Below are 60,948 nucleotides of genomic sequence, written 5' to 3' on the forward strand. Positions count from 1 at the left end.
ACACTCCTGCCACAATGTATTCTTTGCACATATGGTGTGCTGCAAACTGTTAATACAAAAAAACACAAAATTTTTCCAAAATTAGTACATGATTTTCAGAATTCATTAATTTGAGGGGGAAAAAAAGCACATTTTTGGCATTTTTTAAAGATGATATATTGTCTCCAAAAATATTGTGATAAATGATAATTTTATTTATTTTAATGCCTCTGAAGTCAGGAAAAATAAGGCCTGTCCTCTTTATTTTGTATTCTTTTTTTTAAATTATTTTCTTTGTTTTATTTGTTGTGATTTTCAATTGTTTATTTTCTCTTTTAATCCAGCTTCCTTCCACAGTTCAAAATATCCATGCATCTATTTTCTGAACTGCTCATCCTCACAATGGTCGCCTGAGTGCCGGAGCCTATTCTAGCTGTCTTCAGGCAAGAGGGAGAGTACACCCTGTACTGAATCGCACGGCACACAGAAACAAACAACAATTCACAATCGCAATCCATCCGAGGGGCAATTTAGAGTCTCCAATTAATGTCGCATGTTTTGGGGATGTGGGAGGAAACCAGAGTGCCCAGAGATAACCCACGCAGGCACAAGGAGAACATGCTAACTCCACACAGGTGTGGCCAGGATTTGAACCCCGGTCCTCAGAACTGTGAGGCCAACGCTCGAATTAGTTTCTCTACCGTGCTGCCTCTTTTTGTAAACATTAATTTTGTATATTGAATAATTCATAGGTATTGAATGTATTTTTTTCCTCTCAGTAAAATGCATCACATGCAAAGAATCGATGTATTGCAGTATTTGAAATATTTCTTGATTCCTTGCAGCTTATGGGTACAAAAGCACACGTGGATCTTGTTTTGCTTTGGATTCTTCCCTTCAAGCAGATCAATCAGTTTCACACACCCAGCCGACAGTGCTGTCTGTGTGCCACCCCTCAGTGGCATTCCTACGTTCATGCATGAATCATAAATCTTTAAAACCGTGTGCCTCTTTCTTCCTTTTCCCTTGGGCTCCGCTGAATGTCCCTCTTTCTTCCTCACTCGTCTCTCTGGCTCGGTAACGCTCTAAACCTACACAGATGTCCGTCTGCTGTTTGGGGCCCCGAAATGCTCCTTGGGTCACATTGCATGAAGATCCAGGTTAGCAAAAACACAGGTTGGGGAAGTGGCTGCAGAGGGTCAGGGTCAAAGGTCGGGATAATAAGGAAATCCCAGACCTGGATGCATGTAAGCATTTTTTTCCCTCCCCTTGTGACGTGACTTCTTTAAGAAGCTTTACATCTTGTCCGTGTGAACATCTCTATGTTGTCTCCTGACTACACAATCCCTCGTCCTCTTGATTGTCCTTATCTACTGTTGTTGTTGTTGTTGTTGTTTTTCTTTCGGCTTGTCCCTTTCGGGGTCGCCACAGCGTATCATGTAGTTGCTTAAATTATGGCTTACATGCCTGCCGCTCACTTTTCCTCTTCAGAAAAACAAGAAATTTGTTTCTGTAACATAAAAAACAACAACAATGACTCTATTTGAATTCTGTTGGTAACCAAAAAAGCAGTGCCTACTGAGTCACATTACGAAGTCTTAAAGGTCAAGTGCCAGGCCTATAAACATTGTAAATTAGATATTGTAATGAAAAACACATATAACATTATTCTCTTCAATGTCCATACGGAAAAATGAATATGAGCGCAGAGCGCGTCATCCATGCCCAAAGTAGCGGAAGTCTCATTCGACATCCAACTGGTCGCCATATTGCCTGCAACATCTGTCCATTACGTCACACCAAGACATTCGCCATTGAAAACACGCTGTGCCACCTACTATGGGACACGGAAGCTCTTTTCAAAGAAGAGAACATCTCACAATCGAGTGAAGTGACCGGGGCAATATTACCCCATCGTTTCGAGCTTAGATGATTAACGTTTAGATGATATGCAGATCACTTCCAACTAAAAACAGACACCCAAACAGTATGTATGAGCCAGCCCGGCCAAAGCTGTTCCTCGGCTTCGGCGGCGGCTTGTCCGAATCTGTGCTCGGTGACGGGTACATCGACACATTTAGCACCCCTGATTTTCGTACACGGATCTTTTGTTACATTCTGAGAGGATTAAGTCCCCCCCTCCCACACCAACTATTGTTTTTTTTTTTTAGTAACTGTATACACACCTCCCTGTCATTTGGAACCCACGAAGCTCTCGTCCTTTGCACATGTGCAATCCATTTATCACGACAAACCGGGTCTTTTTGAAAAGTATGGAGAATGAATCCATCCTCTCGAGTGTTCGAACAATATCCAACAATACAACTAATTTTTGGCTAACACGAAGGAACAAAGAGCTCCCTTCCAGCAGGTGTAACAAGTAGAAACATACGAGACCGCTTGAGTGGGCGTCTGCTACTAACGTCACTTTCTGCTTCTTGTCAAAAACAAATCCCTCAAGAGGATTTTCATGGCAGGAGTGACAAAAAGCCATATACGTCAAAATCATGTTGTGTGGTGAAAAAACAGATGGGTCCATTCCAGCTGCCTTTTTTTTCCATTAACATACTAAAAATCATGCATTTCATAACAGTGGCACTTCAAGTGGAGCTATCACTTACTACTTACTTATTTCTTACTTTGTTTGTAAATTGAGACAAGTTAATTATTATTCCAGCAGTCATACTTTTTATGATTTTTTTTTTTTTTTTTTGGTTGTGTGATGTGAGATTTTTCTTCTATAAATTGAGTTTATTGGCTCAATAATGTTTGGTGAAACACAAGAATAGAATGTGATGCAGTTCACTTGTTTTCCACTGCAAACTACGACCATAAGATAAACAGAAAACAAATCCATAGCTGGCATCTACCTACAAGTTGGTTCTGTTATTCAGCACCGCCCAGCATCACATTCCCAGCTCAGATGGTCCTCATGGAATAATTTAAAGACCGAGCTCTCACTTTGAGATGAGACGACAGTAAATACTTTCTTGTCAGGCAAGGAAACTGTTCTCCATACACCACTTTGAAGTACAACATTGGAAAAATGCCTTTTTGTAAGCCAATCCCAAAACAGTGGCATTTTCTTCTTCATGCATAAATCACCATCATGCCTGTAAACGTCTGACTGGTAGCGCTTTGATCACAGAGGATAGAAGAATAAAAGAGATTTCATTGATCAGGGGGCACCTCAGGTTGGCAATCTTTTCCAAATGGACTTTCCATCTATTGGACTACAAGCTTTTTACATGATACCCATCATTCTCCGTTATGACTGGCACTTTTCTCGTTATCCTCAAGTACTGTATAATACGACAGTATGTACCCACATGATGATCCAATACATGAGCCGGACGAAAAAAAAACTGCCTATACAAAGATAATAATGGTTTTTAATGTTCTTTTTTTTTTTTTACACTGTCAGGGATGGATTCAAAACTAATGATCAACCGCGGTCTTGACGATAAAATCCTAACTTGTTTTTTGATTGCAAAATGGATTTTGCAAGTGTACTTAAAGGGGAAATCCAGTGGTTTACGTTAACAATGTATCCAATAGGTCATGTAATATGTACCCTATTTTGACAATATGATGTTAAATCCTCTCTCATTTAATCGTGTTTTGAGAATATTTTTATCGACAATTACAAATTTTCAGGGGTGCTGCCATTTTCGCGAGTCACAAGACCTACAAAGGCTCGATTACATGGGATACCATTTATGCCCAGCGCTGACTTCTCGGATTCATCCTCATTTGATGAAGAAATAGCAGTATCGGTTGATCAGGAAGACGGGGGAATACTTCCATACACAGCCGTGAGCGGCACAGCTGTGAGCAGCTCGGACACTCAGTTGATCGGGAAGACGGAGGAATGCTATGCATGGAAGTATTCCTCCGTCTTCCTGATCAACTGAGCGGCCGAGCCATGAGCTCGCCCCCCCAAGTCCCGGAGCTCGCTTGCACGGCTCCCCCGAGCGCCGGAGCTGTGCTGCTCACGGCTGTGTATGGAAGTATTCCTCCGTCTTCCCGATAAACTGAACGGCCGAGCCATGAGCTCGGTCCCCGAGCCCCGGAGCTCGCTCGCACGGCTCGGGGAGCGAGCTCACGGCTCCCCTGAGCTCCGGAGCTGTGCCGCTCAGGACTGTGTATGGAAGTATTCCTCCGTCTTCCCTTTCAACCGATACTGCTATTTCTTCATCAGATGAGGATAAATCTGAGAAATCAGCGCTGGGCATAAATGGTGTCCAATGTAATCGAGCCTTTGTTGTGGCACATAAGATGTCACACCTGCGCACGTAGGTCGTGTAACTCGCAAAAATGGCAGCGCCCCTGAAAATTCGTAATTGTCGATAAAGATCTTCGCAAAACACGATTAAATGAGAGAGGATTTAACATCGCATTGTCAAAATAGAGTACATATTACATGACCTATTGGATACATTGTTGCGAACCAGTGGATTTCCCCCTTAAGTTGTTGCCAGTGATGATAAATATTTTAATACGGAAGCAGACGGAAATGTTAATTTGTTGTTTTTTAACCTTAGACATGCCTCTCCCAATTGATTTCGCTAAGGGCCCGGCTAAATTCTTCTGCAGAGCCTCTTATGTTATTTGACCCCTCACACACACACACACACACACACACACACATATGCAAGGTAGCGGGGTCACACCCTAGTAAAATAGGTGATAATGCTTCAGCAGGTACATGTCACCTCATCCTGCTCTTTGATTTTCACAGACACTTCCCTTTTGCGCAAGACTGACAAAAGCACACACACACACACAAAGCCACACTGTCTTTGGCGCATTCATAAAATGAGCCCAACTTGTGTTTGTAACTTGTCGTGCACGATTGAAACACCAGATTAGATATGGAAGAGTCAATTTAGTTGCCAACTGGTGACCACACAGGAGGGGAAAAAGCTTTGCTTTTGCAATTGGGAATGGTGTAAACCTGAAGCCGATCAATTAAGATCCTCACAGGAGGAAGTCGGACTTGACACAGAAGCCTTAAATAATACAAATCAACCGCAGTGACTATTTAGCATGCAACTGTCAAAAAAGGAACAGGATGTGCAGTTTGTTTGTGTGAATGAGAAAAGGGAGCTCAAAATGCTGCCTAGAATTCAAATGCTGTACTGTGCTTCCAGAAAATACTCAATATTTTGTATCTACATGCATAAAAAAAGCAAGTCCATCTCAAAGGAAATGTATGGAAAAATAAGAAATACTTGTTTGTTGCCATGGACGCGATGTTGATATTGATTGTTCTGGTTCATTTAAAATCTAGCAGAATAAAAATCTGTGACAAATGTGTCTCAGCCTTTTTAAAAATAACTTTCTTAATGTAGGACTCACAATGGGTCATTTTTTATTTGGTAGCTAATCCTTTCATTAAAAAGCTATTAGCTACAAATCTAACATCATTCGAGTGTGAAGGTTTTAAAAAAAAAAGGTCATCTGCGATCACATCAATTGCTAGTTTATGGCAATATGTTTTGTATCAGGATTGGAAGGATGAACCAAATTTCCTATTTGAATGTTGACCTGAAAATGTTTGGGAGTGTGGGCACGGTGGATCAGCTGGTAAAGCGTTGGGCTCACAGTTCTGAGGACCTGGGTTAGATCCCGGACCCGCCTATGTGGAGTTTTCATGTTCTCCCCGTGCCTGTGTGGGTTTCCTCCGGGCACTCCGGTTTCCTCCCACATCCCAAAAAACATGCAACATTAATTGGACACTCTAAATTGCCCCTAAGTGTGATTGTGAGTGCGGCTGTTTGTCTCCATGTGCCCTGCGATTGGCTGGCGACCAGTTCAGGGTTTACCCCGCCTCCTGCCCGTTGACAGTTGGGATAGGCTCCAGCACTCCCCGCGATACTTGTGAGGATGAGCGGCAAAGAAAATGGATGGATGGATGGATGGATGGATGGATGGATGGATGGATGGATGGATGGATGGATGGATGGATGGATGGATGGATGGGAGTGTATAAACAATCGTCAGTGTTTAATTTTAACCTGGAATCATATTTTGTAATTTAATTGTCCACATGCTTTGCTGGCAGTATATAAATGTGACCTCTCACATTTAATCTGTAAAGAAAGGTAATTACTATAAACTTGACATGTTAATATGATAATGACAGCTTCTTTGTCTAAAGTTAAAAGGGGGCATTTTCTGTATTTAAAAAAGATTAGTGCAATATTGTAGCAATAATGTTGGAAACAGACGATGTTACGGGATATCCTTGGAAGTCAGGTAACACAGTACAGTGCTCAAAACGCAGTACTGCAATTGCGGGACTGCGTTAGAAAAGATCAATTCTCAAAGGTTTTCTGTCAAATCTCTTGGCGTGCCCTCATTTATGTTGAGCACTTCAACGTCGATCATTTACAACGTGTTAATCCAATGATTTCCCTCGAGACGGCGTATTAGGGGGTTAGTTAGGGGATCATCTCCAACTGTCAATGAGGTGTGAAGCCTGGATTTCTCATGTCCCCCCCCTCCAACACCCACCATCGCCCCTTTTACACCAGACCGGGTGTCAAAGCCCCCACTGAGGTGGCATTTTTCACTGGTCTGGGAAAGACACACACACACACATACAAATAACAGGACTTTTCATATCAGATAAAAAACAAGAACTTTTACTGACTGACCATCTCAAATAAAGAAGTCTTCATTCGTAGCACCCACCAATCGTCTGACTTTGGGATGTTCTGCTCCGAGATGGATGCTTTTATCTCTGACCACCTAATGGGTGTCTGTTTTTAGGAAGCTTGTCTCGCCTTGTTCCCCCTCCTCATTTCCCTTTACAGATAAATATGTCACTCACGCTGTAGAGATGTGTGCGTGCGTGGCTCTGGGGGGATGGGGTCCGGTCACCCTCAATAGGGCAAACACCTTTTTACGTCAAGATCCCAAAATGACTTTTAAGGGTTGAGTTGTTGTCACACGTCTGCGTTAATAAGCATTCTTTTGATAAGGTCACCCCTGCGTGAATGTTTTCAAAACGTACTTTTTCCAGTTTGTGGTACACAAGTGTCCATTTTTCACATCACAGCAAAAGTGGCAGAAGTACTGACCCGCTGTACTTAAGTTGAACGACAGATACAAGTGTAAAAAAAAAAAAAAAAGACCAGTAAAAATAGAACTACAGATTAAACTCCCGTACTTTAGTGAAAGTAAAATAAATGAGATTCTGAAATAGCACAACAAACAACATTTCGGAACAAAAAATAGTTTGATGAAACAGAGACACCGACAGGAAGAAGAATTTAACACCCTGAACAAGTCACCAATTTATCGCGGGCCATACAAAGACAACCATTCGCGTTCACGTTCACACCTACGGGCAATTTAGTCTTCGTTTAACCTACCATGCATGTTTTCAGAATGTGGGAGGAAACCAGAGTACCAGAAGAAAATCCATACTCTCTAGTACCGCAGTCCTCGGACCATACTTTGAAAATCTTTGTTCTACATCGTTTATGTCATGTGTCATTATCCAAACTGCTTATCCTCAGAAGGATTGCGGGAAAGCCGGAGCCTATCCCAGCCAGCTTCGGGCGAGAGGTGGACTACACCCTGAACTGGTCGCCAGTCAGTCGCAGGGCAGATATCGACACCATCACTGAGCATATAACATAGCTTATAATAGATGTCCTCGTCTCTCCTTTAAGTGTGTCTTGTCCCGAGCGGGGTGGGGCGTCTATGCGAGTCCCCCCCACCACAGACGACGTTTGATGTTTGGCCCCTCGGCCTTCACACGTTAATGGTATTCAAGCGCTCTTCACACCTGCTTGGGGTCCTTTTGCGACTCCTATTTAAGAAGTACTCCAATCACACTTTGTTTCAATGTTTTGATTGTGCAGGACCCCCAAGTAAAAGTTCCAAACGTTATTGTTTTGAATGGTGTTGACCCAGCCGCACATTGGACATGGAAGCATTTTCCATGTTATGGCGTCATACATACTTCTACTGCATACATACTATATAATGCTACTTTTATTGGAAGTTTGGGGGGTTTTTTCCACATAAAAAAAGAAAAGAAATTCACGGCCAATTGAATATTATCCAGGGGTTCTTGTGCGTTGATAACTTTGGAGTGCGTTCGACATCCTGCAGATGGGGAAGTGTGGCAGCAGAGAGTAAGTTCGCCATCTAGCGTGAGTTTGGAAGAATCGCCATATTATTTTGGGATCGTGATGATTTTCAATTGTGTGATTTGGTCAGACATTTCATATCATCTATCAATCCATCCATCCATTTAATATACTGCCAGCAAAGCATGTGGACAATTAAATTACCAAATTATACCCAATTAATGTTGCATGTTTTGGGGATGCGGGAGGAAACCGGTGTGCCCAGAGAAAACCGGAGAGAAGATGCAAACTCTACACAGGCGGGGTCGGGATCGAACCCGGGTCCTCACATCTGGGAGCCCAATGCTTTACCATCCGCTTCCATATAATCTATTTACCCAAATTTATAATCAGGATATTTTTTTTCATTATGTATTTCTTGATGTATTTTGAGTATAATATGTGTGATTTGGCTGGTTTTGAGAAGGAAAAAAGATAAACCGATCATGTTTGCTACGTTCTAACCCTGTCCGTTGTACATTTTAGTACACGGTGGATCAGCTGGTAAAGCGTTGGCCTCACAGTTCTGAAGACCAGGGTTCGATCCCGGCCCCCCTGTGTGGAGTTTGCATGTTCTCCCCGTGCCTGCGTGCGTTTTCTCCAGCCAGATCCCAAAAACATGCAACATTAATTGGACACTCTAAATTGCCCCAAGGTGTGATTGTGAGTGTGAATGTTTGACTCTATGTGCCCTGCGATTGGCTGGCAACCAGTTCAAGGTGCCCGTTGACAGCTGGGATAGACTCCAGCACTCCCCGAGACCCTCGTGAGGATAAGCGGCAAGGAAAATGGATGGATGAAACTAAGACTACTAAAAGGGGCACCAATAATAAAGAGCATGACTGTAGACTAGAGAGAGAAATTTGAAAATCGGCAAAAAAAAGAGTTTTAGTGCAATAGAGAAGTTATATTTTATGATTTATAATAGCCAATTTTGAATTACACTTAGTATTTGTATTTTGCAGTGATCTTGAACTGTACATGCCACACACCGGTAGCTAATTAGTATCGTCTCTCCGAAGTAAAGCCGGGTGATTAATTGCACATGTTTTATTTTGAAAGTTTTATTTTGCAAGTCATTCATACATACAGGGTGCTTCCTCTCTGTCCACTCATCAGTAAGGGATCGGACTAAACGTTACCAAAAAAAAAAAAAAAAAAAAAAAAAAAAAAACGTTCTTCATGAAAATGCATTTTAAACTCATTCTCATATTTGTGTATTTAAAGCCCGTGTAAACCTATCTGCCCCTGATCTCCCCGAGTGGATGGATCTTTTTGCATCCCCCCCGCCAACCCTCCGTCACGCCACATCCTCTCGCATCCCTCCCCGGTTGTCCCCGCCCCCCTCCTCCCATTGGGTGCGCTGTCGGATGATGGTTGTGGTTTCTGTCCGTGATGTCGCTGCCACGGCGTGCGCCGGCCTGAAGCTTCCACAACAACTGCATTTCAGAGATGGATAGACAGCTCGAGATTAGATAGATAGATAGATAGATATAGATAGATAGATAGATAGATAGATAGATAGATAGATAGATAGATAGATAGATAGATAGATAGATAGATAGATGATAGATAGATAGATAGATAGATAGATATAGATAGATAGATGATAGATAGATAGATAGATAGATAGATAGATCGATAGATAGATAGATATAGATAGATAGATAGATAATAGATAGATAGATAGATAGATAGATAGATAGATCGATAGATAGATAGATAGATAGATGATAGATAGATAGATAGATAGATAGATAATAGATAGATAGATAGATAGATAGATTCCCTGCTGTCATTGCAAGTGAGGAACGCAGATTGAACATTGCTGAGCTTCTGAGGTATGATAAATATGTATTGTTTATGTAATGGCTTGATGCTTAGGGCCTTTATAATGAACATATGTTTAGGATGTGTTAAGGGGCGAATGTGTGCATTACTCCGCAGTACTTTCCAATGTTTGTCTGCGACAATAAGTTGCATTTGTGCACTACTGCAGGGAGGAAGGCAGGCGACACCGCCATGAAACAGCACCCTGCCCCGATTGGAGAAAAGCGCTATTAGTGAGCAAAGTGAGCGTTATTGATTCGGTCACGTGAGCCATGTGTCGGTGAAGGCTGTGTCACGCTCTTACCGGGGAGCTCCAGCACATTCCGGGGGCTTTCGGCATGAACGGATACCGACTTTATCGAGGCAGAGGACGGAGGTAGTGAAGTAACTGACATTGTTTTGGTCGAGTATAGCGGTGACAAAACAAAAATATTGGAACCTTCAAAGTCAAGCACAATCCTCACTGCTTGATTTACAAGTGGTTTGAATTACAAATCAGATTTTCTCACAGTAACTATATTTGTGAGTGCGGCTGTTTGTCTCCATGTGCCCTGCGATTGGCTGGCAACCAGTTCAGGGCGTACCCTGCCTCCTGCCCGTTGACAGCTGCGATAGGCTTCAGCACTACCCGCGACCCCTCGTGAGGATACGTGGCAAAGAAGATGGATGGATGGATGGATGGATGGATGGATGGATGGATGACCTAATGTAATGTGAGTGAACTGGTTGCAAACAACAAATTGTTGTTGTCATCATAACACCTCTAATATCATCCATCCATTTTCTTCCCCGCTTATCCTCACAAGGGTCACAGGTGTGCTGGAGCCAATCCCAGCTGTCTTTGGTCAGGAGGCGGGGTACACCTTGAACTGGTTGCCAGCCAATCGTAGGGCACATTGAGACAAACAGACACACTCACAATCACACCTTGGGGCAATTTAGAGTGTCCAATTAATGTTCCATGTTTTTGGAATGTGGGAGGAAACTGGCGTGCGCGGAGGAAACCCACGCGGGGAGAACATACAAACTCCACACAGGTGGGGCCGGGATTGAACCCGGGACCTCAGAACTGTGAGGCCAACGCTTTACCAACCTGACAGCTCTATCACAATTTACTTAACGTAAAGTTTCTCCGCTCTGTCAGGGAACACGAGCGGACATCTTGTTTTTTTAGGTTGCTTTAGCTGTTGAAGCAATCATATTTTTGCAGACTTTCATTTCATTTTTACATCCTACTTTTCCTTTAATCTATCTATAATCACCGGTCAAGAATAAAAGGCAAAAAGATGGAAAATCATCTCCAGCCAAAACTGCTGCACTCACACTCGACTCTCATACCCAAAACGTACAAGCAGGGTATTTTAGATGGTATGGTGTAGAATTGGCAACCACGCCACGGGGCGTCAACGTCGAGTCATCGGGCATTTATTTCTCTGCAGGGACTTAACACAGTGAGGAAAATATCTGGAAGTAAAGCAGTCACATGATCCGTGGTCAGCCATAAGCTATTAGGGCGAGAGAGGGACAACGGGAGAGCGAGCTTAGTGCACAGTGGAAAATGCAAATGAAGATGAAAAGGGACGCTCTTGTTTACTCAAAACATTTTGTGTTGGAATGGAGACTCCACTGAAAGCTATGATGCATTGTCAATTTTGTTAATATACGGATCTGACATTCTTCTGCTAAAATCCGCACGTTCTCATTTCAAGGACACCACGGTGAGCCATTTCATATCTCTGGAATCGGCGTGACTCGATCACACCGGCGCCGAAGCCCTGGGTCAAGGAGGCCCCCGCCGGCAATGTATTCCCCGCAGAGCCTCCATCGCTGGGGAATCACTCACAGCGAGAGTATGGAGCGCTTAGCCTACAGCCAAGGTAAGAAAGCGCCTACATTAATGCACAGACATTCATAGAGTATATTCATTGCTTGAAGTCCATGTTTTATCCACAACAGAGATTACATAACGCACGACACTAATGCTGTACATAATTTGGATTCTATTCAATCTAATACAGTCCAGCCTCAGTTTTTATCGCCCATTTTGCTGCGTGGGTTTTCTGTGGGTACTCTTGTTTCCTTCCACATTCCCAAAACATACATCTGAATGATTAATGAAGATTAACCATTGCTGTACATTTGAAAATATTGCTGGCGTCGCACAGAAACTTTGACTCTCCAAAATCAACACGACTTTATTCTGATCACCTGAAAAATACAATACGGGATTTCCATACAAATCATCGTTTTGCATCCTCGTACTTTCTCGCGAGGGCCATCTTATCTCATTTATTTATGTATTTATTTGTTTATGGGGGCGGGGGGGAGGTGTGCAGTTGTCGCCGACAGCCAACAGGGGGCAGCAGAGCGTCAGCCATGACGTAGTGTTTCCTATTGTGTGTCCCATGATTGGGTTGTTGACGCCGCCCCTCCAAGGCAAGGCGGGCGGACGGCACAGTCACACGCCGACCGCGGCTCCCTTCCGCTCGCCGCAAACACGTCTCCACGGCGACACCATGTACGGAAAAGAAAGCGTCTCCGAGGAGCGGCACGTCTGTGTGTTGCCGACGCCGACGCTACGAACGTTCAGCATGTAGACTCCGCAACGACGAGCCTCGCCTCGCCTCGTTTCTTTTGGTACTCGCGCCCCTCACCTGTCATTATCCCAATCCGGCCTATGCAATTGCTGTTATTTCTCAAGTTCGGTTGTCCCAGCGGTCCTCGGGTGCGCAAAGCGTCAAGCCCACCGGCCGAGCGCGACGGTAGCCCAGCGGCACGCTCAGCTGCGGGTGGGGTTGGGGGGTGGGGGGGGGGGGGACGTAGCCAAACATGGCATCGGCCGCCGAGCACGACTTGGCCCTTTCCGAGGCGGACGGCGGCAAGGAGAAATCTCAGGTGTTCGGCATTTTGAGGCTGCAGGAGGAGAAATTTAATGTCTCTGAGAAATCTGTCCCCACCGTGAAGGGAGGAGGGGGGGCAGGAGGAGGAGGAGGAGGGGACGGCCGGTGGCAGGCGCCCATCTTCGCGTTAGCCAGGAAAGCCTCGGAAACCATTTCAGGGAGCATTCACGTCCTGCCTAAAGTGTCGGAGAACAGAGCATCCGTGGCTGGAGACTGGAGCGTTCAAGGTAAGACTATCGCCATCCTTTCATTTTCGGTGGTGCGAGTCCTCGTGAGAGTCTTTTAGGTGAAAAGCGGGGTACAGACTGGACTTGGCAACAAACGAGCATTCACACTCACGTTCACGTCTATGGACAATTTTAACCGTCCACGATGAGCCTCGCGTGGATTTTGCGTTTCTGGAATGTGGGAGGAAGTCTTTGGTATCTGGAGAAAACCCACGCAATTTCCTGAAATCTGAAGGGTTTAGGCAAAAGAATTAAATACTCTTCTGATAGATGGCAGAAGGCACGTAAGGTAGTTCGGTGACAGAAATAAAGTGAGAATTAATCTGTGTATCTGCCTAGTGCTGTAAATCCATCCATCCATTTCCCATTTGCTTATCCTCACAAGGGTCACGGGCAGTGCTGGAGGCTATTCCAGGTGTCAACGGGCAGGAGGCAGGGAACACCCTCAACTGGTTGCCAGCCAATCTCAGGGCACATGGAGACAAACAACCAGTCGCACTCACAATCACACCTAGGAGCAATTTAGAATGTCCAATTAATGTTGCATGTTTTTGGGATGTGGGAGGAAACCGGAGTGCCCGGAGAAAACCCACGCAGGCACGGGGAGAACATGCAAACTCCACACGGGCGGGTCTGGGATCGAACCCAGGACCTCAGAACTATGATGCCAACTCTTTCCCAGCTGGTCCACCGTGCTACCTGCTGTAAATCCAACACGATAAATCATGACACGCACACACCGAGTTATGTAAACTTGAGTAAATTGAGACTCGCTCTTCGTTGTATTTTAATATCTACTGAATCCCATCCATCCATTTTCTGAGTCTCTTATCCTCATGAGGGTCGTGGGAGTCCTGGAGCCAATCCCAGCTGTCATCAGGCAGGAGGCAGGGTACACCCTGAACTGGTTGCCAGCCAAATGCAGGGCACACAGAGACAGACAACAGTCGGACTCACAATCACACTATTTTAGACTTCTCTGACATTCTTGTTATTATCATAAAGATGATTGAATTTAAGATTGCTGCTGCCTTTCGTGTTAGCGCGTGTTCGAAAGGGTGGGTTCGGTTCTCGGTGCCCCTCCACTGTCAGTCTTAATCCCCGGATAGATAATGGGCGTGTTGTGTCAGGGAGGGCATCTGTCTAAAAATAAATAATAATAATAATTTTGAATGTGCCAAACAAATCGTGTGACATTCTTTTTTAAATAGCTTTGAGACAGTCAATATGGGGATTAATAAGTATGGAGAACATTTGCACTGTAACGGGAATTTTAAAAAATTGCAGTAAAGTTGAATTCCACATGATTCTATTGCTTGCTTCATACATTAGCTCCATGTAGTCACTTTAGCTTTAAACTTAGTTATGCTGCAAAGCTAAATTTGCTTCGCTGAGGAAACAATTCACACAAAGTCATTAGGAGTGCGTTCTATTTCAGATTTCTGAACAACTTTAAAATATTAAGAATTTCGGGATGAGGCAAAACGCCAATGAGGACGTGTGTGTGTGTCTCAGCTCTGCGGGATCCAATGGCCATGGAGCGGGCCAACCTGCTCAACATGGCCAAGCTGAGTATTAAAGGCTTGATCGAGTCGGCGCTGAGCTTCGGAAGAACGCTGGACTCGGACTACCCGCCTTTGCAGCAGTTCTTCGTTGTCATGGAACACTGCCTCAAACATGGACTGCGAGGTAAGACTAATGCAGCTTCGTGTATCCAGCCAGGTATGTTGTACCTCCCTTCTCAATAGATGGCGTGCATCTGAAATATCTTCTTGGGTTATATTTTTTTTACAGTGAAAAAGTCCTTTCTGGGATTTAACAAGTCTCTTTGGGGCCCTCTGGAGCTGGTGGAAAAACTGTGTCCGGAGGCAGGAGAGATCTCAGCCTCTGTACGAGATCTTCCGGGACTCAAGTAAGGAATCGACATAAAATTGGATTGCCTGTGAAGTGTACTACTGTAATTTCTCGAGTATAATGCGTCCAGAAGTATAATGCGCACCCCCAAAATTGACCTAAAAAAAAAAATCAGAAAAACCCTTCTACCAATGTACAATACGCACCACCAATTTGCCGCTACCCACATGCTCAGAATATTAAGAATTATCTGTATTCATATTTTGTTAGGTTTATACATGTATTGTTTTTCAAAAAACTGTCCGTACAACAATCATTAATAATAATCATCGTGCATGTGGTGATGTAGCGGTAATATAATCTCGGGACAGGCCACAGGACACGCTTGTGTATAGATTTTTTTTTTACCACGCTATGTACCTGTGTACGACTATACAATGTGATTGTATTTTTTATTTTTCATCCATACCTAAATATAATGCGCTCGATTAACTTTTTGAAAATATTTTTTGGAAAAATGTGAGCGTGGTTTTTGAGAAATTACGGTATTTGGAGTTGAAATGGAAATTTCCGTTTTGTGTTTACGCTTTGAATAAATCATTTTACAACATTCCTAAGAAATCATAAAGTCCCGTCACAGTCTCCGAAAGCCCGTAGATAATGCTAATAATCACATTTTTCAAAAATTCGGAGCTTCTGTTGCGCATTCATGGAAGCAGACTGACGGGTGCAAACGCAACATAACATAGAGTAAAGTTAATTTCACTTCCCCTTTGACCTTTTTATTCCCTCTAAGTTGCATTGTACAAAGCTCTTCACGCAGTACATATTTAGTACATATTTTAATTTAGTGACGTGAAGCCCAGTGTGGTTTCCAAGCACTTGATTTACATCAAAAGCGAAAGGAATGAATGACTAAACGATAAAGTGACCTTCTGTCTGCGTCGTTTAGGACCCCTTTAGGTCGGGCCAGGGCGTGGTTGCGACTGGCCCTCATGCAGAAGCGGCTGGCCGACTATCTGCGACTCCTCATCACCAGAAAAGATTTGCTGTGGTAATTGCAAACCCGCTCAACACGCGCACACAAGCAAACAACATACTTTTGATCATCAGAATTTCGAAAGTAGGACAATTATAATCGTTCATCTTCGGCGAAGAGGACGTGAATGTAGAGAGGTTCCTGAGAGTGTCATTCGCCCGCAGCGATTTCTATGAGAATTCAGCGCTGATGCTGGAGGAGGAAGGCGCCGTGATCGTGGGCCTGCTGGTCGGTCTGAACGTCATCGACGCCAACTTGTGTGTCAAAGGCGAAGACCTGGACTCTCAGGTAATCTCCTCCCACGCTGACATGAGTGACAATGTTGAAGGCGGCGGGAAATGAAAGCGGCCCTTGACTGTTGATGTGAAACTATGCTCGTGTGAATTTTAGGAAATAAAAAAATTCCCAGTTTCCCCTCAGGCAGGTGGGGAGAAGTATTAGTCATTCTACTCTTTATCATAAGCTAACGTTTTCTAGCTAATATTTGTTTACATGCTTTTATCAGAAATCATATTTCTCCTGGAAATGAATGGAAATACCACTAATTTGTCCCTGGACCTCTGAAATCACCAATTTTCTTTTGTTTTTATACAAGAAAAATAGCACCCTGCTTTATAAAAATATACAGTAATAATAAAGTTGAAATGTAGATAATGGGTGACACGGTCGCTCAGCTGGAAAGCGTTGGCCTCACACTTCTGAGGTCCCAGGGTCGATCCCGGCCACGTCTGTGTGGAGTTTCCATGTTCTCCCCGTGCCTGCGTGGGTTTTCTCCGGGCACTCCGGTTTCCTCCCACATCCCAAAAACATACAACATTAATTGGACACTCTAAATTGCCCCTAGGTGTGATTGTGAGTGTGGCTGTTTGTCTCGACGTGCCCTGTGATTGGCTGGCAACCAGTTCAGGGTGTACCCCGCCTCCCGCTCGTTGACAGCTGGGATAGGCTCAAGCACTCCCCACGACCCTTGTGAGGATAAGTGGCTAAAAAGATAGATGGATGGATGGATGGATATACAGGATAGTGTGTGCGTGTATTTATCAGGTGTTTGCATTAAACTAGCAAACCTTTGTAAGACAAATTTCTCTTTTATGTAAATACTGACAAGTAATTCTCTGATTCTGTATTTTATGTTTAATGTTACAATGGAATGGAGTCAACAGTGAGTGGCAATAAGCAGCTTCAAGCTAGCAAGCACTTGTTTTCGGAAGAATTATTGTTCCGTGCAGTCGCTGAACTGAAGTTCATCGGCACCATCTGGTGCTCGTAACGTTTATTTTTGCTCGCTACTCAGGTTAAAAAAAAAAAAAAAAAACATTTTGAGGTGATTCCCTCACTAATTTATATGTTATATGAATTTGGGAATAAGCCCATTATTGACTGCTACTACTTTTATTCACTCATTGTGTCTCAGTTTGTTTTACCACCCTTTTTTAATCGCTTTCTGATCCATATTTAGGTCGGGGTGATTGACTTCTCCATGTACTTAAAGAACGACATCGATGATTACAGGAGCGAAGAGAGGTCGGTACGCTTTCCTATTCTTTATTCTCGCGTTGCACGCAGGCAGCCCCCTTTCAATGTGATCGTTTGTTTCCGTGACGATAGGAACAGCCAGATAGCATCCATCTTGGATCAGAAAAACTATGTGGAGGAACTTAATCGGCAACTCAAGTAAGACTTTTTTTCTTACCTTAAAGTGTGGGTTTTCATCGATATGCAAAGGAAATAATCCTCTGTTTTAAAATGTTGTGTCCAGTTCTACAGTTCACGGACTTCAGGGCAGAGTGGACTCTTTGGAAAAGTCCAACTCGAAACTCATAGAGGAGGTGAGGCTTACTTTGGTTATAATTGTGGAGGCGAAAGACACCGCTTAACTTGATCATCAGTCTTTGTCCACTTTGTGTGTGTGCACTTGTGTAGTTAGCTATAGCCAAAAACAACATCATTAAACTGCAGGAAGAGAACCAGCAACTCAGGAGTGAAAATAGCCTGATTCTTCTGAAGGCACAACAACATTTAGAGGTACTTACACACACACACGGTTTCACAAAACTGCACTGAAAAAGCCAGTTTTCAGTTTTCAAGGCCACTGAGTGCTATTTCATTGAATGATGTGTTTTGTTTATTGGGCACAGATTCCCAAGTCATGTTTTTATTGGGATCGCATTTAAATTTAGATTTCAAAAATAGTATCACTGTCTTGTTTTTTATGACATGATGACATTTTTTTTCTCATGGATTTAACCTATTCATAAAGAGATACATTTTAATTTGTGAAAAGGCTGTTTTTATGCAGCTCTTGTACTGTATCTCATTAGTCTGTTCAGGTGTACCTAATGTTGTGGAAAGTAAGTCTATGTACAGGTCTTAAAAATCGAATGCATCAGTCAATCAGAATACAGCAGAGCTTCAGTTTATAAATTTAACGGACCTCTGACGGGATTGGCAAACCAAAGTAATGTTCCGTTTGAAATGAATGGAAATGCAATTACCGTAATTTCCGGCCTACAGAGCGCACGTGATTATAAGCCTCACCCAGTACATTTGTAAAGGAAATACCATTTGGTACGTACATAAGCCGCACCTGTGTAAAAGCCGCAATTGCCCACATTGAAACACGAGATATTTACAAAGGAAGATGGTAGACAGAAAGATTTTTCAAAGTTTTTAACATAGCAACAATATGGTAGCACAAACAGGGCTGTTAAAAAAAACACATCCCGGTTAAAAAAAAAAACAGTGTGGCAGCTACACAGTAACAACACGGTAGGAGCGCGGTTTAAAAAAACGGTCCGAAATCATTGAGACGCGGCAGTAACGCAGCAGCAACATGCTAAAGCTAGCGCGGCGCTAACAGGGCCAGTTAAAAAAAGCATACCGGTAAAAATCACTGAGACATGGCAGTAACACAGCAGCAACACGCAAGCACAGCGCTAACGCTAGCGCAGCGCTAACAGGGCCAGTTAAAAAAAAAACATACGGTAAAAGTCACTTCCTTGGCGCATATGTTACACCAGTCTCACTCTGACCTTTTCCGCTCAAGTGCCCCCTTGTGACTGTTAGAAAAAAATGAACAAATTAGCCACATCACCGCATAAGCCGCAGGGTTGAAAGCGTGTGAAAAAAGTCGCGGTTTATAGGCCGGAAATTACAGTAATTTGTCTCAGTTCCAGAACTAAGTTATGTTTACTCTATGTTTCCAAACTCTCCATAAAGTGAAATGCTCAATGGTGGTGGGATTCAATGCCGTAAATGACCAGAAAAGCACAGCACTAACAAACTCAGGATGCTTGTTAATCGTTCTGTGAAGGTATCTCAAGGCGACGTGTCCGTGGAGAGAGACACGTACAAACAGTCTCGCCAGGGATTGGACGAGATGTACAATGAGGCGCAACGACAGCTGAAAGAGGAGTGCCAGCTCAGACAGGTTCGCTTCACACAAACGTGCGGGTTGTGTCTTTGTGTGACAACATCAGCGCTTTTTTACACTCATCTCAGGATGTGGAGAATGAGCTGGTGGTCCAGGTGTCCATGAAGCAGGAAATGGAGCTGGCCATGAAACTTCTTGAGAAAGATATTCACGAAAAACAGGTGCGGAATGCGTCTCGCAAAAAAAAAAGAAAGAAAAAAAGTGGATGGGCGCACCCAATAATAGGTTGACGCGTTTGTGCAACTTTTGTCGTCTGCAAACAGGACACGCTAATCGGTCTCAGACATCAACTGGATGAAGTCAAAGCCATCAATGTAGAGATGTACCAGAAAATGCAGGTACGTAGGAACGCACACGCTCTATATACTGTAATTCCTGATCTACAGAGCGCACCCGGTGATAAACCTTGGTACACAGAAAGAGTTTAACGCTAGCGTGGTGGTGCTAACGCGGCGGCGCTAACGCTAACTAGCTCGGCGGGTGTGTAAAAGTCGGGGCTTGTATGCCGGGAATTACGGTACACTAGACGGAAATCGTCTATTTGATTAAACTAGCAAAGAGCTTCTGAAGCAAACGCTCTCGTCTTGTATAGTCGTCCGACGACGAGATGAAGAAGAAGAACAACATGATCAGCCGTCTTGAGGAGAAGACCAATCAGATCACGGCCACCATGAAGCAGTTGGAGCAGAGGTGAGCAGCGCGGAACGTCTCGCCCTAACACAAATGAACATATACAGGAAAATAATTTTTCCTTCTCTCATGTTCTCAATCCATCCAATGCCGGGTAGCTGTATTTTTTTTTTTTTTTAATGATCGGACATTCCTGATTTACAGAAGCGTATTGCTGTCACACACACAAAAAAAATCCTGTTTTTCGGGCTATTTTTTTCTGGGTTTTTTTGGGCAATATTTTCTGTTTTTGGACTAATTTTTCCACCCTGTTTTTCGGGCTATTTTTTTTCTGTTTTTCGGATTAATTCTTTCTCCCTGTTTTTCATGCTATTTTTTTCTATTTTTCGGGCTAAATTTTTTCCCTCTCTGTTTTTCGAGCTATTTTTTTTTCCTGAGTTATCGGGACACATTGAACTCACGCGAGAACTTGTGGACAAAAAGTGACCCTTGGCGGACTCCGTAATAAGGAAAATGACCATTTTATTTACTTTGATCAAATTTTATTTCGATATGGGATTAAGACACTAGGAGATACGCATGTCTCTGACTCGCATAGATGGTATCGTTAACTAAGAAAAAAAATAGCTCGAAAAACATAGGGGAAAAAAATTGTCTGAAAAACAGAAAAAAAAAGCCTGAAAAACAGGGTGGAAAAATTAGTCTGGAAAAACAGAAAAAAATGTCTGAAAAATAGTAGTCCAAAAAACAGAAAAAAAATACCCCGAAAAACTGGATTTTTTTTTTTTTTTGTTTGTGTGACAGCAATACGCTTCCGTACTTACTAGAGGGGGTACAAGCACTGAAAGTCAAGAAGAAAGCACAAGCGTTTTAGAGAACCTTAGTAAACACATTAGTATCGACTCAAAGAAATCTGAAGTCATACAAAGCCTAGACTAGAACCGTACTGAGGAGGTCTGGAGGCAAACGGTTTGGGTCTTCATTCCACTCACAAGTGTCAGCATTTCATCCAAATAAATGTATAATAATACTCAAAGGCACATAAGAGTATTTCATCACGGAACGCATTGTCATGGTGACGTGATGCAACAACAAAAAGCTCGACATTCAAGTGTCCCGGAACTTGATCTTGCATCTCAAGTTTGATCTGCAGATAATGTCGATCTCGAGTTAATGATTAAATCTGTGGACTTTGTCAGGGGCAAAAACACTCGGTTAGTTTCGGAGAATTCTATCAGTCCCTTCCCGTGGTAGGTCCAGTTGCTTCTTCATGTTCCGTAATGGCTTAATTTGGCAAAGAAATATGCAAAATTTTTATTTGGTTTTTGAACGCAAGATCAATTTTCACAATTTTGAGCATGATTAGACTCACCTGTGGTTCAATTCATGTGAATGAGAAAAAAAATATCTTTTTGAAACAAATGAGGTGGCACGGTGGCTCAGCTGGAATGCGTTGGCTTCACAGTTCTGAGGTCCCGGGTTCAATCCCAGACCCGCCCGTGTGGAGTTTGCATGTTCTCCCCATGCCTGCGTAGGTTTTCTCCGGGCCCTCTGGGTTACTCCCACATCCCAAAAACATGCAACATTAATTGGACATTCTAAATTGCCCCGAGGTGTGATTGTGAGTGTGGCTGTTTGTGCCCTGCGATTGGCTGGCAATCAGTTCAGGGTGTACCCCGCCTCCTGCCCGTTGACAGCTGGGATAGGCTCCAAGCACACTCTCGATCCTTGTGAGGATAAGCGGCTAAGAAAGAGGATGGATGTATACGATGATCTTGCGCCATGAGCGAACCTGTTATCCTCTCTGGCTGACTGGGGTGCCAGTGGTCACGTGAGATGTGGACAATACAGTACACCTGCAAAGCTGCAGTATCAGACCTAAACACTAGGGGGCGGCATAGCCTCAGAATATACTCCCCCAAAAAATTAAATGTGTACTTAAGTATGAAGTTTAAACTTGGAAATGATAAGAATTGAATTCATTGATATTTATCCTAAAAGACATCTTCTCATGTACATCATTTTACTGTGACAGTGTTTTCAAACTATTAGCATTCTTAGAACAATGCTTTTGAAGATTGATATTGGAAGAATTATTGAGCTTTGAAGATTTTTTTTTTTTAAAGATTTTTGAGGGGGGAGGGCCGGTTATTGTGCAATATAAAAAAATCTGAGAAATCAGCAAATTCTTCCACGCATGGCGAGTTTAATAATTGTTGCACTCTGTTTCATTCGCTTGATGAGGAATCCTCCTCAGTTGCATCAGTGAGCCCCTGCCATACCCCCCCACCCAGTCACCACCCCCCCCCCCATCAGTTTAATTGCGCTCCGTCCTCTCTGTGAAACATTTCCTCTGCGTGTGTACTTTTACGCTAAGCTCAGAATTTTCCGTTTCCGTTTTGCAACCAAGCGATTGGGCCGCTCTGTATTTGGCATGGATCGAGCTGTCCTGTGATTGCATTCATTTTTGCTGCTTCTCTTCACACGAAAATAACCACAATGTCGCACGTTGGCGTGAAAATTGTCAACTTCGATCACTTCCTGCCTCGAGTGTAATGCGGGCCCATTAGAGTACTGATGTATTGACATCCTTTCTTCTTTCCTTTTTTTTCTGATCTTTTTTTCCTTTTTCCTTCCTCCCGCCTGTTTATCTGTTTTGTTTTTCTTTTCTTTCTTTTTTTTTGCCATGAACTCATCCATTGAACCCACATTGCTTTGTGATTGGTCCCCCCCACCCCCATTCTCCCTCTCCTGCACACAGCGATAAAGATCTCTTAAGTCAGACCAGAACTCTGGCCATGTCGTTTGTCAAGTGCGCCAGCACCGACACCGAGCACCAGTACAAGCTCGTCAAGGACATTTCCTTCTGAGCGCCACCGCGTTCTGCATTCATTAACTCGCCTTTTACTTTAATATCCTCGTTTCCTCCTTTTCTCCACATGCTTGTGTGGACTGTACACTTTGGAGAAATATTGTCATCACTTGGTGGGGAGATGTTCATTGGCGATAATTAGCATTGTGCTATGTTTTTTTTTTTTCTCCCCTGTCGTTGTCACACCACCGGATCTCATTTTCCGAGAAGTTGCGGGACAAAAATGTGCAAATGTACCGTAATTCCCGGCCTACAGAGCGCACCTGGTTATAAGGCTCACCCAGTACATTTGTAAAGGAAATACCATTTGGTACATACATAGGACGCAGCCGTGTAAAAGTCGCAAATGCCCACATTGAAACCCACATTGAAACACTACATATTTACAAAGACGGTACACAGAGAGTTTAATGCTGGCGCCGCTGCGCTAACGGCCAGTTAAAAAAAAACCGGACTGGTAAAAATCACTAAAATATGGTAATAACATGCTAGCACAGCACTAACAGGACCGGACCACTGATGTTAAAAAAAAAAAAAAAGAAAAAAAAACACTGGATAGTGCTTACACATCAGTATGTCGATTGGTGGAAGCCAGTTGGCCGCCATCTTGGTACTCCCGAAACGTATGGAGGACATGGTTTGCAGGTTGGAATATGGTGGGGTTTTTCTCAAAGTTTGACATGTAGAATTAAAATTGGTCGTGTGTTTTTTCAGTTTTGGTAACATGAAGGATTTTTTTATTCGACTTGGTAAGCCAAAAAAGGCTAAGTGCAAAGGAAAGACATAGAACACCGTGACGACCAAGCAACTTTGCATATTACCAATTACCTATTATTTGTTAACTTTTCCCAAAACACGTTGTGAAGTACTACCATCACAACATAGCAAAATAACTAAGCATTTTTTTGTCATAACAACATTAAATTTTAAGTCAATCAGTTAGATATAGTTTTGGAAATGAGGACTCGCAATGGGAAAATACACGCTAAACGCATTGTTCATTTGTTGTCTCTGCAACGTCCTATTTCAGACACAAAATTGAAACTTGTTTCCTCGCATTTGAAAATCAAATTCAATTTGCAGAATTCTATTTTATGAAATTCATCAAAAATTTCACAGAAAAAGTGTTTTCTCGCTTATCCATTGATGAAGTTTGGAAAATATTTACATCGCTTTTTCGTGGAAAACTGCCGCCCCATAAAGGTGAAGCAGAAAGTGAACAACAACAACAACCGTAAACGAAACTTTGTTCAAGTGAATTAAGCTCATCAGAAAATTAAAAAAAAACCTTTACAAACAAACTTTAACATCGTCGAAATAAATCTTACCTGTGGAATGTTTTCTCACAGCCACGAAACTGGCGATTAACGCACAGGTTGCTTGTTTGTTTTAGGAGCATCAAGATGGCGGATAGCCACTTCAGTTTTGGTTGTCAATGAGCCATCCAGTCTTTTTTTTTTTTTTTTTTTTTTTTAGCTCAGTTGACCGGACCTGTAAAAGTCACTTCCTCGGCACATATATTCCACCGGTCTCACTCATACCTTTTTCGCTCGAGTGCCCCCTTGCGTCCGTTAGAAAAAAAAAACCCGCACAAATTAGCCACATCACTGCATAAAGTGCAGGATTGTAAGCGTGTGAAAAAAGTCGCGGCTTATAGGCCAGAAATTACGGTAATATTATCTTTCTATAATGAGTGCCACTTGATTTTGATGATCATCTTTGGACTCTGAAGTACACAGTACATCTCCATCTCAGAGCAATAACTTCCACGACACACAAGTGGTGTTTATTAAAAACCGCTTATGTAGGCTACATAAATTAACATAGAATAACTTTTTTTTGATTTTTTTACTGTACAGTCCGACTTGTTGTTCTTACTCTTAGTGGCATATGTAAATTTAACCCATCAATAAAAATACGATGCTGTAATCACGTGAGGATATAAAACTCAACTGAAGACAAATTTCCCGTCCATTATCTATTATCAAAACAAAATGGAGAAGTATAATACGGAATCCTTTTAGCATCTTTCAGAATCCTTTTAGCGCTGTTAATGAAGAGACCTGAGTCCGGAACCCAAATCTTGGGTGGCCACGGGTCATGTGATTCCTCATCTTTGTTGTGTTTGCAAAATATTTTGGCTTTTTGTTCCAGCCGACTTGCTCGCTCGCTCACGCTGCAGCAGGCCCCTTACGTAATTGATTCATCGATGATTTCATTTTACAAATCGATTCAAAATTAGTTTCCATCTTCATTGCAACGCATTGAAATGCAATCCTGCCCCCACCCCCAACCCCCCAACCACTACTAGGACAACAAAAATTGACGTAATCCAGTCTTTATGCGGCAATACCGAGTCGAGCCGACGGAAAGAATGATCAAATTGGGAAAAAAAAAAAAATAATAAGAATCCGCTGCAGCGCCATCTGCTGGATCAGGTGGGTGACTTCCCCTCTGAAAATGAAAACCGGCGTAACCATCTAAAAGGTTGACCTGAGGACCCCCCGAATGTGACGTTGCTGTAAGGGCTCGACGTATTATTTATCGGCTGTCGCGATCGATCGGGATGTACGAAATCCACGTCCATAGACTCTGACCCGTAGAGGAATTTGTAAAAGTCGGTACTCTCGCTTGTCGTTAACCACCTTGATCAATAAAGTTTGGTGTTTTCAAAGTGCTTTGGAGTGTCTGCGTACGAAGCTTCACTTGCTGATCACAGGCCGGCTGCACCATCGCCACCTTGGTTGCGCTTTTTGGAACTTTTTACCTTTCATTCCCAAACGCAAACGCCTTGCACGTCATCCTGTTTTTGTTTTCCTCCTTCCACCTCCTACGCCACTTTTTTGTTTCTCTTCACGGTCCTGAGTTTGTCGCTGGTTGTAATGGCGCAGATTACAGGAGGCCGAGAGCCACCGCACCACGGCCGAGGAGGGCACCAGACGCTTCAAGGTGGACTTTGCCAACAAGGCCGACAGCCTGCAGCGGCAGATCGAGCACCGGGAGAAACAGCTGTAAGCCCGGCGGACGCGCTCTCGAGAACGCTTGAGACCGCATCGGGCGGTCGTCGCCGTTTGCGCTGATTCTCGTGCGGCCCGCAGGCTGCAGCTGGAGACGGACCTGAAGATCGAGCGGGAGTGGAGGCAAACGCTGCAGAACGATCTCCACCGGGAGAGGGAAACGGTGGCTCAGCTCCGGACGCAGGCGCTACAGATCAACGGCCTCAAGATGGTAATGAAAGAACAAAGGAGAAGCACGTCTGTAGAAACGTCTGCCTCGCGGTTCTGAGGTGGTCCCGTGTTGTCAAACGCGGGCTTTTAAGACGGGCGGTGGTTCTTAAAATGACACCGGCAAACTGTTGCAATTTTTTTCACCTGCTGGACAAGGTGAAGACTTTTCTTACGCCTTCATCTCATCTCGGCTAGACGACTGTAATGCATTTCACTTTGGAGTCAGCCAGTCCTCCCTCAAAGGTCTCCAGATGGCTCAAAATGCTGACCCAAATGCTGTTAACTCCTGTCGTGGCTTCCATTCCTTGCCTGCCTGTCAAAATGGTCTAGTCCTGGCCTCCTTCCCTGAAATATTGCATCTCTCTGCTCCTTCCTTAGTCCCTCAGGTCAGCAGATCTGCTGCTCTTGGAGGTAGCAAAGTCCTAAAGTGGTTTGAGATGTTTCTGCTGGTGGTCTCGAACAATGGAATGACCTCCCAATACGCGTTAGACGAGGTCCTTTTCCTTTCTGTTTTTGAAACCTGTTATTTTTAGTCTTTTAAGTACTTTAAATATTTAAGTATTTTCCGCACTATAAGGCGCACGTAAGAGCCTTTAATTTTCTCAAAAGCTGACAGTGCGCCTTATAATCAGGTGCGCGTTATATATGGGTCAATATTGAGCCTTTAGCGCAGCCCATCTCATGGATGCATTACGTAACCCCAACCTCTAGTGTGGCGTCTATTCTATGCGCCTTATAATGCGGTGCGCCATATGTATGAAAAAAGTTTTATAATAGGTCAGTCATTGAAGGTGCGCCTGATAATGCGGTGCGCCTTGAAACTCCCCTGAGACTCTGCCCTTGTTTTTAACTCTAGTTTCAGTTTTCAAACTGTTCTGTATTCAATTTTTATTTATGTACAGCACTTTGTCTGAGCTGTGGTTGTTTGTAAAGTTGTGTATCATTTAAAAGAAGTTGCGTTCTTTCCACGAGTCGCGGTCTACTTTGCCTAAAGTCAGGTGGGACAGGCACCAGCTCACTCGTGATCTTAATAAGGATAAGTACCATATAACGTGGATGGATTGATACTATCACATTGGTTTATCTAATTTAGCAACTGGAATTGAAAATGTCATAAAGCATGACTGTGTCCCATCCCCCCAGGAGTTCCATCGGCTCCAGGACGAGAACTTCCAGCTCAAGAGCATCTGTGAAGACCAAGAACAAGCTCTTGAGGAACTTGGCTCCAAACTTAGCGAGTATGTACGCTAATGCAGCACGTAGGTCAGCTTCCGTGTCACGGTTGACTGTCCAATCGGAATTGAATTTTTTGAACTCTGTAAATCTGCAGTTCTCTGCACGTTTTGACGCCGGCGTGTTGTCATGACTGGTTTCTGTCTCTGACGCTGCATCCTCATCATTTTGTCCCACAGGTCCAAAATGAAGATTGAGGACATCAAAGAAGCCAACAAAGCACTTCAGGTGAAAACAAAAAAAAAAAAAACACGTTGCGTTTATTTCCCATCCTCGTTGGAAGTCGAGTGGGTTGTAATAAGTTAGCGTGGCTGCTGCAGTGCGGCCAGGTGTGGTTGAAAGACAAGGACGCCAGCCGCTGCAAGCTGTGCGAGAAGGAGTTCTCCATCTCCAGACGCAAAGTGAGCCTCAAACAATCGCCGATTGCACTTTACTCGCTTTTCTCGCCTGCATTGTCGTCGCCGTCGTGTGTCCAGCACCACTGTAGGAACTGCGGCGAGATCTTCTGCAACAGCTGCTCGGACAATGAACTCCCCCTGCCCGCGTCTCCCAAACCGGTGCGGGTGTGCGACACCTGCCACGCTCTCCTCCTCCAAAGATGCTCGTCCAATCCTTCATGAAATATCCCCCTCCCCAACTCGCAGGACAACCTCCCGTCATCTCTCTGCAAGGTCCAACCTCTTAACGCTGCTCCATGTGTGTGCAAATTTGACATTTTCTCACTTGCATGTAATGTGTTAATTTGATTTTTTTTTTTCTTTTTAGCAAGCAAGGGTCGAATGTTCATGGATGTTGACATTTCCTCAACCTTTTCTACTGGATGTCACCGCTGTTGTGCTGAAGTATTAAGACACTAGCAAGCGTTTAGAACACATCGAACGACAAGACACCTCACGGCACTAAAAGATGACCCCCCCCCACAATCCTGGCTGTAAAAGGCACACTAAAAGCACTGAAGACCTCTTGACAGACCACACAATGTTTGCACCAAAATGAAATAAGTATCGCGTTGTTTGAGAAAAGACAAGCATGTTTGAATTCGAATGAAGATGCACAATGAAAAGAAAAAAAAAATGGGAACATGAAGTTTACTGTCATTCACCTCAAGGTTGCTGCTCATATTCACTCAAGCTTGTGTAAATACTTTTACAGTGCCAATACGAAACATGTATTATCAATACTTTGAGGATCATCATTAGAATTGTTGAAAGCAGCTCATTCTCGTTTTTTTTTTTTTTTTTTTTTTTGCTCTTCAACAAGTCTGATTTACAAGCACGTCGCCGCCGGTTCTAGACAAAAATGCAGCGGCTGCGACTTCAAGCACCGAGAGGACCGCCTGGCGTTTTTCATTTGCCATCTCGGTCCGTTCGCTTCACTGAGGTTCCTGAGACAGCGCTGTCTCTGCTGGTGACAATATAGCCTTGAATTATTTTTTACATTTTTGCAACGTATTTTTGGTTTATGAAACGTCTGAGGCCTATACAACTCCCAGGACAAATCAAGCTGAACAGTTTTTATAATACATCGTAAAGGCTACGTGCTCATCTGCACTCTGGTTTTGTACTTGATGCTGACAACTTTGAAGTTGTCATTTTGTTTTCTAATTTATTTGCGTTAACACTTAAAAAGGTAGTAAAGTTTATTTCTAACCTAGGCCTCAATTTGTATACTGTCGCTCATACATAAGTCTCAGTACTCGTGCATTTTTTTTGGTTCTTGTTTATATTGTTAATCAAAGTGAACTTTATCACCATATTGTTACTGATTGCCAAACACATGCTGCCTTGATTAGCAGTTTTGATTAAATCAAATGATATATCTGATTATGCCACAGATTCTCTTCATTGACTTTGGCCACGATGCAATAACAAGCAAGTGCAACATCAAAGGTAAAGATCATTTAATAAAAAAATGCATTAGGCAAAATGTACAACTCCCGCAAACAGACTACATCTGAAATATTCAATTGATTTTTCTCATGAACTGGGGAAGAAAAAAAAAAGATTCAAACACAGGTTCACAATTTTTAGGCTTCAACGAAAAACTGATCTGGGACCCCCCCCCCCCAAAAAAAAAAAAAATCCAGGTAGAGGGAAGCAAACAAACTGCTGACACCTGTTTTTTGAAAGTTGTACAAATATAACTTTTGACGTATGTTAATCAAAGCGACCTGTTTGACAAACGTTTCTTGACATGTGAGGGGACAATAGCTTGTCTTGACAATGCAGCACAAATGAATTTTTTTTGTGCAATTAGCCCCCCCCCAGCTAAGACGACAACTATAAGCTTCCTATAAAATCAGACAGCACACATCCACCTTCTTCCTCTCGTCTTGTCAACAGAATAAAATAATTCAACTTACTGTACTTTTTGCATTTTTAAATGAATGAGGGGTAAAAAAACAAACACCAAAACAAGCAATGTGTGATCAGGTAACGTCTCCCTTGAGGAACAGAATAAAGGAAGTGATTTAATAATGTCATCAGTATAAGCCTCTCAGCCCGCCGCTCCGTGGGCCTCCTCCTGAGTTACCATAGTAACCACCACGACCTAAGAAATGTGCAGTAATGTGTTAATTTTTTGGGGTGGGGGGACAACTGAAGAGAAAGAACAGACAGTCACTCACTCGTTTCAGCTCCGCTGGCTGTCGAGTTGAGAAAGAGTTCGATGTAGCGGTGCTCTGTGGAGAAAACCAACAATGACTGATTGATGAGCGGCTCTCAAGTAATCATATCCATCCATCCATTTTCTTTGCCGCTTATCCTCAGCTGTCTTTGGTCAGGAGGTGCGGTACACCCTGAACTGATTGCCAGCCAATCGCAGGGCACATGGAGACAAACAGCCGCACTCACAATCACACCTTGGGGCAATCTAGAGTGTCCAATTCATGTTGTATGTTTTTGGGGTGTGGGAGGAAACCGGAGTACCCGGAGAAAACCCGCGCAGGCACGGGGAGAACATGCAAACTCCACAGAGGCGCGGCCGGGATCGAACCCGGGTCCTCAGAACTGTGAGACCAACGGTTTACCAGCTGATCCACTGTGCCGCCCATAATAATATCAAGAAATTATATTAATTTTTAAAAAGTGTATGGGAGACTTGTGCAGCAACAGATCAAACCATTTTTTCTCCCTATTTTAGCTTTGGGTCAATTAACGGCTGTGACAGGATTTTGATTTGGTATCATCAAACCTCTGCTTTAAGTTAAGTGGGGGTTGGGGGCGGTCCTTGGAGCAATTTCTCCCCAGTAAACAAGTTTGACAATGCGCGCGTCAAATGACAGCGAAGGCGGGCCGTACGCATGTGGTTCTTGTCTTTGGACATGGCCGCCACGGCGTCCTCGTGGGAGCGAAACTCGACGTCGGCCTCTCCTGTCAGCTTGCCGTTGAGCGCCACGTCGATGTGGACTCTCAGTGGGTTCAAAGGTGAGAAGAACTGAAAAGAAACCAATCACGTCACCCGGATGTCAACGCAAGGCCAACGGGAGCGTTTGCGAACCGAGTTCTCACTTTGGCGACGTCCATCTCGCTGGCGCGGAAAGGCAAGCCCCTCATGTGGACAAAATGGCCGCCGTGGTAACTTGAGCCTCCGTCTGCGTGACGACTGTAGCTGTGGCCTAGCAACAAGCAGACACACCTACGCTAAAACTAACATGATAAACGCGAAACAAAATATTCCAAATTTGATTGACAAAGCATAATCTAAAAATGTTTACGATACAAGTACATACATAGCTGCCGCCTATGTATGTACTTATAACCAGGTGCACTCTGTTGGCCGGGAATTACGGTAAAATAGACCGTTAAATCGGAACGCTGTGGCACGACTGAACGCATGTTGGGAGGTCAAATAAATGGAAAATGGGGTTTTACTTCCATTTTTCTATTGCCAAAGACCAAGTCACAGATACATTTCATGACTGACATAGATCAAAGAGAAACGAAAGTATAAACAAACGATTCAAACGTTAACCTATAATTGCGCCCTTACAATGACTGTAATTAGTGCAACAGTGAGCACAGCCTAAAAAAAAAAATTACATTAAAAAACTTCAAGCCCCCAGCAGCATGTTTAAAGGAGAAACTTTATCAGACAGGTGAAAAAAAACTTCTGGCGTCGATACTTTCCAACAATTAATATGTAATGTCAACGTTGTGACGTCATCCTAATGTGATTGGCACAAGGCCTCGGGTCACTGGTGAGCATATGTGAGGATTACGGGCAACGTGTGCCCCACACGCTTGGCACCAGTTAGCCGTTACTGGGCCGCCAGACCAATCAAACGTAAAATGTGACGTTTCACCTTCACAGGCGGCTGGCCTTAAAAAGAAAACTGTGCAAGTCCACAAGTAGAATAGAAGCAGCAGTCACGCAAGGTGAGATTTGACAGGGAACGCCCACATTATAGGATTGCCCCCAAAGACAGCGCGTGCCAGCTATGGGGCGAGATTTGAGTGGAATGAAGAACATGCGCCGTCAGAAAAGAGTGTAGCCGTGCCCCTTTCCTGACTTTTTTCCAACCGCAAAACAAGTCAGAAGAAATCACCTCTTGGTCCTCGCTCTTCTCTCATGCGCTCATCCAACATGCAGTTCCCAAAGCCGTATGCGTTTAATCCATTGTAGCCGTCAAAAGTGTGTCCGTAACCTGGGGGGGGGGGGGGGGCACGCCACGAGATTCATTACAAAAGAAAAGAATGAGTTCAAGCCATCTTTTAGGAGCGACATCCTACCTCCCCCGTACCCGCCTCCGCCTCTCATGGAGTCCATGAGCGAGCCGCCGCGATTGTGACCAGAGCCAAAGTATCCCCCCCTCGGGCCCTCCATCACGGGTCTGTCGTAGGGCCCCGGCCTCTGGCCGATGATCCGCCGGGGTTCGTCCAGGTAAGATCGGATCTCCACGCGGCTGCTCTTAAAGATCTCGATGTACCTGCGAGGAGGGAGCCCCGCCGCGGTGAGTGAGGGGGGGGACGGAAATGGCTCACGTCGGCCAGCACACGTCCACAGAAAGATAAGACAACAGAAAAAGACAAGATACTGTATTCCTAAAAGTGGTCTAACTGAGAACAGCCAGGACAAAAAAAAAAAAAAAATGTCTATATGCACTCTCTACCTCAGAACCCATCAAAGTGCCTCTAACAAGCCCAATTCCCCAATTATACTACAACTACATGTAGGAAATGACTGTTCTTGTACAGTAAATAAAAGATTACTGCTAAACATTTCATTGCATGACCCCTCCCCAATGAAAATATTATTCTAGCAGACCCTCCCCTTCCCCTTATTGGCAAATTTAATTGTAACAGAACACATCCCCCAGTAGATAAGAAGAAGCCCGACCCAGTCCAACCCGTCCCCCCTTGCCGTCCGTCCCACCTGTGCCCTATCCTTTCCTTGTGTTTCCCCCGAGCCTTTTCTGCTATCTCCTTTGAGGCAAACTGCACGAAGGCTTCCCCTGTGCTTCTCCCCTGGTAGTCCACTGGCAGAGTAATCCCATTCGGCACGATTCTCAACCCTTCAACCCAAGCACACAAATATATAAGTCGGTAGGTAGACAACAACCCGCTGGAGCTTTCAGCCGGAGGACATGTCATGGGGGCCACAAAAGCGCTCCAGCAGTACTGCATAGTTGCAACATGGCTACATTCAAACTAAGCATCGGACATGACGGGGGCCAGAAGAGAGAGGAAGGTCGCGAGAACTGGCCTGGAGTCAGCGAGTGCCGATGATTGCGACATCTGACCGCGGAAGCTCGCCGGAGTCCTAAGGTCGACTCGAATAATTTGCGTTATTGATCTTCTGAGCGTTGCAGTTCTTAAGGGCCGCAGAGCTGACCCCAGATCAGTGTCGCGCTTCATTCCTTCCCCCCTGACCCAAACAAGGCCAGCCCGTTCCATCGTTGTTTAACAACAAATTCATTTGTTAACAACATTGTCATGTAATGTGTAACAAGGTCACCATACAACAAAAACAAAACAAGACATTGACACTTGTATGCAGACATGTAATCCTGGATATCACAAAAGTTAAAGTCTACTTGCTTGTATTTATCAGAAACATTCTTTTGAACTTGAACAAACTACTACCGTAATTTCCGGCCTACAAGCTGCGACTCCCCCACCGACGCTTTCAACCCCGCGGCTATTAATTTGTGCATTTTTTCCCAAAACGGCCGCAAGGGGGCACGCGAGCGGAAAAAGGCGAGAATGAGAACAGTGGAATATGTGTGCCGAGGAAGTGACTTTTACCGGCCCTGTTAGCGCTGCGCTAGCGTTAGCACTGTGCGAGCGTGTTCCTGCTGTGTTACTGGCGTGTCTTAGTGATATTTACTGGTAAGTTTTTATTTTGACTGGCCCTGTTAGCGCCGTGCTAATGCTAGCGCTGATGCGGCGCTAACGCTAATGAATGTCGGTTTCAATGTGGGCACTTGCAGCTTTTACACAGATGTATGAACCAAATGGTATTTCCGTTACAAATGTACTCGGTGAGGCTCATAACCAGGTGCGCTCTGTAGGTCGGGAATTACGGTACATACAGAAGAACACAAAAAAATAATAATAAGCGCAATCAAAAATATATTTGGTTTACAGTGGACCCCGACTACTCGCGGGGGATAAGGACCAGGCCAGACTGCAATTTGCAAAAATATACAAATAATTCAGACTCATTATGACTACATTGAAAAAAAAAATTACAAATGAATAAACCCCCAAAAAATCTTGATTGTCCAGGGATAATCAATTAAGTGCTGCGGGGGTTGGTTCAACCCAAAAAGAGAGGAAAAAAAAAATGAAATGGCGAAAAAAATTATTGACAATATTTTGAAAAAAAACTCAACCGCGAGTATACGGGGGTCCCCTGTATGACAAAACGCGGATGTATAACACCATGACATGTAATTATCTGATCCATTCTTCATTTGAATGGTTTGGCTTTTTACAAAAAATGAAAATAATGCGATACAGTCCATAAACATGTTTGAAGACTTGTAAGCTAGCGAAGCGCGTATTACGTCGACGTACCTGAAAAGAACTGAACAATTTCCTCCTTGCTGCAACCAAAGGGCAGGCCTCGGAGTCTCAGCATGCAGCCGCTGGAGCTGTCGTAGTCAGCGGGGCCGCTACGCTTCAGCACCCAGTCCATCTCACTACGGTTGGACTTGAACACTGACGTGCACACAAAACACCGTCGGCAGCTCACTTGAAAGTGAAAGGCTTCCTTTTTATTTGAATAAAAACGTCGACGCATGCTTGGAAATCATCGACAAAAACAAAAGAACATTGAAATTCCAACCCACCTGAAGCAACGCACAACTATTCCTTACCCTCAATGTATCGGTGTCCCATGTATTTACGATCTTTACAAAGCGCATTCTTGAAATCCTCCGACGTTTTTAGCTCAATAAACGCCTCTCCGCTGGGACGGCCTTCTTTCGAGTAGGTGAAACACACGCCGTTGACTTTGCCTACGATGTCACAGTCTGCACACAAGACATTCACTTACGCTTATAAAAAGGACGAGCGCAAACATGCATACAGAAGCCGGACCAAACCCGTACAGGCATGGGGGGAACATTAAAGACTCCACACAGGAGATCCTAAGCAGAGACAGTGAAGAAAAAAAAAAAAAAGTATTTGATCCCCCTGCTATATTGCAAGTTCTCCCACTTCGAAATCAAGGAGGGGTCTGAATCTTTCATCATAGCTGCATGTCCACTAAGAGAGAGATAATCTAATGAGAAAAATACAGAAATCACAATGTATGGTTTTTTTTTAACGATTTATTTGTGTGATTCAGCTGCAAATAAGTATTTGAATAACTGTCTATCAGCTAAAATTACATAAATTATTAGAATTAAATACAGAGGGAAAACTAAGGAGTGGCTCCGTAAGAAGCCTATAAAGGTTCTGGCGTGGCCTCGCCAGTCTCCAGACGTAAACCCAATAGCAAATCTTTGGAGGGAGCTGAAACTCTGTGTTTCTCAGCGACAGCCCAGAAAACTGTCTGATCGAGAGAAAATCTCTGTGGAGGAGTGGGCCAAAATTCCTCCTGCAGTGTGTGCAAACCTCGTGAACAACGACAGGAAGTGTTTGACCTCTGTAATTGCAAACAGAGGCTACTGTACCAAATATTAACATTGGTTTTCTCAGGTATTCAAATACTTATTTGCAGCTATATCACCCAAATAAATTGTTGAAAAAAATCATACATTGTGATTTCTGAATTTTTCTTTAAAAATTTTCTCTCACAGTGGAGGTTAGAGCATTGGTTTGGTAAACCAGTGGTTCTGGGTTCGTATCCCACTGGGACCTCCACTCCCTGAGAAGGGTTGCGTCAGGAAGGGCATCCGACGTAAAAAATTGTGCCAAACAAATATGTGCGTTCATCTGTGATGACACGCTGTGGCGACCCCGAAAGGCACAAGCCGAAAGAATCATACATTGTCTCTCACAGTGGACATGCATCTACGATGAAAATTTCAGACCCCTCTATGATTTCAAAGTGGGAGAACTTGCAGTATAGCAGGGTGTTCAAATACCTATTTTCTTCACTGTATCTTTACTCCACCTTGCTGCCCAAAAATATATTATCCAAAATTTATTTTTGGACAAATAAACCACAGCTGAAGAAATTGTACCCCTGTTTGGCACATAATACCTAATACAAAATTGAGTAAATATGACTATGACTTATAATATGAGTTTATTTGATGAGCCATACACTAAGACATTTATTTTTATCATTCTGATAGCAAAAGTGAAATCCACATTGGTTATCGAAATAACTTAAAACTTACAAAAGAAGGCATTCTTTCATTAGCAGAGGCAACCAAGAACTTTGTCCATGTGTGCCACTAATTAGCAAAAAAATAAAATAGTGATGTCAACCAGAAATATAGCAGACAATTGCAAATATCCACAAAAGAATCATCTTTTATTCTAGTTAAAGTGTGAGTGTGTGGTTCAAGACTTGTGCCATAAAATGCCTTGAAAAAACTTGGGACTGTAAATCAGTGCTATGTGCTAAAATGAAATTGGTCCCAGGCCGTGAAGATGTATATATGCTTATCCTCACCAGAGAAGAAACTGGCCACCTCCATCTGGGTGCAGGCCCAAGGAAGGCCTCTGATCCTGACCACGTACCCTTCTTCGTTGGAAGACATCCTCACTAGCACACAAGTGTGACAAGTTACTGTAACTTAAACCTAAAAAACAAAAGGAAAAAAACATACACAAGATAGCGTTTTAAAACAAGGTATTGGTATTCATGTAATTTGAGCACGAACAAGAGACACCATTTGTTTTGAAACAAAAAAAGTTGATCTTTTTTTAAATCCCACTAAATTTAACAGGTAAATGTCTCGCATGCTTAAACTGCTACACTTAAAGCTCTATTTAAAAAAAAAAAAAGTACACTTCTTGCAAAACTGTGAAGACATGCAGCTTCCTAAAAATCGTGAGTTGCACAATTTGCCTTGCCCTTGAAACTCTACAAATACGCAAGGATAAATTAATTTAAACAAAAAAAAACAATAAGATGCATTTAGAGTTGTTGTCACTGGATATGCAGATGTTAAAAAAAACAGAAGATAATGTTAACAAAAGTTGTCTTGAGGACCACCAGTCACAAGTTAGGTGGAAACAGATTTTGCATACTCCAATATAACTGTAATGCATTTATAATCTTGAGACAATATTCTCTACACGATTAACATTTAGAGTTCCTTTGTCGACACAAGTTGAAACTAACTATTGGTAGTTACTGAAATTGAAGAGAGCTCGAATTCCTCTTGGCCGTTTCCAGCAACACGTACCAACAAGTTCCTATGGAAACCTTAACAACAATTAAAAAAAAAAAAAGACTATATTTTAAACCACTATTATTTGTCGTTGCAGAGAAAGCCTTCCCAGTCGTGCCAAGCGAGACGTCACGTCAACATTTGTTTGATTTTTCTTTGACATTACATACGAGGACATTATGAGTCCGCACGCAAGGCCAGCGCTTATCTGACGCGCTAACGTTAGCTCGATAACGTTAGCGGTTAGCTTCGGCTAACGCAGCGGTCAAATGTAAAACGCGAGCTGGCTGAATTTAACCACACCAAAGCGTCGCCTTTACTATCGCAGTGCACCACTGACTACAAATATAAACAGAGCTCCCGTTTATAAGTCCGAAAATGACGAAATTGTCTCACAATCACCTCTCGTAATGCCGGTGTTTCCCTCCTCGTCGTAACTGCCAGCAGCCTCAGGTGACACTTCCTGTAATCGCCCTCGCGAGAAGGAAACGGCCGCAGATATGACTAGACTCGCCAAAATGGCTAACCGATGTGGCTTCGTAGCGGCCATATTGGGAAGGGTAACGTCCCAATAAACGACAACGGATGGACACGACAAATAAGTCACAAATTGCTCATTTTTCAACCTATTACCATTAGATTTTTGTCAAATACTGCGCTACTTACACATTAAATCTGAAAAGTCAAATGGATAACGATTGTATCGAGCATGATGAAACATTCCATGTGTATTGACACACTTGGCCATTTTCTGAGCTGCTTTATCTATCTATCTATCTATCTATCTATCTATCTATCTATCTATCTATCTATCTAATTCATAAAATTGTAAATTATAACTATTATAACACATAATATAATTAAACTTTTCAAATTAAGTACATTTGTGAGAACAACATGACTCTTGTGTTTTATTCTGTAGACTCTATTTTTTATGACATAACTTAAGTTTGAAAAACACTGCCATGCAGGAACACGAGAACATTACAAAATATCCAGGATGAACTTTGTTCGGGTGAGACCAAACAGCCCGGGTTAAAGTCCAAATGAAACACAGCAGCACACTTGGAAACTTTTTTTATTACTATTATTATTTTTTACATTGACAATGGAGATTCCCATTTTTATAGTGGATGCCTTTGCCGACTCGCCATTTAAGGGGAACCCAGCAGCTGTTTGTCTTTTAAAACATGTGAGTGGCAATATATTAAAAAAAAATATATATAGCATTGGGCATTTACATAGAATGATACAAAATTAAACCAGAACTGATTCAGAAGTCAACAGTTGCTAGAAAACATTTTTTAAGTATTATTATTTTAGGACAGTTACATATTTGTAGGCTATGGAACTAGCTGGAATTTATTACAGTCAAGATGAGTTTGGGTTTTGTGTCACAATCGTGGTATTCCTGAATTTTGTTTCTGTCAGGAGCTGTGTGATGAATTGTATCAGAAGATTGCAGCAGAGATGAATTTATCAGAAACCGTCTTCATCTCTACAATCAAACCTTTGGAGGATTTCACAAAGGGTCAGATGCCAAAATCATTTGATTACATGCACACACACACACACACAATGAAAAAACTAAATAAATGATTCAGCAGGAACAGATCAGCATATCACAAAAATATGGAATTAAAACACAACAAATGTGAATTACGACTCAAGATTTAATGAGGTTGAAACAATGTCAAGGACTTACTGTAAACATTTGGCAAAAAAAAATTGCATCAAATGTTAAAAAAAATCAATAAGGATGTAAAAAGCGGCACTCGTTAAAAGGCCTACCCTTTAAAATTTAATGTCATTCTTCACATTATTGTCACTATGACTCTTTTACTATCTTAAATGAGTGTTTATTTTTCATTTTGGACAGGCTCAAGGTTCCGGCTGCGTTGGTTCACACCGAGCACAGAGGTCAATCTGTGTGGTCATGCCACTCTGGCCTCTGCTGCTGTCCTCTTCAAACACAAGAGTAACATATTTTTATTTATTTTTGGGGAGAGAAATATTCCTTGTCATCTAGCGCACGACATTAGTGAGATGCTAGATCATTGGGCGGCTTTCCAGCACCCACATTAACAACACAGATCTGAATAATATCTCGAGAGCTTTGGCCTTTGGTGGTGCTAAAAATCATCTTCTCATCTTTTACAATTTTGGGGGGGGCGGGGTTATCTTTCAGAGAATTTGAATTCTACTGTGGTGTTCGAGACCAGGAGTGGCGATCTGTCTGTTGTGCAGCAGGGAGAAGATTTGGTGATGGATTTCCCCCTCAACGTACCCACCAAGCAGGTACAATGTTAGAAAACAGGCTGAAACTCTTGTAATGCTGAAAACTGGCCATCCCCCGCTGAAAATCCACACAAGCAGCAACATTCCAACTCCGCGCAAGCAGGCCCGAGTCAAGATTCGAAGCAAAAACCTCTTTGCAGCGAGTCAGAAGTGCTCAACACTAATGCGGCATGCTGCCCGGAAAGAGGACAATATTGTCATATTATGAAATCATCCGTCACTGTCATTCTATCTGATAAAATGCAACGTCATACAGACTCGGGATAGTTAGAGTAATCCATCAATTGATAGCTGAGCATTTTGTAGATACTTATGCATACTAAAAGATCAAATGGGAAAATAAAACATAAGCACTTTTTCTGTACTTTAGGCTGCAGCTCATTTTAAAGACCTGACCGAGGTGAGTGAAACAAACATCTTGTGATTATTAATATTATTTGTAATTTGATCACGTGATGTGCGTCCTCCAGGCTGCAGTAGGAGACCATCCAGTCCAGGATGTTTACCTTTGCTCCAACACTAAAAAACTTCTGGTCCGACTGGCCGACACCTGTGACAGGTTGCGACCCTCACAACACTCCCGCGAACACAAAAAGTCGCTGACATACGTCGATACAAATCTGAAAGCCAGATAGTGAATTTAAATGTTTACGTGGTGAGGCACATACAGACGACAGAGCTTCAGCAACCGTTAAGCGCGTGTCTCCAGGTCGGTGCTGACCAGTCTTCAAGTCAGCCCCGACGTCCTCCTAAGAAGCGAAAAGAGCGGATTAGTCAAAGGCCTCATAGTCACCACGAAAGGTATTTTTTTTACTAAACCTCACCATGTTGGCATCATGATTTCATTTAGTGGCTTATGTATCATCTTAGTGAAGTTATATGTCACAATGCTAGCTGCCACAACCAAGAGATCCAATTTAAGAGCTGTCAAGAATTCTATTCTATGAGAGTGTTGCGACCCTATGAGTGGGTTTAAAATGTGATTTTGAAGTCGCTGTTTGTGCGTTTATTGTTATTTTTAATTAACGGGTTTCTTTTTAGAAATCCTCTGTTCTGTATGGTAAATACTTGTACGCATGTATGCTTGACTTCAGGATCTCCAGACTGCCAGCCAGCATACGACTTCTATTCCAGATATTTTGCCCCTTGGAATGGAATCCCAGAGGATCCCGTCACTGGTTAGGATTCTTACTACAACATGCAGTTGTCATGATTGCCGCTTAACAGTTGTGCAAGTATTGGGAAAAACCGTAATTCCCGGCCTCCAGAGCGCCCCTGGTTATAAGCCTTGCTACAGAGAAAGAGTTTAACGCTAACTAGCTAACTGAGGCTTTTGGAGCTAGTGCATCATGAAATCCCGTGACTTTTGTTTACGTCGCCATATTGCCGGTCAAGCTAAGCATTGCTCAATGCTAAGTCGGTTGGAGACGACACGAAAATACGTCTTGTAGCACAACGCCCAGAGTCTTGTCCGATACCGTCAGACATTTTGAAGGTGAAAATAAACAACGGCATGTGGAAAAATTAGATAAACACGGCACAAAAGACCCGTATTTAATGCCGAAACAGATTTTTTTTTCGCCGATAAGAAATTGGACCATTAATTTGCTTCCACTGGTCTTAGACAACTAGATATACACATGGATCTGGTGAGTAAGTCGTCTAGATTTATATGGAAAAGTTTGAAAGTGTATAGAAGCCTGGACCCATATGAATGCTTTGTCGCTGGATCTGTTCTCAATCAGAAATAAATCCCACATAGTGAGTTTTGACGGCTCGCGAACGCGGAAGTGTATAGGCTAAACGTTAACCTTTGCCGAAATCCATCGATCTCTTCAGATAGTATTCAATACAAATACCAATATTTAAATAAATGACCCCTGGTTTTACACAAACTCGCATTCATTAACTATGATTGGGAAAAAAAAAAAAAAAAAAAAAAAGAGGACAGTCGTCTCCACAGAACGTACACGAAAGGGATTACGGCCATTGAACCTCCATAAATCTTTGCGAAAGTCTTTCTTTAAACACGCATTTTTCTCAAATGAGCCAACTTGGCGTTATAAATAGTTCTTAGTAATTTCAGATTGAAAAGAATAATTCCTACCTGATCAGATAGTATTCAATACTATACTAGCGAACCTATCGTTACACAGGTGTATGTGTATTTTTGGTTGGGCACCACCCATCATGTTTAATTGCCGAAATCCATCAATATTTTCTGGTCTTTTCAGATGGTATTCCATAGAATGATCTCTTTGAATATGTGTCTCGTCTGTTGTGACAACCAACAGCGCAACAGGTCTCGGGTATTTTAAATATTCTCCTCCGGTTCAAAGTCTCCCACAATGTCGAGCGGCTCTTTTTGACTGGCGATATGGCGCCGTGAAAACGGTGACGTCAAGTGCACGAGCTCTATAATCAGGTGCACTAACGCTAGCGCCGCATCACCAAGCCGGGGGTCGTAGGCCGGAAATTACGGTAATCAAAAAGCTTTTTATAGTGTTCTGTAAAACGTCACTTTGTCACGCAGGTTCTGCACACACTGTCCTGGGTAGCTACTGGTCGAAGGAACTGGGAAAGAAGAAAATGCTCGGTCTGTAATTTCAGTCATCAAATCAACGTCACAATCACCTCACCCGCGTTGACATTTGGTCTTTTCTCCTTCCTGATGCGCGTGCAGCACTCCAGTGTTCCAGGCGAGGCGGAGAGCTGCAGCTGGAGGTGCGAGATGACAGAAGAATTAACATCGCGGGAAAGAGCGTCACCGTGCTCCGGGGAACCATCACGTTGTAGACAACCTGCAGAGAACGACACCGGCGGAATACCGTACAATCCGCAGTAATTGAAAACGACACCCCCGCTGAGAGGGTTATAGATTCGTCACAAGTTTTATTATCCAAGAGGGTCACAGAAAAAAAAAAAAAAAAAAAGACACTACAGAAAATAGAATCACAGACGAGCACCCAAGAGTAAATGGGCAAAATGTAAAAAATAAATCACAAGTTAGAAAAATAGTCACATTTGGGCCAGAAACTGTCAGTTTTGTACGTCATCATCACATTGGATCTTAGACTACCAGCAATTTGAGCTTTACGTTTAACCCAAAGTGTGTCAGTTCCTCATCTTTGCTACTTAGCATCCAGTTGCTATTAATATCTTATTGAGCTTATGTGAACCAAAATTTAGATCAAGATAGGCTGTTCATTTGTAACATTTGAAGTTAAGGTATATTACACAGCACACAGCAGTGTGTGGCATTTTATTTTGTGTCCTTGATTTTACAAGACTGTCTCACTTAAATTAATTAAATTATGTTAGATTAGCAGAAATTTCCACTACACAGTTTAAATATAAAAATAATCATGCAAGCACTCAGTTAAATATGTTGACTAAAAACCACGATTCGTTCGTGAGCAAAAAAATCCTACCGCTAGTGTATGATGTTTTAAATAAAAATATATTTTGTTGAAGATGCGAGGTAATGAGAAGTAAGGCGGGGATCACGCAGCGCTCAACGGCCGCAGACGTCCACGCCGTCACAGGAGCATTGTGGGTAAGGCTCTGTCGGCTGACGGAGGGAGCTGGATAATGTGAGGATAATTAAGGAGGGTAAAGACAGCGGTAAGGGTGGGGTTGGGGGGGGGGGTGTCAGCGCATCCATAACCCATAAAGCCTTGGGTCATAAATTCTTGAAGACCACTATTACGTTAACCATGATGAACATCTTTAATAATAAGACTATGAGTAGTGTTCTGCTCCCAAGCGCGCGTGCAGACGGGAAGATGAGGCTAACAACTCAAAGCCAAGCGGCGCATTCTCACAAGAGAGGAGGAAGGATATCATGTTCTCCTGCTCCAGATGATTGAGTAGCTTCTCCACAGGGGTGTACCGCCTGAGCGTGGACGCCGAGCCCACCATGAGCAGTTTGTGTTTGGCCCTGGTGATGGCCACGTTCAAGCGGCGCCAATCCTTCAACAGCTCTCCCAGCTGGGAAGCAAGAAAAAAAAAAAAAAAAAGTGATGCACTCAAAAAGAGTATTAACCCCCCCCAATACAACACACATTTTCTTCTTCCGTGGTACTCCTGACAAAAGAGAGCACAATGACACTCTTGTCGCGTCCTTGGTATTTGTCCACAGTGTTTACTTCCACGCCATGAAAAGCAGACGACTGCAGCAGAGCCGAGACGCACCGGAGTTGTTGTCTGTAAGGGGCGATGACGCCGACGTCGCTGGCCTTACAGCCGGCCTGGGTGGAATGAACGCGTGAATCAAAATGGAGGGTTTGGGATTAAGTGAGCCTCAATGTCACGTTCCTGCAGGCATACCTTTATCAACAATGACAGAAGAAGGTGGATGATGGCCGCTTCGGTGTGATTGCTTATGCCTCCCCGCTCCACTGACTCCAAAGCTGGCACCTTCGAGGAGAGACGCCATCTTTGAACACTCGTGATGACCGCTAGGTTGTTCGGCGCTATCAGGTCAGCTGGTGCCATTTCCACTGTGCCGGCCAGCCACACACACTTTTTTAAGCCTCTCCTGATCGCTCACTCATTGCCATATTTTTTCCTGTGGCTTACGGCGCATTATATGACCTGGCCGCCCAACCCCTTCCTAATCTTTCATTTAACCGCGCTGCATGACTTGTCGCAGTTGTAACAGAAAGTCAGTGGCAACCAATTTTGTGATGTGGTTTACTGCATTTGTGTTCTACACGCCCCATATCGGTCCAGATTTAACCAGCCACATAATTTTGTGTGACTAAAGCGAATCAGGTGGGCTTATGTCATGCTTCTCGGCAAAACCTGTTCCAAAATTGCAAATTGTCTTTGCATTTTTTGTTACTTGAAACCCCTTTTTAAAAATCAATTGAATGGTTGAACGAACTATTTTCGTTGACTTCTGATTTAAAAACTAGTCAGATTTCTTGTACTGTAATTCCCGGCCAACAGAGCGCACGCGGTTACAAGGCTCACCAAGTACATTTGTAAAGGAAATACCATTTGGTACACACATACGCCACAGCTGTGAAACCAACACTGAAAAACGAGATATTTACAAAGACGCTACACAGAAAGAGTTGAATGCTAGCGCGGTGCTAGCGCCGCACTAACGCTAGTGCTAATGTTAGCGTCGCGCTAAATCTAGCACCACGCTAACGCTAACAAGGCCGGTTAAAATGAAACTTATTGGTAAATATCACTGAGACTCGCCAGTAACACAGCAGCAACACGCTAGCACAGCGCTAACGCGGCCAGTTAAAGTAAAATTTATTGGTAAATATCAGTGAGACTCGCCAGTAACACAGCAGCAACACGCTAGCACAGCGTTAAAAGGCTCGGTAAAAGTCACTTCCTCGGCACATATATTCCACCGACCTCATTCTTACCCTTTCTGCTTGAGTGCTCCCTTGTGTCCGTAAAAAAAAAAAAAAAAGCACAAATTAGGCGCATCACCGCATAAATCGCAGGGTTGAACACGTGTGAAAAAAGTAGCGGCTTGTAGGCCAGAAATTACGGTATATTGGTAACACTATAATGATGCAATTCGACAATAGTATGATTACACAGCCATAATGGCCATCTGGGGGACAGACGGGGATCTGTGACACACCCTTAAGTGTCTGAAACAGTGACTATGAGAAAATGTCATATCTTCATCAAAATTGAGCAAGAAAATACCAAAATGAGAGGATGTAGGACTTGCTAAAGTGTTCAGTTGATGTATTTCCCCACATACCATTGAGCAATCCAGGAAGCAAACGGGTTTGCTAGGTGTCAACACATCCTGTATCCATGCGAAATCCTGCTGGGGATGGGCGTCAGAGACGAGCTCCGATTGGACGGAGGGCAGCGAGCACAGCGAGAGGAGAGCCGACGCCGTCCTCTCCGAGCCGCACTCCAAGCGGCCGTCATACATCAGACAGTTGCTCAGTGACATGATCTGCCTGCAAGCGCACCGCAATAAGTTGGACTACAAGTCCTACAAACAACTCAAGTCTTTCCCGCTATTGAATTTCAGTTTTCGCATTTGGTCTAAGAGCCGTTGACTTTTACCAAGCCCTGCAAGCGAGAGGTCAGGTACCTGTTCATGCGGTACTGGACGTTGAGGTGGACCACAGCTTCAGAATGGCACTCCAGTCGCTTAAACAGACTCTCATCCATCCCTAGTGACCTGTTGAAATTTCAGATTTTCAAAAGTTATCCGTAGAATTCTGAAGCGTATTTATTCGTACGAACTGAAATAAATGAGCTTTGCTATATTTTGGGTTATTATCAATAAAACTACCTTGCTTCCTTATCATGCACTATTGGGGCCAGCTGTTGGTGGTCCCCGACCAGCACAAATCTGTTAGCGTAGAACAGCGGCCCCAGGCAGATGGGCTGGCTGATCTGTGACGCTTCATCCACGATGCAGAAGTCGAAGCGCCGTCGTGTGAAAATTGGATGCTTAATGCCCATGCAAGTTGTTCCCACAACCAGCTAAAAAGTGTGTGTGGGGGGGGAGAAGAAAAGAGGTCAAGCTAGCAATTGCACAAGATAGGCCATGATGATGCATTAGAATGTCCACTTTGGGCTTTGTGTGTGGAGTTTGTCCTCCCCGCGCATGTGTGGCTTTTCTACGGGTACTCCAACCCAAACACCGCTGAGAGGAAATGAAAGTGATTCACCTCTTTGCTATAAAGCTGCTCCAGTTCTGACAGCGTGTGAACTCCATTTTTCCGGACAGTTTCTTCCGTGTATGGAAGGATGTCCGGATGGACCTGCAGAAAGCAACATCATCATCATTCCGACTCATGTTTCGGCCAGTAAATTTGACTTTTTGTGTGACTCCAGTACAGCCAACCTTTTGCCCTTGCCCAAGACGCAGGAAGCTGACTTTGAAGCGCTTGAGCTTCAACAGGATATTATCGACAGCGGAGTGTGTGTAGCTTGTCAGCAACACGCTGAATCCGCACGCGTGCAAGATGCGAACCTGCAAGGAAGAGAACGAAAGAGATTGTGGGATTGGTCAGGCAACAGGGAGCATCATCATCGTCAGCTGTGGTCATCGGGCTACCAGGGTGCAGATGGTGGTGGTTTTGCCCGTCCCGGGCATGCCAACAATCAACGTGTAGTCTTTAGACAGCAACACTTTCTTCATGGCCTGCTTCTGGGGCTTATTGAGACCTGCAAAAACAAATGACTAATTCCCGACCAACAGAGCGCACCTGGTTATAAGTCTCACCCAGTACGTTTATAAAGGAAATACCATTTGGTACATACATATGCCGCAGCTGTGTAAAAGCCGCAAGTGCCCACATTGAAACACGAGATATTTACAAAGAATGACGATACACAGAGTTTAACACCAGCGAAGCCAAGCTAATGCTAGCGCCACCGCACTAACACTAACACTAATGCTAATGCCATGCTAACAGGACTGGTTAAAAAAAATAAAAAACATCGGTAAAAATCACCGAGACACGGCAGTGAGACGCTAGTGCAGCGCTAACAGGGCCGGACTGGTAAAAGTCACTTCCTCGGCACAAATATTCCACCAGTCTCACTCTTACCTTTTCCGCTTGAGTGCCCCCCTTGCGACCGTTACAAAAAAATGCACAAATTAGCCGCATCACTGCATAAACCGCAGGGTTGAAAGCGTGTGAAAAAAGTCACGGCTTATAGGCCGGAAATTATGGTAATTAATGACTCAAGTACCACTTGGTGTTATTCTTGGAAACCAACAGTTGTCCACAGACCACACATCAAGCGATTTATTTAGCGTTACCTCTCCTTGCGGAGCAAACCTTTTGTCTGATGGATATTTGCCAACATTTCACAAGTTCGTAATAAATACTAAAATGCAGCACTGAAATATTGAGGCTGTCATGTTATGAAAGCCGTCCAGCTATGAGGAGAAAGGAAAACCTTTGAGGATGTTTGCCACTCTGTCTTTGGCCTCTTTGGGAAGAACCGAACTGAGATTGCAAATGAACTCCGGCCGACAAAGACCCACAACCAGCTCCCTCAGACGATCCCTGCACAGATCGAACACAATGTGAAAGATTTCCACGAAACCAGTCAGAAGGAAAGCGTGTGAACAGCAAAATATGAAAATCTACCCGTGCTGGCTACTTTCCATCAGTCTGGAGAGATTGGTCAAGTGAGTGCTGAGTCCCATGACTCCTTCATCTGCATCCAATCGAAACACTTCCCCACTGAGCTTAGACACGTCCCTGCGACAGACAATCGACTGTTATTTAACGGGAGCCCGTGAAGGAACAACATGTACTGAAAAGATAAAGACAAGGTAGCGGTGGAGACAGACGGACGGATGGATGGATAAGAAGTATCATCCTTACCCGTCAAGGGTACAACTGACGGATGTCCGGCTGACATCACACAGGTAGCCTGTTGCCAGGGCAAAAAAACGACCTCCCTGGTCACTAAGGACAACGCGATCCCCGCTGGCCAGACCGCAACCGCTTGGATCGTGCGTCTCGTCAGGCCGCTGGAAGCGGTGAAGGAAAACGCCCTCCGACTGGACGCTGGCGGAGCCGATCAGCCGCAGGTTCCCGATGCAACTTCCTTTCTTCTCGCTAGATGAAAGTTATTTTTAGTTGAGTCCAAAACATCACTTTCAATTAATGGCCATCCAGCAGGGGGCGCAGCATTCCTCTCTTTTAGAGAGAAGTGATTGAATAGTGAAATTGCTATGCAGTAGCTCATTGAAAAAAATATAATTTGCATCTATCATACCTACTCCGAAATGGCCTTATTTTATGCAAGTTTTGAAAAATAAAAGTTGAAATGGAACTCTTTCATGACCCTCTAAATTGCCCTTGTGAGCGCGACTGTCTCAATGCGCCCTGTGATTGGCTGGCGACCAGTTCAGGGTGTATCCCGCCTCCGGCCCGTCGTCAGCTGGTATAGACTCCAGCACTCCTGCGACCCTCGTGAGGATAAGCGGTTAAGAAAATAGATGGATGGATGTTGTATTCATGACAACAGGAGGCTTCAGACCAATTGTACATACTGTATGTCTAATTCTCAGACATGCACGTCATGGTAATCTGTAAATATTTGAGGAATTGTACTTTGTGCTTTTAATTGCAAGAAGCATTTAACTGTTCTGCATCTCTTTTATGTAGCTAATGAACAATATTTTGGATCAATTAAGTGAAATTGGAGCATTTCCCAGAGTATACCTGATTTGATCTGGAATGAGACTCTGGTTGAACTCTGTCGCGAACTATTTAGTGGCGCTCCCTAATGCGTCGCAATTTATTTGTGTTGTCTGTGCTTTTGAAAACATGGTTGTTGAAAATAGACCCTCCTGACAAAATGAAACTTGCTACCTTTCCTCAGGCGTCTGGAGCCACACACGCTTTCGGCCATTCCGGGCCTCCATGCTGGCGGCCTCGAGGTGGCAGAGCAGCAGCCAGTGGGCGAAATAGTCCAGATGCGTGGCGGTGAGGTGGCCCGTTTCCTGCTGCAGGAAGTCGTCACTGACGTCTGACGACGCGCCTTCCAACACCCTGATGAACCCACAGGGGGAAACCAATGAAATCGTTAAAGGTAAACAGAGAGAAACTCGGGACTATGTTCGGATTTTAAAAGCATGTACAGGTGTACCTTTCATACAAAGCGCAGTTTCTCCTCTGAGGGCAATATTGGCAGGTCTTTTTGTCCGTCACGATGTCTGGAAGTCTGGCTAAGTGACTCCCCTCCACCCCCTTCTGCACCGAGTTGTGGATGTAATGAACCAAGGTGTTCCTCAGCTTCAGCAGTTCTATAATGGACCAAAACACTTCTATAATCAGCCCCAAAAAACACTTTCCAGCCTCGCCTAAGTACTTGTGAAATTTAAAGAGTATTTAGTGGCTCTAGAGCTGTGGACCAAGTGGTTATAATCGCCGCTTGGCCCCGTAGGAATCCCGATTCAAGTCATTTGCCAGCAGGAGAATGTAGGCGGAAAATGTCAGCTTAGTCAAGTGTGGCCAGAGCAAGAGAGGATGTAGCAATGAACCGCACCAGCTGACCACCGATACCTTGAAGTGCTCCCTCGGTGCTAAACTAACAGTGTGTGTGCTTGTTGTGCACCACAGCCAAGATGGATAAGAACATGAACGCTTCCAAATCCGTCGATGATTCTCTCGCGCTCTCTCTCCTCTCGATTCACTCACCCGTCAAGTGTGTTGTGCGGAGATACGAGAGTCCATCTATACAAAAGAACGTGTCCTGTGTGTCCCGATTTACAATCCAATTTTCAAAAATGTGACTCCGAGAGGGCTGTCGCCACGCGTGGTGCTCGTTCCTAATGTCGAAAAAGTATGTGGAGTAGAAACACCAAGTACAAAGCCAATCAGATCCAATTCCAAAAGATAAAAATACAATGTTCTGAAAAACATTTCTAATGATTATACAGTTAATATTTGGTACAGTAGCCTTTGTATTCAATTACAGAGGTCAAACGTTTCCTGCAGTTGTTCACCAGGTTTGCACACACGGCAGGAGGGATTTTGTCCCACTCCTCCACACAGATCTTCTCTCGATCAGACAGGTTTCTGGGCTGTCGCTGGGAAACACGGAGTTTCAGCTCCTTCCAAAGATTTGCTATTGGGTTTAGGTCTGGAAACTGGCTAGGCGACGCCGGAACCTTGATATGCCTCTTACGGAGCCACTCCGTGGTTGTCCTGGTTGTGTGCTTCGAGTCATTGTCATGTTGAAAGACCCAGCCTTGACCCATCTTCAATGAGGGAAAGAGGTTGTTCCCTAAAATCTCACAATACATGGCCGAGGTTATGCTCTCCGTAATACCAGGCAGTCGTCCTGTCCCATGTGTAGAAAAACACCCCCAAAGAATGATGCGACCACCCCCATGCTTCACAGTAAGGATGGTGTTCTTGAGATGGAACTCATAATTCGTCTTCCTCCAAACACGGTTAGTGGAATTATGACTAAAAAGTTCCATTTTGGTCTCATCTGACCACAAAACCTTCTTCCATGACTCCTCTGTATTTAATTCTAATAATGTATGTAATTCTAGCTGATAGACAGGAATTCAAATACTTATTTGCAGCTGTATCACACAAATAAATCGTTAAAAAAAAAAAATCATACATTGTGATTTCTGGATTTTTCTTTTTAGATTATCTCTCTTACAGTAGACATCCACCTATGATGAAAATTTCAGATCACTCCATAATTTCTAAGTGGGAGAACTTGCAATACAGCAGGTTGTTCAAATACTTATTTTCTTCACTGTATATATTTTTTTCACCCCTCAATTGTTGCTAAAAATACAAACGATTAGAAACAGCAATAAAGATACTATTAAATGAATATCTCTCTGACAGTCTCCACCCAAAACTAACCGGACATAAATTTGTAAAGGTCGAATTTTGGAAACATTTCATGTACTGAAGCTCAGACGCAGACAAAAAAGTGAAGACATTGCACGCAACAATGGCAGCTTGCCAGAGCCTAACGTACCTCTGTGGTCCATGTGGCTGGCAACAATGGGATGCAGGTTTCCAGTCTTCAGATAAAGCAAGAAACCGGCTGGAGGATTGTATCTGTCCGATGTCATCAAGGTGTACAGAATCACCTTGACACGGAAGACAATCGACATGATCATTGATGATCAATGAAACGCAATCATGTACGCTACCGATAGCAAACCTGACTGCGATGTTCAATCGAGTTGGACTCCCTCCCCGTTTTCAGCTCCAGGGGGATGGTCATCACTTCAGAGGACCGCTGGCTGACATTTCGCGTCCTTTGGATTCGAACCCTCGCCGTCAAGTCGATTTTCCCTTTGAGGCCGAAGCGCGGCGACCACACGTTCTCTTCGATGTCGGCCAGCTCTGTAATGGTAGCGGCGGCGGAGTCCTGCGCCCTGCCCGCCGCCCCACCACCACTGCTGGGGCTGAATGAAGTAACATAATAACCAAAAAGGGGAGGAATTCAAAAAGTTATATCAACTATTTAAAATAATTGCACACAGCAGTGTTGCATCATCCCACATTTGGATCCTGATGGCTTTTGGCGTTACGAGGTAGTCCTTTGCCCACAGCTCCAATGAGGGCAGGTAATCATGGAGCTCCTGCTTCATTTCATCCTGAGTTACACCCAAACTGTACCTAAACCACCCCCCCCCCAAAAAAAGACAACATCGTGAGATTTTTCTCTTTCATCTCATTTCATACTAAAAACAACAATATAACTCACATGGCCCCGAGGTGCTGAGGACTGTGCAGAGCCTCCTCGGCCATGTTGGACAAAGACGCCAGAGAGAAATCTTTGGCCGTGGCTGCTCTCTGGAACACTTGGTGGATGATGGTGCCGTTCAGCATCTGCTTGGAGCCGCCGTCAAAACTCTGCAAGCCCAAAATCAAACAGGAGAGGAAGCTTCAGGGTGGGAGAGGGCAAGGGAATATTTAATAAAGTCAAACCCAAAGAATAATATTATCAATGCCTCTTTACTAATATAAAATCAGAAAAGTAGCCATTCATCAATGTGACACTAAAATTAGACTAATCTAGTGCAATTATGTATTTAAATTTGTGATGAGACAAAATGTTATAAGATATTAAAATTCCCACTTTCCTGCTGCTGAGGGTATCCGTATATTATTATGGAAGCAAGGATGTAAAAATTAGCTTTCAAAAATGAAGATTTGACCTTAAACATCTCCCCGAGCACGGCCCGCCTCATACAGCGGATGGAGCTGGAGATGCTGGTGCCCGAAACCAAATAGTCGGGAAGTAAAACCAGCAGGCCCTGTTCTCGGTCCAACACCCAGGATCCGGCGTCAGCGCGGCCCTCCAGGTGGACCACGTCGCCACGGCAAACAGGCATCATCTCCCTGAGGGGGAAAAAAAAGAAAAAAAGAAGAGGTTGCGGATTATTGCCCATCACATTGGCGGGAGAAAGAAAACGTGAAGTTTCATGCGCGAGTGGACCAGAACGCGCCCGACCAGCCGTCTTTCAGCAGACACGTCTCGGTGGCTCGCAGAGATCTGAAGCGTGTTACTGTCAGGACTTTGTGATCAGGACCCTCATCCACGTTTAAAACCCAGTAGCGATTGTTTGGACCTCCGCCGAGGATCAAGTGATCTGGCAACTTACTGCGGAGAAAAACAAGATGACTGCCACTCAAAAGTAATCCATACCAGGGACGGGCAAAGTATGGTATTATTTATTATTTGGGAAACAGTCGTGTACCCCAAGCCATTAGAAAACTTTGCAAGACTTCAATAAGGAGAGAAGAAATGGACAAACTTAAGTGTCTTAAGTGTAAACGTAGCCTTACCGGGCTTTCTCGTCGGCCACGAGACATTCACTCGGCTCCATCTGCTCTGCGAACCAAAGCTCGTCCAAACCCTCTTCCAATGTGGTCTTGGTGTTCTCTTCGTTGGGGGAAAAAAAAAAAAAAAAAAATCACTCTTATTGCCTGGAAAACCTGGTCTGATATGACCTAAAACACAATTTGTACTCATTACAACAATTATCAGAGGGTACCTCCCGCTGGGTTGACATCGGACGATTTCACTTCTTGCTCGACCCTATCTGAAGATTCTGATGCAGTTTTTGGAGCATCTTTCTTGTTTTCTTCCTCGCTACGCGTCGGCGCTGCAGGTTGGGCATCTTGCTCGTCAGGTGTGCACGCGAGGCATGAAACCATTTTGCTTTCTGCCGTCGTCTGCTCGATTATGGCGGTAAAAGCGGTCTCTCCCTCGTGTTTGTGTTCTTCCTCGGGACTGTCCTCCAGTGCGTTTGCGGTTCTTGGCCTCTTCGGTTCACGGAGCTCTTCAGAAGGACTACAGAGCCTTTTCAACAAGCCACATGTCCCCCTTTCACTGTCTGACATTAGACTTGGCCGTTTGGAACGAGGACTTTGGCAGATGGGGGACAAGCCGGCAGGTTTCTTCCCAGGAGACGTTTCTCTCCTGATCCCAGGGCTCAGCTCTTCGTGGCCTCTCGAGGGCGAAAGCGGAATCTGACTACTTTGGGTCTCGGGGACCACGAGGAGATCAGGCGAGGGGGGAAGAAGGTTCTCAATTACCCCGAGGATGCTCCTCTTTAAAGGGGAACGCGGCCCCGCGGCGAAGACGTCTCCATTTCGGACTTGCGGATCCGTCTTACAGGGCACGGCGCTTCTTTCTGGTGACTGAGGGGGTAAACCCTAAAAGCAAGCAAATGGATTTTGATCATTGTTAAAGAAATGAACCAATAATACATGTTTGAAATCAAAGATGTGACAAAGCGTTTCAGTCTTCCATGAAACAAGTAAAAATACACTGAACGTGAAGGAGCCATCGTGGGCTTCGTGCAACGTATTTGTCAAATGAAAGAGGGGGGGAAAAACAGCAACAAATTGTTGACGCAAACCCAACAAACAACAATAATTATGCATTTGTGTGGATATTTTCCTACGTATTCTCCCACTAAAGTGCAGTCGCCTGCCCTAATCTGAGCATCCACTGCCTTTACTCACAGGAAGTGGGGCAAATCCCAATGTCCATTTTATTTCCATGTCTTCTTTGGTCTTGCTCTCAGTATAACTGCAGATTCACAACCTCCCTAAGAGTCTCATCTTCCTCCACCCATTACCACATCATTTTGTTCTGTCTTTCACCTTTTCAGTGATGTAATTCACCCTGACGACGTGTTCACTTTTCTCCTTATGCCTCAGCATCATTCCCTTCATTTTTCTGAGCATCTCCCACACCTCACCCCATTGTCCACGGTTCTTGCTTATATTTACCTTGTTTCCAGACGTAAAGAAGGTAGCGATGTCTCTGTGTGCTCGCGGTGTCGCCTTAGAGAGAAAGAAATAAAATACACTTTTAGAACGTACGTGCTGGTTTTCCACCAGTGTGGCAGGTTAAAGCAGAACATGTCAGAAATGGAGCATTAGCACACCCAGTCCTGGCAAGCGAGTGACTCTTTACACGTCGCCTCATTTTACAAAAATACGACTCGAATCAGAACATTAGAAGGCTGGACTTGACGTTGAGAGCAGCTGCGTGAACCTACCCTGGGAATCTTCAGTTTGGTTCTTTTCATATTGCCCAGACGTCAATAAAATAAATACGGGAAGCCTTAATAAACTACAAACCACTATTTCCACGACGAGTTAGCCAACATCGCTAACGTCCGCCGGCTTCGGTCGGCGGTGGTTCACTTTGTGCACTTAAACTGACGTCGCGACTATCCACCAAAAACTCGACTTCATCTTTCTGTAAACGTCCATCGTCAGCGTCCATCTCCTTGCAGTTTGCTTCAGCGCGCCAAGAGTTTCGCGTAACGGAATTGACGTCATACCATTTCCGGCAACCCGATTTTTTTTTTTAATAATCTGAAAACAACGAAAAAGAAATTATATTAACAATTCAAGATTGCAATTGATACTAATAAAATGACAATGTGCTAAAACACTTTGAATGTAATTGAATGCCAAATGCTCACATTTATTTTTTTACCTTTTAATCCTTCCACATTTCTTGACTAATTAATTGATTCATTCCTGCCCGAAGACAGCACAGGGATTCAAACCTCCAAATACTCGAAAAATTCACCACTTACCTATTATCCACATTTAAAATACCCCCACTTTTCCCACAAATGTATTTTTACACACAAAAAAAATCAGTTTCATTCATCAAATTTCCCACTCCTCACAAGAAAATTTCCTCAAAAAGCTAATTTAACATATTTAGATTTAATTTAATTTACCTCCTCCTTGCACTTTTCTTGACAGATTTACACCAATCCAACGTCCAAGTCCTACATTTTTGATTATGAAAGTTAAATTTCACGTTTTATTTCAGCGTCAGCGCTCAAGCATTTCTAAAGACGATTTCATTCTCAGACAACAAACATATTTGAGGGAAAAAGAAAGAGAGAGACAGAAAGATAATCATATCGGACCTGACTAATTAGGGCAACGTAGTCTGCGATTGATGGAATTGTGTTTATTCACTCAAACTAATTAACAATTGTTTGGATTCGCTCACTGAGATTTTGGTGAAATTTGTCAGGGCCAGCAACCGTTGAGGCAGCGTCAGGCAATGATGGCTCCGATGTGTGCTCATGATCGTCGTGGAGTGTCAACAAGAGCCACCGCTAAAGGTCAAACACAATTTCAATATGTTCCGGCATGCCAGACGACCTTTTGTTCAGATTTAGAACATTTTCTGCCCGTAGGAAATCATCGGGTAAAGGGCCAAGCTGTCACCATCAGAAATCTTAATTAGTATTACGTGCAACGTTCTAAGGTTAAATAAGTAGATCAATGAGTTAGCCACGACCACTGCGCTGGTATTAAGGTGTAAAAAACATTTTTAAAATGACAACAAATGTTGCCAAGTCACCTGGTGCATTCTTAAAGGACATATAGGAAGTTGACTTTTATTGATGATCTACAAATGCAAATAATTATGCGACATTATAGAAGAGAGTCAACTTTTTTTTACATGGCTAATTCCGAAAATGGTTCTGTGACCATGTGGACCGGCCAGCGCCAGGCCCCGCAATTGCTTCGTGGAGCGTCTGCGGAGACCTGCCAGACTGAATCCATCTCTTGATACCACCACGATAACAATGTAATTGTAGAATTTATCGACTGCACAAAAGCGCAGTGTAGCAGCAGGCATCTTTGTCACGTTCATCATCTGAAGCAGTTCAGAATTGATATTTACATAATGACATGACAAATATACACTAAAATTGATTTATGTGTGCAGAGCACAGATGTATTTTTTTTTTCTTCTGCTGGTTGAACTTGCTTGTAACAAGTTTGGCTAAACCAATTAGAGCACAAGTGTCAAACTCAAGGCCCGGGGTGCTAGATCCAGCCCATCAAATGGTTTAATGTGGGCCGCAAAGGCAAATCATGTGTATCAACGTACATGAGTCTTGTTAAAATCTGTTCCAAAATTCCAAATTGCCATATCAAAATCTAATGTGATTTAATGGAACAAATATTAGAATTTTGGACGTAAATGAAGGTCACGCTCTTGACTGAATCCATGAACCAAACACAGGGGCGTAAAAAAAAAAAAAAATCATTATTTTCACGGGTACGATGTTGCGTTCTGGAGGTTTCCGCATACCAGGTGCACCAGAGTAAAATACAAAATACAAACACTTGAATGTGAACTATCCTGGTATGTGCAAGAAATGTGGTTCGCCACATTCGTGCTGTTTCCTGCAGCAGCCTGCAAATGCTCATCCCTGCCAGTGACGGCGCTGTTGTTGCACTTGTGTCATCATTTACATAACTGTGGATCGGGACCAGGCCTGACCCCGAATGGTGAAAATCAGAGTGAGTGACGCCCGTTACTATTGTTATTATTTATTCATTTTTACATAAAAGAGTGAAGACGTACAGAAATCCAACTAATATACAGTTTTTAATAATAAAAAAAGTCACTCACGCCAAAAATAAATAATTGGTTTCACATTCATATCTATGCTTCTAATGATTTATTTTTCAATTTTATTTGCAAAACTGTAAATATGAAGTATGTCAACTTTACAATTTACTTATGTAAGAAAAACACGGCACCAATATGAAACGGTGTTTTCTCACACGCCCCTTTGGTGAGGACGAGTACTGCATGCCACAGCTTGTGCTTTTTTTTCTTTTCTTTTTTTTTTTTTTTTAAATCTGCAGCGTCATGCAACCAAATGAACCAAATATGTAATTTAAAAATATTCAATACATTAGCCTATGAAAATTTACACTGCATAAAGCTAAGAGGAATACAGAACTGTAGGAGCTGATCTCAAATATGTATAAAAGTGTTTGCTCCACAGCAATAAAAAAAATGAACTATTCTCTTTGATACAAGACGGTGTGGCAATTTGAAGGGAATATCAAAAATAAAAAATGTCAGGTGCCAAAATCCTCAGTGACAAGGACACAACTGTGCGTACAAAAGCGCAGTCAGACACAAAGTCAGGAAGAACAGTTTGTGATCAAGTGCCTCATTATTTTTGACAGCCGGCCTTGTGAAAAATCAGCCATTAGAAATGGAGGCTGGCAATAGGACTTTCTTTTGATGCCAAAACAACTCCATCATAATGACATTTAATGGAGAAAATAATACGGTAAGACTCGTGCAGGACCCCAGGTAATATCGGTGAAGCAGGTTTAGGAGCCCTTTGATCTGAATTAGACATTCATTTTTTTTCCTCCAAAAAAGAAATGAAATACTTCAACTGTTGGATAAATTACCTGACTGCCCCAACCCCCATTGCGGTCATTTTCAAACAAATAAACTGAGCTAATTAACCATCGCCGCAGTGAATCAAGCCCTTGAAATTTCAAGTGCTTTTCGACATAACGACCTGTGATGGATTACAGTACATGCTACTTCATTCCAACCAGGAATAAACTTGCTCGCCCCACAGAGTACATGAAGCAGCGTAAAATGCGGTGTTGTACCGGTACTGTATTCCTCCAGGTGCGGGCAAAGAACGGCGACGTGATTGCCTGTTGGCTGTTTTCAAAAGCGGACATGAACAGGCGCGCTGAGGATTTGGGGCAATCATCAGTGGCCCCGGGATCCTTCCCTGGTGTACTATGAATCTGCTGTACTTGTACTGTACGTGGAATTGAACCCCATGACTGATACGCCTTTAGACCTGCGACGCCCGTGGGAGGAAGACGTCTTTTACAGTGTGGGGAAAGTTTACCTGTCCAGTGACCATGTCAGGATACATAACGGAATCGAATGAAGTCATTTGTACTCAGAACTAGAGCAAGTTGGAAATATAGAATCAAATTTAACCCATTCGTGGGCAGCGTCCCATTTTTGGGGACATTATGATTTTCACGCATCATATCCTTCAGTATATCAAAATATTTAAGTGTTTTAATCTGAAGTCATAATTTGGTATCAGGAGAGGATAACTCATTGGTCAAAGTTAGCACAGAGTTATTTCCCTTCCTTCCTGACCCAAAATGGCTGCCTCAAGTTATTATCGTATAACTTAACCATACACGAAAAATAAATGTTATTTCCTTGATTGTGGCCGCTTCGGAGACTTTTATCTCAATAAGGGAAAAAAATTGCCACCCTCCCCATGAATGGGTTAAGGAACAAAAATGTGGGAATATTCAGGGGGAACTCGTGGGAATTTTTTCACATCAGCATAATTATAAAAAGCTATTCCTTTTCACAGTGGTGACAGATGATGTAAATTAACAACTGTTAAAAATAATACTACAGTATTCCTTTTCTTTTTTATGTAAATACCCCATACAGAAACTCTCATACTCCTCTTGGTGGTACATTATTTCTGAAATTGATATCCGCTGCTGGTGAATGTAACATCCAGTGATGGAGAATAACAAGTACGATTACTTTGGGATTGTACTTCCACTTATTCACTGCCATTGACATATCCATCCATCCATTTTCATAGCCGCTTATCCTCACAAGGGTCGAGGGGAGTGCTGGAGCCTATCCCACCTGTCAATGGGCAGGAGGCGGGTTCAACCCTGAACTGGTTGTCAGCCAATCGCAGGGCACATAGAGACAAACAACAGGCGCACACACAATCACACCAAAGGGAAATTTAGAGTGTCCAATTCATGTTGTATGGTTTTAACGATGTGGGAGGAAACCGGAGTGCCCGGAGAAAACCCACGGAGGCACGGGGAGAACATGCAAAGTCCACACAGGCGGGTCTGGGATTGAACCCGGGACGTCAGAACTGTGAGGCCAATGCTCTAGAGCTGCGCCAGCGGGCTGCCTGATAATGCTTAATGCACCTAAATTACAGTTCGCTATGCTTCAGTAAACTTTTTTTTTTGGGGGGGTTCCTGTGCATCCCTACAAGTAAAATAAGACTCACGTACCGAGGAGTCATTCATTTGGCTTAATTAAAATGTCACGAATTTGCCGCAGTAGTCTGTCAGCTACGTTGGCGAAACAACAACAATAGGGAATAAGATCTTACGTGCTTCATTAGTTTGTTTTAGTGGCTTTGTTTCAGTTTCTGCCTTCTGCTTCGTTTTCTTTTTTTTTTTTTTTGGTCACACGGCAGATGCAGCACGCAAAATGAGACCCAGTCAAGCCAATCAAAAGGAGTCCCACCGACAGATCTGATCAGACTTGAATTAGGAATGGTCTCGCGCTTCAATTTCCGTCGTCTGGTTTTCATGTCCGATTTAAAAAAGAGCAGGAGAAGAAAGGGCAGCCCTGAGCGGGGATACAAACGCACATATTTTCTTTTTTTTCTGACTGTAAGGGATTGTCGTGAATGTGCACAAAAGAATGGACGCTGAATATTAGAACCCGAGGCCAATAAGTGCTCTCTCCTCCCTGAGGATAAAACCAGGAGCCAAAATGAATCAGATGAACTTGATCCGGCTAATATGCGAGGAGGGACTTTGTAAAAGCATCCCAGTACCTCACTAAAACGTTCATTATTCTCCCGTCTTTGTTCCAGCCTCTAATTTGCCGTTTCGTTCATTTCCATGTCTTTCTTGTTTTCTGAACCGAATGTCAAATGTCATGCTTCGCGTCTTTTTTCTTTTGCGCCGGCTCCTTATTATAAAGACCTTGAGTCGGGTCGTTAATATTGATGCCCGTCCCAATTAACGTGCGGAGACTTGTCCCTTCAAATGTAACATAAATTGTTCAACCAACTTTTCAAATAGCAGACGCTCGCTCACAGACAGTCTGCGCCATTTTAACCGTGCATGACAGATGGATTTGAGAGAATATTGTTTTTTTTTTTTTTTTTAAGCAAGATTATTGGTATGTTTTATGGGTGGATATTATGACAAGTTAAAAATGAAAATTATGCTTTGGGACAACTTTGTAGCAAGCGACAGCCCCACCGCAAAACAAATCAATCAGTTAAAAAAATAAATAAATAAATAAATTATCCGAACGGATGACAACAGGTTAAGAAGGTTAAAACAAAATCTTTTTTTTTTTCTCCAATGTGAATTTAGATGAGGTTAGCTTGTAATAACACATTTCTAAGAATATAACCCAACCCAAGCTCAACTTTGCTACAACTCTTTAGCTTTGTCTATTACTGATTTGTTGAAATGTTCACCTGAATATTCTTTGCAGCTCTGGGGCAAAGAATACGCAAATATCTGGTGACCCCACCTTTTGTTCAACCGTGACAAAGACAATCAAGTTACAGTATTTCAGTGTACACTAAAGAAATTGGTTATACTGTATATTCGTAAAAGAGGTCAAAGCAGTCCCTTGTGGTACTTGTAAGTGGTCGAGAACGTGACAAAGCACCTGTAGAAATATTACCGTAATTTCAAACCTAAAGAGTGCACCAGATTATAAGCCTCACCCAGTACATTTGTAATGGAAAGTGTCCAATTAATGTTGCACATTTTTGGGATGTGGGAGGGAACCGGAGTGCCCGGAGAAAAGCCAAGCAAGGCACGGGGAGAACATGCAAACTCCACACAGACAGACCCGGGATCGAACCCTTGACTTAGACCG

The 60,948-nt window shown here is 43.4% G+C and overlaps 4 protein-coding genes across 7 annotated transcripts; 2 read left to right on the plus strand and 2 right to left on the minus strand.

The window, feature by feature from the left end:
• Positions 1 to 12,137: 12,137 nt before the first annotated feature.
• On the plus strand, positions 12,138 to 29,194 carry rufy2 (RUN and FYVE domain containing 2). Of its 2 annotated transcripts, XM_061814285.1 has the most exons (20): positions 12,159 to 13,083; positions 14,599 to 14,772; positions 14,878 to 14,995; positions 15,890 to 15,991; positions 16,141 to 16,264; positions 17,436 to 17,500; positions 17,585 to 17,650; positions 17,736 to 17,805; positions 17,900 to 18,001; positions 19,290 to 19,406; positions 19,478 to 19,570; positions 19,673 to 19,747; positions 20,002 to 20,099; positions 25,803 to 25,922; positions 26,010 to 26,139; positions 27,282 to 27,376; positions 27,551 to 27,599; positions 27,692 to 27,772; positions 27,848 to 28,042; positions 28,137 to 29,194. In XM_061814285.1, the coding sequence occupies exons 1-19, from the start codon at positions 12,786 to 12,788 to the stop codon at positions 27,989 to 27,991; spliced, it is 2,121 nt and encodes a 706-aa protein (XP_061670269.1). In that variant the 5' UTR covers positions 12,159 to 12,785; the 3' UTR covers positions 27,992 to 28,042; positions 28,137 to 29,194. The 2 variants fall into 2 exon arrangements, with proteins under 2 accessions (XP_061670270.1, XP_061670269.1); XM_061814286.1 differs by lacking the exons at positions 25,803 to 25,922; positions 26,010 to 26,139; positions 27,282 to 27,376; ... (2 more) ...; positions 27,848 to 28,042; positions 28,137 to 29,194 and adding an exon at positions 22,801 to 24,353 and having other exon boundaries at positions 12,138 to 13,083.
• A 60-nt stretch (positions 29,195 to 29,254) lies between these two features.
• hnrnph3 (heterogeneous nuclear ribonucleoprotein H3 (2H9)) lies at positions 29,255 to 37,687 on the minus strand. 3 transcript variants are annotated; one of them, XM_061814288.1, is made up of 11 exons: positions 37,570 to 37,687; positions 36,444 to 36,573; positions 34,693 to 34,848; positions 34,391 to 34,534; positions 32,745 to 32,883; positions 32,102 to 32,298; positions 31,918 to 32,016; positions 30,881 to 30,987; positions 30,671 to 30,806; positions 29,998 to 30,051; positions 29,255 to 29,921 (listed from the first exon to the last, which is right to left on the minus strand). In XM_061814288.1, exons 2-11 carry the CDS (start codon positions 36,529 to 36,531, stop codon positions 29,854 to 29,856), a joined length of 1,188 nt encoding a protein of 395 aa, XP_061670272.1. In that variant the 5' UTR covers positions 36,532 to 36,573; positions 37,570 to 37,687; the 3' UTR covers positions 29,255 to 29,853. The 3 variants fall into 3 exon arrangements, with proteins under 3 accessions (XP_061670272.1, XP_061670271.1, XP_061670273.1); XM_061814287.1 differs by having other exon boundaries at positions 36,444 to 36,536; positions 37,570 to 37,626; XM_061814289.1 differs by lacking the exon at positions 37,570 to 37,687 and adding an exon at positions 37,132 to 37,464.
• Positions 37,688 to 38,152: 465 nt separating this feature from the next.
• LOC133497986 (phenazine biosynthesis-like domain-containing protein 2) lies at positions 38,153 to 42,552 on the plus strand. The gene is made up of 10 exons (XM_061814310.1): positions 38,153 to 38,359; positions 38,599 to 38,698; positions 39,047 to 39,145; positions 39,356 to 39,465; positions 39,836 to 39,865; positions 39,936 to 40,024; positions 40,175 to 40,266; positions 40,560 to 40,643; positions 41,999 to 42,061; positions 42,149 to 42,552. Exons 1-10 carry the CDS (start codon positions 38,276 to 38,278, stop codon positions 42,259 to 42,261), a joined length of 864 nt encoding a protein of 287 aa, XP_061670294.1. The 5' UTR covers positions 38,153 to 38,275; the 3' UTR covers positions 42,262 to 42,552.
• A 144-nt stretch (positions 42,553 to 42,696) lies between these two features.
• On the minus strand, positions 42,697 to 54,775 carry dna2 (DNA replication helicase/nuclease 2). The gene is made up of 25 exons (XM_061814308.1): positions 54,494 to 54,775; positions 54,222 to 54,275; positions 52,976 to 53,639; positions 52,767 to 52,863; positions 52,432 to 52,581; positions 52,136 to 52,319; positions 51,682 to 51,830; positions 51,477 to 51,593; positions 51,133 to 51,379; positions 50,944 to 51,058; positions 49,084 to 49,240; positions 48,807 to 48,986; positions 47,811 to 48,047; positions 47,571 to 47,684; positions 47,377 to 47,486; positions 46,526 to 46,635; positions 46,313 to 46,441; positions 46,137 to 46,229; positions 45,755 to 45,948; positions 45,551 to 45,640; positions 45,206 to 45,413; positions 43,795 to 43,884; positions 43,530 to 43,715; positions 43,307 to 43,455; positions 42,697 to 43,056 (listed from the first exon to the last, which is right to left on the minus strand). Exons 1-25 carry the CDS (start codon positions 54,521 to 54,523, stop codon positions 43,005 to 43,007), a joined length of 3,906 nt encoding a protein of 1,301 aa, XP_061670292.1. The 5' UTR covers positions 54,524 to 54,775; the 3' UTR covers positions 42,697 to 43,004.
• Between the last annotated feature and the right edge of the window lie 6,173 nt (positions 54,776 to 60,948).

The sequence above is a fragment of the Syngnathoides biaculeatus genome, chromosome 3 (assembly GCF_019802595.1).
Source record: "Syngnathoides biaculeatus isolate LvHL_M chromosome 3, ASM1980259v1, whole genome shotgun sequence".
In the NCBI taxonomy this organism is placed as follows: Eukaryota; Metazoa; Chordata; class Actinopteri; order Syngnathiformes; family Syngnathidae; genus Syngnathoides; species Syngnathoides biaculeatus.

Excerpts from the sequence above, each read along its gene's own strand:
- rufy2 (XM_061814285.1), top strand. The coding sequence starts at position 12,786 with ATGGCATCGGCCGCCGAGCACGACTTGGCCCTTTCCGAGGCGGACGGC. Across the intron at positions 14,773-14,877 it reads CCTCAAACATGGACTGCGAG|TGAAAAAGTCCTTTCTGGGA; the intron begins GTAAGACTAATG and ends TTTTTTTTACAG. Across the intron at positions 17,501-17,584 it reads GATTACAGGAGCGAAGAGAG|GAACAGCCAGATAGCATCCA; the intron begins GTCGGTACGCTT and ends CCGTGACGATAG.
- hnrnph3 (XM_061814288.1), bottom strand. The coding sequence starts at position 36,531 with ATGTCTTCCAACGAAGAAGGGTACGTGGTCAGGATCAGAGGCCTTCCT. Across the intron at positions 34,535-34,692 it reads GGGACACCGATACATTGAGG|TGTTCAAGTCCAACCGTAGT; the intron begins GTAAGGAATAGT and ends TGTGCACGTCAG. Across the intron at positions 30,988-31,917 it reads AGAAGAGCGAGGACCAAGAG|GCCACAGCTACAGTCGTCAC; the intron begins GTGATTTCTTCT and ends GCTTGTTGCTAG.
- LOC133497986 (XM_061814310.1), top strand. The coding sequence starts at position 38,276 with ATGGAGATTCCCATTTTTATAGTGGATGCCTTTGCCGACTCGCCATTT. Across the intron at positions 39,146-39,355 it reads TGTCCTCTTCAAACACAAGA|AGAATTTGAATTCTACTGTG; the intron begins GTAACATATTTT and ends GTTATCTTTCAG. Across the intron at positions 42,062-42,148 it reads GGGAAAGAAGAAAATGCTCG|CACTCCAGTGTTCCAGGCGA; the intron begins GTCTGTAATTTC and ends ATGCGCGTGCAG.
- dna2 (XM_061814308.1), bottom strand. The coding sequence starts at position 54,523 with ATGAAAAGAACCAAACTGAAGATTCCCAGG. Across the intron at positions 49,241-50,943 it reads CAGCCACATGGACCACAGAG|AACTGCTGAAGCTGAGGAAC; the intron begins GTACGTTAGGCT and ends GGTCCATTATAG. Across the intron at positions 43,885-45,205 it reads GCTTCCTGGATTGCTCAATG|GTGCCAGCTTTGGAGTCAGT; the intron begins GTATGTGGGGAA and ends CTCTCCTCGAAG.